Source organism: Bufo gargarizans, chromosome 4, assembly GCF_014858855.1.
Source record: "Bufo gargarizans isolate SCDJY-AF-19 chromosome 4, ASM1485885v1, whole genome shotgun sequence".
Lineage (NCBI taxonomy): Eukaryota > Metazoa > Chordata > Amphibia > Anura > Bufonidae > Bufo > Bufo gargarizans.
In genome coordinates, this window is record NC_058083.1 from 531424249 (window position 1) to 531496337 (window position 72089).

Genomic DNA, 72089 nt, shown 5'->3' on the forward strand with positions numbered 1-72089 from the left:
AAAAGGCTACCTGCCAAATGACATGAATGGCATATAACCCTTCCTGCAATTTGGCAGTTACCCGTTCTTGTAGGGGACAAACCTGTGCTAATGACCTACAGTAGTGCGCATACACTTATAATATAATGATATAGTGCACATATACATATACAGTAAGCGCTGATGGAAGCGTTGACCACTAGTTATATTAGTCTGCACACAACATATATGGCTACTAGTTATACCAGTCTACACAGAGGAGACTGACCTCTCCACAGCACTTGTAGTCCACAAGGGTTATATGCCATTCATGTAATTTGGCAGGTAGCACAATTCTGCACAGTTATCAATATAATATAATGCGCATATCTACAGTACATATATGTAGGAAGGTCTCAAGTTCGGCCATTCATATAATTTCATAGATAGCCGTTTTTGTGGTGAACAATCGTGTATCTTGTATAGTGGTTCTCTGCTCACTACAGTACTATTTTATGGTAGTAATAACATGGATTTTTGTGTTTTTATGCACTGTATATTATTTTATATATAGAATATTTATATTGCATATATTTACATATATACAAAAGGGTAGACACGGTAGTTTCTTGTTTAATGTGTTTTGTCCCTAGTAATAGTGCCGGCACACTGTACAATAAAAGATGGATACTTTACTTTCAGTGAGTCCGCGATCCCGAGAATACGTATGTGGTTGTATAGGGTTGTCCCCTCCCCCTTCCACTGCAGCAGTGGAGCCCCCAGCATGGCACGTGCACACCTGCTTGTTATAGCAATATTTTATTGATTACACAAATCGATGTATAAAAATTAATCATTAATTAATAAAAATAAAAATATTAGAGTGGATATATGTACAAAAATATTTACTAATTAATAACTTTTGACCCCTACACCAGACACTTTCTTACCACATGTAGCATTATTTTTCATGACATGAGCGCACCTTCCTCTGTTAACCATTGCCGCAGCACAGATACAACAGGCGCTCAGTGCGATCCTGCTACGTAGTTAGGATTGCGGTCTCTGGCAGCATTACCATCTGGGCTCCACAGCGAAATCTCTCCCCGCCTGAACCCACCATAGCACCATCTCCCAAGATCCAGAGTCCCAATGTTAACTCCTTGTTAGCTGAATTGAACAGTTTATTAATATTATTATAGACTCGCAGCGGGACCGCGCTCCTCCTGCTGCCACATCGCGCTTGTCACTGGCGCATACCGCCAGCATACAGCTCTTCTATAATTGAAATAAAGACAAGTTATACAGGTCCTTCTAAAAAAATTTGCATATTGTGATAAAGTTCATTATTTTCTGTAATGTACTGATAAACATTAGACTTTCATATATTTTAGATTCATTACACACCAACTGAAGTAGTTCAAGCCTTTTATTGTTTTAATATTGATGATTTTGGCATACAGCTCATGAAAACCCCAAATTCTTATCTAAAAAAATTAGCATATTTCATCCGACCAATAAAAGAAAAGTGTTTTTAATACAAAAAAAGTCAACCTTCAAATAATTATGTTCAGTTCTGCACTCAATACTTGGTCGGGAATCCTTTTGCAGAAATGACTGCTTCAATGCAGCGTGGCATGGAGGCAATCAGCCTGTGGCACTGCTGAGGTGTTATGGAGGCCCAGGATGCTTCGATAGCGGCCTTAAGCTCATCCAGAGTGTTGGGTCTTGCGTCTCTCAACTTTCTCTTCCCAATATCCCACAGATTCTCTATGGGGTTCAGGTCAGGAGAGTTGGCAGCCAATTGAGCACAGTAATACCATGGTCAGTAAACCATTTGCCAGTGGTTTTGGCACTGTGAGCAGGTGCCAGGTCGTGCTGAAAAATGACATCTTCATCTCCATAAAGCTTTTCAGCAGATGGAAGCATGAAGTGCTCCAAAATCTCCTGATAGCGGCTGCATTGACCCTGCCCTTGATAAAACACAGTGGACCAACACCAGCAGCTGACATGGCACCCCAGACCATCACTGACTGTGGGTACTTGACACTGGACTTCAGGCATTTTGGCATTTCCCTCTTCTCAGTCTTCCTCCAGACTCTGGCACCTTGATTTCCGAATGACATGCAACAGTCCAGTGCTGCTTCTCTGTAGCCCAGGTCAGGCGCTTCTGCCGCTGTTTCTGGGGAATGCGGCACCTGTAGCCCATTTCCTGCACACGCCTGTACACGGGGGCTCTGGATGTTTCTACTCCAGACTCAGTCCACTGCTTCCGCAGGTCCCCCAAGGTCTGGAATCGGTCCTTCTCCACAATCTTCCTCAGGGTCCGGTCACCTCTTCTCGTTGTGCAGCGTTTTCTGCCACACTTTTTCCTTCCCACAGACTTCCCACTGAGGTGCCTTGATACAGCACTCTGGGAACAGCCTATTCGTTCAGAAATTTCTTTCTGTGTCTTACCCTCTTGCTTGAGGGGTCAATGATGGCCTTCTGGACAGCAGTCAGGTCGGCAGTCTTACCCATGATTGCGGTTTTGAGTAATGAACCAGGCTGGGAGTTTTTAAAAGCCTCAGGAATCTTTTGCAGGTGTTTAGAGTAAATTAGTTGATTCAGATGATTAGGTTAATAGCTCGTTTAGAGAACCTTTTCATGATATGCTAATTTTTTTAGATAGGAATTTTGGGTTTTCATGAGCTGTATGCCAAAATCATCAATATTAAAACAATACAAGGCTTGAACTACTTCAGTTGTGTGTAATGAATCTAAAATATATGAAAGTCTAATGTTTATCAGTACATTACAGAAAATTATGAACTTTATCACAATATGCTAATTTTTTTAGAAGGACCTGTATATTTCCGTTACCTATACATGACTATGTGTATATAGTAGACCTTCTCTCCGCAGATTTAGTGTAGATATCCCTGCAATTAAGATATAGATCTTCTCTCTATCACATAATTAAGATATCGGGGCTATCTACAATAAAGCTGGGGAGACGATATTACCGGACTAAGGATCGGAGAATCTGTAAAGAATAAATCAAGGCAACTGGACATACTGTAGATTTCTTGAAAATGTTTCCCTCGTTCTTCCAACGAGCTTTCTCAATTCTGAGTGACTGTACAAGAATTCTCTGGGAATAAATATGTAACTGAATCAACATCTGGTAATTATACCCAGCATGGGGTCAAAGGTGTTGATCCCATTATCCTAATTGGAGTCAGTAGATGACAATGACCTCCCAGAAAAAGGTGTCAAGACAGCATTGTATGTGGCAGACAAAAGATGTCTAACCCCCCCCCCCGCCTTTAAGATTGGCTTCTCCATTTTTACGTAGATGGCCTCCTTCACACCTCGTTTGTACAAATCGGCCTCCTTATCCAAAACACGTACTTGACTGTCTTGGAAGCTCGTTGGAAGAACGAGTGAAACGTTTTCAAGAAATCTACAGTACGTCCAGTTGCCTTGATTTATTCTTTACAGATATACCATGACCTGGATAAATGAGAATCGGAGAGACTCATACTTTAGCTCAGGGGAGAAATTCACAATTATATATGGAACATTAAGATACACGTACTTGACTGTCTTCAAAGGTGTGACCGGTTCCTTTTAGATGTAAGTACACGGGTGAATCTTGACCAGAGGTTTTGGCTCTTCTATGCTGAGCCATACGCTGATGTAGTTGTTGTTTTGTTTCGCCGATATACAGTTCTGAGCATTCCTCATTGCACTGGACTGCGTACAGAATGTTGTCCATCTTGTGTCAACCCTACTGCTATTTGCTTCTTGTTCTGAAGCACTTGAATGGAAGTGCTTTCTAAGGGTGAGAATGCGAGCCAATCTATTCACATCTAATATGGTTTTGTATAAATCAAAATGATAGGAGGGGGGTTTTATAGAAACCTTCTGTTGTCAATGAGCCTCTGATGAGCTCCATTCATTGTGGAATGAAACATGGCATGTAGGGCCATACAGTAAGGGACTTACAGGGAATAGGCCCCATTTAGGGACAGGTTCCGTATGGGGTCGCCCCTGTCTGGGCGGGTGCGCTGTGTCGTTGAGGCAGGTCTATGAGGATAGCCCCTGACCATCCATATAGGGAGGGCTCTAGACCAGGGCATTATAGGAGTATCCAAATTGCCATATCAACTAAACAATTGGACACCAGTGCCTATGACCACACTGGAGCATTGACGCCACCCACCAACCCTTACCGTGCACCTACAGGACGGGGTAAGACCCACCTAGTATTACCTTACTGCGGTCTTATATGGTGGTAAAATAAGTGTTTATATGTATGTATGTTTTTCGTCTTTGTCTCACTGCTACCACCAACGTATTTTAAGTGAAATTATAGTAAAAGTTAAATTTTATATATACTCAGTCCACACGTGGTAAATAAGTTTATAAGAGGTGTGACATATCTCTGCACATACGCACTTAGTGCATAGAGATTTTCTTTTGTACATAAATCTCTGAAAGAATAGTAGCAGATAGATTCACCACTTGTAAGTCCTCTACTTTCTCCTGTTCCGTGATGGATATCGGTGAGATTTTTCTCTTATGCTTTCTTCCGGCTCGCATTCTCACCCTTAGAAAGCACTTCCATTCAAGTGCCTCAGAACAAGAAGTAAATAGCAGTAGAGTTGATCCTGCTGCCAATGGGGTTGATCTTGCTGTGAATAGGGTTGATCCTGCTGCCCCACTCAATGATTGTTCTGTCTTGCGTGGTTCACCTGCTGTTTCCTTTGGGGAATTAACCCATGTAGTGTCACTGCAGGAGATGTACGCTAGACATGATGATTGGTTTGGTGAATAACTCTGTCACATTTAAAGTTAATAATAGAGATTTCTATCCGGTGCAGTCTCACTCACCTGCTTTGGATGGGTACCAAGAAATGGTAGAGAGGGACTTATGTGCATTGCATAATGATATTAAACTGCACCGCAGTGAGAATGCAATGCATGGTGGTCTGCACATTGGTTCTTTTTCCAATCTTCAGAAAGGAGAGATGGCGGCTTTACGGGCTTTGCGAGATAGGGATGACCTGGTAATCAATCAGGCTGATAAGGGGGGAGCGGTTGTCATTTTGGATAGTGGCGTTTATAAGTCCCAAATATTGCTAATGCCGAGTGATCCGGATGTATACAGGGCGCTCCAGGACAATCCGCTCCCCTCTTTTCAGAAGAAACTTGCAGATTTATTATCCATTGGCCTTAATTCTGGCTGTTTATTGCAAAAAGAAAAGGATTATATTTATGTTACCTGCCCGGTCATCCCTATTTTTTATGCTCTGCCGAAAATCCACAAAGATGTGTTTCCTCCACCGATGCGGCCCATTGTGGCGGGTATAGGCAGCTTTTCAGAACGTTTGTCTGAGTGGGTAGATTCGCTATTGCAACCTCTCATTCCCCTCATCCCTGGTTTCATAAAAGACACTGGATCTGTGTTACAGACTATGTCGTCTTTCCAATGGAGACAGGATTATGTTTGGATTGCTGCAGACGTGGTGTCACTTTATACGAATATACCACATGAATTGGCGCTGCGATCTCTGTGTTGGTTCCTTAATACCTATAGCAACTATACCTGTGAATTGCAAGAATTTTTGGAGATGTCGGTCAGCTTTCTCTTGAAACATAATTTCTTTATGTTCAATGGATGTTATTATTTGCAGGTATCGGGGGTGTCGATGGGGCTAAGTTCTCTCCCTCCATTGCTAATATATTTATGGCATGGTGGGAGAGGAGCTTCCTCCTCATCGACACTAGGGATCGACCGATTATCGGATTTACCGATATTATCGGCCGATATTCAGGATTTTGAACGTTATCGGTATCGGCATTTATTTTGCCGATATTCCGATAACGTCCTGGGAACACAGATCGCGCTGCTGACAGCGCTCTCCGTGTTCCCTCAGCAGCAGCACAGGGGAGAAGGAGCAGTGTCTCCTCCTCCTGTGCTGCTGCTGCCGCTCCAGCCAATGGGAGGACAGGGGACAAGAGGAGGGGAGGAGCTATGGCCACTGCGCCACCAATGAAGCTTAATCTCACATTAATTCATATACAGGAGGCGGGAGCTGCAGGATCACATAGCCGGCTCCCGGCCTCTATGAGCTGTAGCTGCGATCTGCGGTAGTTAACTCCTCAGGTGCCGCGGATCGCAGCTACTGCTCATAGAGGTCGGGAGCCGGCTATGTGATTCTGCAGCTCCCGCCTCCTGTATATGAATTAATGTAGAGATTAAGCTTCATTGGTGGCGCAGTGCGCCCCCCCAAGCCCCCCAGTATCAGACATTCGTGGCGCAGTGCGCCTCCCCCCCAAGCCCCCAGAGTATTAAGCATTGGTGGCGCAGTGCGCCCCCCCTCCCCCCCAGTATTAAACAGTGGTGCGCCCCACCCCAGTCGCAGTGCGCCCCCCCAAGCCCCCCAGTATTAAGCATTGGTGGCGCAGTGCGCCCCCCCTCCCCCCCAGTATTAACCAGTGGTGGCGCATAGGGCCCCCCCCACCCCAGTCGCAGTGCGCCCCCCACAGGATTCCCTCTCCCCTGCTCCTCCGATCGGAGCCCCAGCAGTGTAATGCTGGGGCTCCGATCGGTTACCATGGCAGCCAGGACGCTATTGAAGCCCTGGCTGCCATGATAAGCTCCATGCTGCTGTGTGCACAGAGCACAGAGCAGCAGGGACAGTGTGAGCTCCTATTCACCCTGATAGAGCTGAATAGGACAAGGGTTCTAGTCCCTAAGAGGGCTAAAAGTTAGTTAAAAAAAAAAAAGAAAGTAATAAAAATAAAAACACCAAAATATTAAATATAAATGAAAAAGAAAGATTTACAAAAAAAATAAAAATACACATTAACAATAAACATTAATTTTCAGCAGATTTGTGGGAATTTTATTTTTTTTTTTCAAAAATGAAAATTCCCAGAATATCGGTATAAATTATCGGCTATCGGCCTGAAAGTTCACAAATTATCGGTATCGGCCCTAAAAAATCTATATCGGTCGATCCCTAATCGACACCCACCCTTTCTGCGATCGCCTGCAGTGGTATGGGCGCTTCATCGATGAACTGCTGTCACGGACGGTGTTACAGAAAACTAGAAGACACAAATGAAGATCCGACTGACTTGATCCAAAACTAAGGAACAGGAGGGTAAGCCCTGTAAGAGCCCTAGCTCTCTCCCTTACTGCTCAGCCTATGCAAAAATCTCAATGGTAGAAAATTGCATACCCTCGTTCTTCGACTGTATGACACCTGAACACCCTATAATAGTGAGGGGACACGACCACCGGCTCCCTACACTTAATACGGAGAGAGTCAGGGTCACCTAGGATCAAGCCCACAGGCAAACAGAAATAAAGAAAACAGACTTATCTTGTGGATGCAGCAGTAACAGCTTCTAGCATCAGCACACTCCAGGAATTTGTATAAACCGCAAGGTAAGGCAGTATGGGAAGGGATTTAAAGGGATGCAATCCGTGCAACTAGATGACAGCTGAGAGAGGGAAACGAGATGACAAAACAAAAGAACCTCAGGCAGGAGGTTCTGAAGAACGTCTGTCAGAGCTTCTCAGATGTCTGGCGGTGACACCTGCTGCTTGTATATGGTCTGGGGATGTGGCATCCATACCACTGTTTGGCGAATACATGGATTCATGTGTACCCTCTATTTCTTTCATGTTGCATTTTGACACCAGGTCGGTTTCCTTTTTGGATCTAAAATTGAGCGGTGATTCTGCTAGTTCTAGTGTGAACACCTCCACTTTTAGGAAAGAGCTAGCTGGCAATACTATTTTGCATGCATTATCATGTCACCCGCCACATGTAATATACAACATTCCAAAAGGAGAGCTGATCCGTACCAGGCGTAACTGTTCGGACATTTCGTCCTTTGAACAGGAAAGTAATAAGATTGTGAATAGATTGGCTCTTAGAGCCTATTCACGGAATCATATGCTGAATAGCAAAAAAACGGTTCAGAGTTTGGACCGCAAATCATTGATCTTTCCTCATACAAACCCCACGGATACAGCGGGCAACAGCAAAGTGAATAGCCACACTCCCATTACGTTTGTCACCCAGTACAGTGGCGAATACAGGGAAATATGCAAAATTATTAAAAAAACATCTACCAGTCCTCAGCTTTGATGAAAAGTGGTCAGAAATAATAGCGGGAGGCATTAGATGTACTGCAAAAAAAGCTCCCACATTAGGCAGTCTCATCAGTCCCAGTTTATACAAAGAGAAAAGCAATGTGACACCGCCCTGGCTTTCAACGAAGGGGAGCTATAAGTGCGGGCATAATAGGTGCATTTGTTGTAATTATTTTCAAGTAAGACAGTTTTTTTTATTCTATGGCTAATGGCAAAAAAATCTGTATCAATAGCTACTTGAATTGCAACACAAAGAATGCCATCTACTTAGTGACCTGCCAAATGTGCAAGTTGCAATATGTAGGTTGCACTTCCAACCAAATAAAATTGCGAATCCGTAAGCATATATCGGATATTCCCCATTACAGAAATCGCAACGTATCTGCAGTTAGAGTGAATATTTTGCAGTTATACATGGTGGTGAAGTGACCCATCTGAGAGCCCAAGGTATAGAAAGGGTCTTTATTCCAGCCAGAGGTGGCGACCTGAGGAGAAACCTGCTTAATAGAGAGGCTTATTGGATGTTTTTACTAGCCACGCGCTATCCTGAAGGTCCGAACAAGAGACATGATCTCATATTACAATATTAATTTCATGTTTGCCTGCCATTGATGTTTTTTACACATTGCCAATTTTAAACATTGCCCTTATGGTTTTCTATATATTTCATGTGTATTTCAAGTGTGTCTTTTCCTCCCTCCCCTCCCTTCATGGTTGACACATGCTCTGAGTCAGTTTAATCAGGACATGTGACTCAATGATTGGGGTGTCAGGTGTGGATTAGCCTTTTTAAACTGAGTTTTGTACACAAGTTTTTTGTCATGATGAAGGACCCTGATTTACTTGCGGTCTGAAACGCGTTACTGTAACCTGTGATGTCTTGCATTGAATTTTAAACGCACAATAAAGATTCCACCTTTTGCATCTTGGAAGCTGGATTTTTCTTGGTCCTCAATATTGAAAGAGATCCAGATGATATTGAGGGATTTCCTAAGCCTCCAGTCCTTACGCCCCAACATCCAGACATGTCATTACAGCAGAGTCCATCCCAGACTCTAAGTCACCCAAAGGTGATGGCATGATTGAACAGGAGGCATGGACCCAATTAAGTTGTCATGCCATAACATAACCGACCTAATAGACTTCCGCGAGGCGAAGGCCCCTAAAAGTATCTTTTCACATATTCCCCGGGAGAGAAATGTAAGGGTTAAGTTGCCTGTGCCATATGTGCCTCATGGGAATGGTCACAGTGTGTATGATTATGACAGTGATGTGGAAAAGCGTGTGACTTATTCCCTGCCGAGTAAGCAGGAGTTTATCCACAGAGGGGACCAAGGTCCTAGGCGACCAACATATGCTGAAGTGGTGTCTAGGAAGAAAAATCCCCAGTATTCAGAAAAGGATCAGAGTGCATCAAGCATTATTAAATTTCTATATACCACGGTGCCCAAATTCTCCAAAAGGGGTTCTTTTCAGATTGCGAACCATTTAGAATTGTATGAATCCACTATGGATTCTTTAAAGTTATACTCTGATGCTGACAGGATCAGATTTCTACCCTGGGCATTTGAAGATAAGTACCGGCACTATTTTATTTCCTTTAGTGATAGAGGAATTCAAAATTGGCAAGATGTTTTGCATGAAATTAAAATGGAATTCGGACCTTACCGAACCATTACTGCTGCAAAACGTGACATTTATAAGCTCACATGTAGACCCAATCAAAGCCCCTGTGAATTCCTCTCTGTCCTTAAAAATACCTATGGGTTAGCATATAGGTGCCCAAACTGGGAATCTGAGGAGTTTAAGCAGTTGTAATATGATGCAATGCCAACCCAGATCAAACTAAGCCTAGCTAGAGACATTGATTATGAAACTCCCTTAGACTGGTTGGTGATGGCTGCCACATCACTGTATAATATCAGTGAATGTCATGCTATCGGTGAGAAGAGATTCAAAAAGTCCCCAGAACAAAATGTAATTGAAGCTAAGATAAACCCTAGCTTGGGATTTGAATCACAGCCACGTAAGTGTCATGGAAAGGTGTACAGGAAACAAGACAATGCAAAATGAATGTATGTCTCACTGGATCCAAAGCTAAGGAACAAAAGGGAGACCCCTGCATAAGACCTGGCACTCTCCCTGACTGCTCAGCCTATGCGAACACCCCAATGGTGGATGATCGCATATCCTCGTACCTCGACTATATGACACCTGGACACCCTACAATAGTGAGGGGACACGACCACCGGCTCCCTACACTAGATACGGAGGGAGTCAGGGTCACCTGGATCCAGCAAACAGAAAATCACAAATGAATGTACAGCACTTATCTTGTAGATAGACTGGGAAATAGGATCAGCATGCACACACACTCCAGGAAGTTGTATAAACCGCACACTACTGCATTATGGGGAGGAATTTAAAGGGATGCAATCAGTCCAACTACAAGACAGCCGAGAGAGGCTAACGAGATAGGGAACTGAAAACCAAAACAAAGAAAGCTCAAGGAGGAGGTTCTGAAAGGCACCTGTCAGAGCCTCTCGGATGTCTGGCTGTGACAGTAAGTTCCCTCAGTCTACAAGACCTGTCCAACAAACCCAGCAGCAACAGGTAGAACTCAAGCAGTCACAACCCCAAAATCCTAATGGGTCAGAGGGGAATAATTCTGGTGCTATAAGGTCCAACTACCGTCCCTATTACAATAGGTGTCCCCAGGGATACAGGCACTGGCATAACAGGCCCAGGCAACAAATGGGAGGTAGGTCTGATCCCTCTAATTCACCAAGGGATAGGTCACCCTCCAATAACCATGGCGCACCACAAGACCAAACTGAGCGCAAATCATAGAGTCGATATGATCAGTTGGCAGAACAAGTGGCCAAACTGAGTGACATCGTAGGTAAGTTGTCCCAGGGGTCCCTAGGAAGACAACCTGAACCTTTTTTAGGGGCAACTGCAGGTCCCAGCTCAGCCTCATAAAGCAGATAGGGCAGGGTCAGAGCCCAGGCCAGTGCAAGGTTATCAAAGGGGTTGAGAAAGAATCTAATGTGATTTTTTATCCTATTTTGCCTTGCAGCATTCCTGACCCTAAAATTGAGGCCAGGAAGGCTGTGTCTAATATGTTATCTATTTTACAGTCTGATCATGTCGATCCCTGCAATGATGTATCTTCCCCGATGTGTGATCCAAGCCTCTCAGCATCACTCTGTGAGCCGTCTATAAACTGTGACACAGTCTAGTTTTCGCCAAAGGTGGCGGCTACTACTCCTGCTCTGTGTAACAGGAATTTCAAGGATTCACCAGAGGTCGCGATGCTGCAGAGAAGTCAAACCCTCCAGAGGAATCATATGAGCAAACATTCTAATTTCTTGTGTGATTTATTTCAGGTTGAAGGTCGATATTTTGTAGATTCTTATATTCAAGATGAGCATATCGGGCCAATAAGGGGTTTAATTGATACGGGATCACAGGCTACTATCTTATCATATAGTTATTTCCAAAAGGTTCTGGATTTAACAGCAAAAAGGCCAAGATTGAAATCGTTCGATGGCTCTCTGATAAGTGTAGGTGGAGACGCTTTACAGGTAAAAGGTACATCATGGTTGACATTTAGAATTGGCAAGAAGACAATTAGACACCCCACATTGATTGTGGATCTTCCATATGATCGGTTGATCATAGGAATTGACCTTATGAAAAGGTTGAGTACCATAATAGACTTCATTAATGAAGCAGTTTGGATTGAGGTGAAGGCACCCATTGCCTAAGAATTCTCTTGCAATGCACAAACCCAACATAGTTGTCATGTAATTGAAGAGACGTCTAATTCTATTGAAGTTCATTTTAGGAACAGTCAAACGCCAGATGTCGCGATCCTGAAAAACTGTAAGCCCGAGGAAGCTGTCAACGGTGCCGCTCACATAATTAGCATTCAGAGGGACAGAATCGAAAAGGTATTGACTATTTCTCTTGAAGAAGGAAATCACAAAGTTGCGGACCTGACCAAACATACTCAACCCATGGTACGAATTGAAAAGGTCAATGACAATTTATTGATTCCCATACAGGTGAACAATATAGTCCGGGTAAAATATGCCAAATTGGATCTGAAATCCAAAGCCAGCTACATAAGCTTGGGACTCTTAAAACAGGTCACCAATCCTAAAATGATTAAAAGTTTCTCTCCACAGGAACAATGGGTTCATAATCTGGATGGAGATTCCCAGAGTCATAATGTGGTTGCAAGATGTCTTTTGTCTATCTCCATAGGAAGTAAGACCACAGAACATGCTTTCGTCGTGTTCAATGAACCATGGCATCAGATGTATATAGGCAACGACCTTCTACACCGATTTGCCGTGCAGATTGATCTGGTTAATAATAGTCTATGGTCCAGATTATCAGGAGACCCAGAGGGATTCCAGGATGTAGAGCAAGCCTTAAGATGGGGACAACAGATGCCCTATGCAGTGAATATCAGGGTTGCTGAGGAAGTTAAAATCCCTGAAGGATGCAAACCATTTCTTCTTTCTATTCAAGTGAAGAAGGGACAAAACTTGAAGAACGCAAATGCTTTGATCTGTTTGTCCAACCGGATGCAGCAACTTGGCCTAAAGGTAAAGCCTACTCCTATGATAAACTTCCATCAGGATCCGTTACATATGGTAATCCATAACATGGCTCCCCATAGCATATCCCTACAAAAGTACACCGTAATTGGTCTAGCTATGGATTCAAAATACTATACTTTTGGATTCCAGAATTATGTCATTGGACTTATTCCTGATGAATACCTAACAGATGAACAGGTAGTAGAACAACGTTTTTCATCAACACCTGAGGGGTTATTTAATATCCATTCTGTTTATCCTTTCAGCTCTGAAGAAGGTACATGCCACATCGAAGAGTCATCATTGGTTTTCAACCATGAAATCGATGAGGAGTACGAGTCCTGCCAACAAGGAAAGGATAAGGTACGCTACACCCAAAATGATTTAACCAGTGAGCTTGAAAAAGTTTATGATTTAAGTCAGCCTGAAATATTTTCAAAATTTCAGGAGCGGTTGGAAGAATAAGTCTCTATAGTTGATGCATGCTCCGATGAGTCAGAGCGTGAACAGCTAAAAGAGCTCTTCACAGAGTTCCAGGACATATTCGCCAAGGATTCTTATGACTGTGAAGAAACAGACCTACATATTGCAAGAATCCAGACAGATCCTGATGCACCCCCTGCCTTTGTCAAACAATACCGACTTCCGCTGGCGGCTTACGAGTCACTATCGGAAATCGTCAAAAACCTGGAGGAGGGGCATTATCCGTCCAATACATAGCTCGTTCAACCATCCTATACTTGGAGTCCTCAAACCCAATGGTCAATTTCGTCTATGCTCGGACCTAAGACAATCAAACAAACGTGTTTACATGTCCGGGTGGTCCATGCCATATATTGACCAATGTTTGGCACAAATTCAAGGATCAAAAATTTTCACCACCCTTGACTGTGCACAAGGATATTGGACGATTAAAGTTGACGAGAGGGATCAGTACAAACTGGCCTTCACATTTGGAAAGCAACAATATGCATGGACCCGACTGCCCTTCGGATACATAACTGCGGGCCATGAATTTGCTGTGTTCATGCATAAGGCAATGCCTGATGCCACTGAACGAGGTACCTTATCCTATGTGGATGACATCCTAATCAAAAGTACGACTTTTAAGGAACATGTTGCAGAACTGAGGCATGTACTAACCCAACTGAGAAAAGCTGGTGTGAAACTTTCTTTTCAGAAGGCTCAATGGTGTCGTACCAAGATTTAATTTCCTAGGTCACGAAATCACTGCTGATAGAATCAATCCACAGAATAAGGTAGAGGCAGTGATCAATACCAAGTCACCTACAAATCTCAAGGAGTTGAGATCAATCTTGGGCATAATGAACTATTCACGTAAGTTTATAGATAATTATGCTGAAATTACAAAGCCTCTTTTGCAGTTACTAAAGAAAGGAGTAAAATGGGAATGGAGCGAGCGTCATGAGCAAGCGGTGAATGAACTCAAGGCCAAACTTTTCCAGGCTCCATGCCTTGCCTATCCAGAAGGGGGAAAGCCTTTCTTTGTGGAAACAAGGTTTCACTGACAAAAGCATGAGTGCAGTCCTTTTCCAGAAAAAGGAAATGTTGAACAAGATCATCGCCTATGCCAGCAAATCCTTAGCACCGGTTGAGGTAAAATGCAATAATTGTGAAAAAGCATTATTGTCAAGTGTGGGCTTTGCAATATTTCAGGAGCTTTATTCAAGGTGAAAAGATCATTGTGGAAACTGCACATCAACCACTTCAATATTTGCAAAGTGATTGAATCAAGGATGGAAATCTGTTAAATAGCAGGATAACCGCCTGGACGATGTCCTTAATGGGATGGCCGTTGGAGATCAGGTATAAACAAAATAATAAGAACCCAGTTGCTCAATGATTAGCTGAATTCCATGATTGTACCAATGCGGAACATAAAGGTTAGTCACAGGAGAATGATTTTATGGAGGAACAATCATCATACCTATATAAATCTTACGAAGAGGAATACTGCAAATCATTACCATGTGTGTAGACGGTTGCTCTTTCCATACAAATATAGGAACCCAGCGTATGCTGGTTGCAGGTGTCGGAATCGTGTGCAATAATATGTTCCCAGAGATGTCCATCGGATACAAAATCGGTCCCAAATGTAGCCAGGTCTCAGAACTTACCGCTGTGTACAAAGCTGTACAAATGGCTATCGAATATCGAGTTAAAGAGTTTGTCATAATCACAGATTCTGATTATATTCGAAATAGCTTTGTGGAGTATTTCCCCGGATGGAAAAGATCAGACATGATGAGGAGTAACAACAAACCAGTCAAGCATGGTAAGATGTTGTGCAAGGTCGATGAGATGGTTATTACCCACAGTCTTACAATTTACTGGAAAAAGGTAAGGGGTCATTCAAAGTATCCAGGTATGGATAAGGAAGGGAATGATCTAGCAGATTCCCTCGCCAAACAAGCAGCCATTGACGGAGAAGTCTTGGACGTTGATGACCTCATGGGAACTATCCAAGTGGATGCAACGACGAGAAGTGTAGGCTTCTGTATTTTGAGTTTCCAGGGGAGACAACGGGTGTACAAGGTCCCTAGGAGGTGTGGACCCAAGAATTAAATCTATAGGACAGACATCAGGTTAATAGCAGGGATTTGGCTTTTTTTTCTTGTCAAAAACATCAGCAAAACTATAGTATGGTTCTTGCAGACCATGAAGGTTTTGTGGTACAGGTTGAGAAGGCTGTGTCACGTTCACGCACACACAGGGGGGGAAGGATAGTGACCACTGCGCTCCACCCTCACCCCTGGCCCTGCCTACTTGCCACACAAGTCCTTATGACAGGGGACAACTGTACGGCAGTCCCTAGTTTAAAATACGTGCTGGGAGGACAGACAAGACAAAGAACGGATAGTGAACGGACCGAGCCAATACCGAGAGGGCGACGAAGTACAAATGGAGAAAGCAGCAAATAGTGAGGAGAATCCGAGGTCAAATACCATTAGAGTAAATCAGTACCAGAGGAATAAACACGAACAGGTCAGGTCACAAGCCGAAGGTCAAGCCAAGAGGTCACGTCTAGAAATAAGGAGCAAACAGTAGTGGGTCAAAAACGGGCACGGGTCAAAATCCAAATAGCACTGGGAACAAAGTAACAACTAGCCTTGGACAATGAATCACAGGCAACCTGTGGTTAGCAGGCTGCCTGTTTATATAGTGAAGAGCAGAGGTCATGTGACATGGCCAGCGCCACATGACCTCCCTCCTGTGTGTAGCCGAGCGCCAAGTGGCCAGCTCGGTGCTCAGCCCCTTTGAGTGTAGCTATGGTAATGGGGAACGCCGGCCGCACAGAGAGGAAGCGTGCGGCCGGGCGCACTCCGCCCCCCGTTACCCCGGCAACCAGGACACCGAGCGGCTCCCCTCTTGGCGCTACAGAAGAACACGGCGAGCGTGACTGCCGCTGTGTCATCGCAGGATGCCGGCGCCCTGTGACAGGCTGTACAGGATTTAAGCACTTGAAAAGGCAGGATGAACCCCAGTGCAGAATTTCACTGGAACTCAAATCCAGGATGACTATGCTTACAGAGCCAAGGGCAGCCCTAGCTGGACGATTTTGGCAGAACAAGCAAAGAGATCTTCTAAGAGTGCAGCACTCCTACTTGCATATCCAAGGGCATGGTCACAAACTGAATGTTCTCAGGAAGAACTCTCCTTTCTATGGATGTCACCACCAAGGGTCATTCAAATCGCTACACAGGGATCTGATATTGATCCACTACGAGCTGGTGCAGGAAACATCCCACGGAACCAGAGTCCAAGAAGGCTGACATGATAAACTGGTTAGCAGCAAATGACAAGGGTTCTTCACCCATGGTCATCTCTCCAACTGACATAGGTCCAGGAGTCTGGACTTATGAGGACAACATGATCTTTGCCGCCACAGTACAGATACAAAAGTTGGTATAGCACGAGATAGATGGGATGGTTTCTGGTTAGTGGGGGCTTGATGATAAAGACTTCTCTCACTTGCCACCTCCTTGGCAAGCTCCCAGAAACGCAGGTCACTCTAAGGTCATCAGCCATCCAGAGTCATGAAAATGTCTCAACCCGCCAGCTCATCTTTAATTTGTCCAGAAATACCATCCCTGAAGGCCACAACCAACACTTTTCATTCCAGGCCATCTCTGAGGCCAAGGTTCGGAACTGTATAATGTACGGGTTGACTGTGAGAGCCTTGGTGAAGGTGAAGTAGTGCAGAGGCCACAGAAGAATAATGTCTTAGTTCCTCAAACAGCTTCCGAAATGAGTTAAATGAGAGTTTCAAATCTCTTGTGATTGATCCACTTCTCTCCCATATAGTATCTGCCCAGGCTAGGGTGTCTTCTGTCAAATGAGAAATAATAACACTGTAGCTTGATCAGATAAGAATTGATGAGACAATAATTCAAAATGGATGAATCATTGATTTAAGAAGCCATGGCATAACTTTGAGTCTCCATCATAATGTGGAGGAGGAGATAGTCTGGGACCAGAACATCTAGTAGATGTAGCTTGCGGAGTAGGAGCAGGAGCTAAGGCTGTAGCAGGTGACTGTGGTACCGCAGTGACTGTTAAAATAACTTAAGGGCGAGTGGAGACATCATAAAGAAATGATTGGATCGGTCTTTTTGCTGTGACAGTTGGAAGAGTTCTGGTAGTCCTATCTGGCGTGGCTCAGCAGAATGTATGGCCTCAGCTTACTGTAATAGACACTGAGTGTGGACCCACTGTACCAACTAACCGATTTGGCTACGGGTTAAACTGAAAGGCCGTTGTCCTGGTGGTACCCTGGTATTCACCATTTAAACCCTATATAGAGATCTTGACTTTACATGAATATTCCTGTATGCCGTTTGTGGCAGATGACTGACAGTGATCAGAGACACCGGTGCGAAGCACTTAAGAAACAGGCAATATACGTAATCACATGCAACATAAGAAAATAATCCAGCGGCACTCACCAATTGACGAGCTGTGGCCAGAGGAAGCGCCTCGTCCGCAAAACGGCCATCGCCGCTTACTGTTTGTTTGGTTGCACTGTATCGTGTCTGCTCCTGACCTGTGGTGAATAAAGTAAATGAAAACGTCGATTGGTGAGTGTCGATGGATTATTTTCTTATGTTGCACGTGAATTATTAATGCCCGACACCATCTGAGCACAGCCTGACCGGGAGATACGCTGAGCATTGTCCGTAGCTGTACTTGCAGGAGGAAGTGGGGTTATGTGCAGTGCCATCGGATCTGTTGTCTAACACCATTGATCAATATACGTAATCAGGCTGAGTTCAGGGCAGGCAGTGTGCTAGTGTATACGAGAAAGCAATCCAAAGTTATAACAGGCAACATTCGTACGTATCCAAGAAAGTAATGCGAAGTCAGGGCAGGCAGTGAAGAATCAGAGTTGAGAAAAAGGCGGGATTTGTAAACAGGATGACAAACTGAAAAAGCACATCTTCCAATTTTGCCCAGGTCCACACTTTGTCTAAGGCCTCTTGCACACATCCGTTGTGGTTCCGTTCTGTGAAAACTTCAGTCCCCAATGCACTGGCAACGTCTGTGCGGCGGTCGGGATGTATCCAGACCCATTCAAATTGAATGGGTCCGTGATCCTTCCATTCTGCAAAAAGATAGAACAAGTTCTATTTTTTTGCGGAACGGAAGCACAGATAGGAACCCCACGGAAGCACTTCGTAGTGCTTCCGTGGGGTTCCATTCCGTGCTTCTGTTCCACACCGCACCTCCTGATATGCGGACCCATTTAAGTGAATGGGTCCGTATCCATGATGCGGAATGCATATGCCGGTGCCCCATGTATTGCGGAACCGCCGTATGTGACCTGCAATACAGCCACGGGAGCACAATGGCCGTGTGCAAGAGGCTTAAAACTGGCCTTGCCTTGGGCATTTTGTCCAGAGAAGATCAGATCCTTGTATACAGGTTAAAGAATAAATACCAGATATTTATTTTTATTTCACACCCTGTTTTAACCAGTGCTAATTAGATTGCAGCTGGGAGGGCCCACTGCTAGGATTAGCTAAAGCTTTTCAGACCACCTACTGCAGTTTCATAGGACATATGTCCCTCCTGGACTTTACCTAGACCCGCTCTTACAGAAGCTAAATTAACAAAAAAAAATGTCTTTAGAATTTTGGGGATTCATCCTGTGTTGTCATGTATGAAGACAAACTGCAGGTCCTTAGCATCTCTATGGACTTTTCCTTCAATGGACATACCTGGCTGGTCAGTTTTCTACTATATTTGATGCTTCACACAATTACTACTACAATTTTATCACAGTTAGGCATCATGCACACGACCGTGGTGTGTTTTGCGATCCACAAATCGCAGATCCGCAAAACACGGATGGCGTCGGTGCATGTTCTGCAACTTGCGGAACGGCATGGACAGCCTTCAATATAAATGCCTATTCTTGTCCGCAAAACGCAGACAAGAATAGGACATGTAATATTTTTTTTTAGCGGGGCCACAGAACGGAGCAACAGATGTGGACAGCACACGGAGTGCTGTCCGCATCTTTTGCGGTCCCATTGAAGTGAATGGGTCCGCATCCGAGCCGCCATTTTTGCGGAACCAAACAACGGCCGTGTGCATGAGGCCTTAGGCTACATGCACACGAACGTTGTTTGTTTCAGTGTCTGTTCCATTTTTTATGCGGATAGGATACGGACCCATTCATTTTAATGGGTCCGCAAAAAACGCGTGTCCGCATCAGTATGTCCGTTCCGTAGCCCCGCAAAAAAAATAGTGCATGTCCTATTTTTTTTTCTAGTTTGCGGACAAGGATAGGCATTATTACAATGGAGCCGCAAAAAAAACGGATGCCATAAGGAACGTCATCGTTTTATTTTTTTGCAGATCCGCAATTTGCGAACTGCAAAACACATACAGTCGTGTGCATGTAGCCTTATATGGACATTTATTTTTTATATTTTCTTTAAGAAACCTGACAACAAAATATACATTACATTTAATAACTAGAAATATAATGGAACAATATGGAATAATTGCTCTTAATATCTTATGACATGATTATCCCATAGGAAGGAAACAGGATGATCATTACAGAGGGAAACTCAAGTCAACATTGTGAGTCTCTTCATCCACAAAGAAGGAACCTTCATCATGGACACCAACATAGTTTCCTTCATATAATCTGTTCTGCGAACTGGAAATGAGGGATTCAATTTGGTAATATTAAGAGTGGGATGTAAAAATTTTAATCCTCATAAGAATTGTCAAAAATCCATAAAATCAGGCACATTAGCAGGCATACTGGGTCCTAGAATGTGACCATTCTGTGGTAAGAGCTTGTAACTCAGTAAATGAAATTCCATGTTACGAAAACGTGAGATATTTAATAACAGTTCAGAGATGAAAAATGATCTTTACTACAGCAGTACTTCCCCCTTTAGTAGAGATTTTCTTATTTTTCACAGACTAAACACTCTTGAATAGGGATGAGCGAACTCGAACTGTATAGTTCGGGTTCGTACCGAATTTTGGGGTGTCCGTGACACGGACCCGAACCCGGACATTTTCGTAAAAGTCCGGGTTCGGGTTCGGTGTTCGTCGCTTTCTTGGCGCTTTTGTGACGCTTTCTTGGCGCTTTTTGAAAGGCTGCAAAGCAGCCAATCAACAAGCGTCATACTACTTGCCCCAAGAGGCCAGCACAGCCATGCCTACTATTGGCATGGCTGTGATTGGCCAGAGCACCATGTGACCCAGCCTCTATTTAAGCTGGAGTCACATAGCGCCGCCCGTCACTCTGCTCTGATTAGCGTAGGGAGAGGTTGCGGCTGCGACAGTAGGGCGAGATTAGGCAGATTAACTCCTCCAAAGGACTTGATTAACTGATCGATCTGCAGCTGTGGATCATTGAGCTGCTGATCCTCAATTGCTCACTGTTTTTAGGCTGCCCAGACCGTTTGTCAGTCACATTTTTCTGGGGTGATCGGCGGCCATTTTGTGTCTTGTGGTGCGCCAGCACAAGCTGCGACCAAGTGCATTTAACCCTCAATGGTGTGGTTGTTTTTTGGCTAAAGCCTACATCAGGGTGAAGCTGTCACACCAAGTGCATTTAACCAGCAATAGTCTGTTCATTTTTTGGCCATATACAAAATCAGGGGCAAGCTGCGCCTGTCACCAAGTGCATTTAACCCTCAATGGTGTGGTTGTTTTTTGGCTAAAGCCTACATCAGGGTGAAGCTGTCACACCAAGTGCATTTAACCAGCAATAGTCTGTTCATTTTTTGGCCATATACAAAATCAGGGGCAAGCTGCGCCTGTCACCAAGTGCATTTAACCCTCAATGGTGTGGTTGTTTTTTGGCTAAAGCCTACATCAGGGTGAAGCTGTCACACCAAGTGCATTTAACCAGCAATAGTCTGTTCATTTTTTGGCCATATACAAAATCAGGGGCAAGCTGCGCCTGTCACCAAGTGCATTTAACCCTCAATGGTGTGGTTGTTTTCTGGCTAAAGCCTACATCAGGGTGAAGCTGTCACACCAAGTGCATTTAACCAGCAATAGTCTGTTTATTTTTTGGCCATATACTACATCAGGGGCAAGCTGCGCCCGTCACCAAGTGCATTTAACCCTCAGTAGTGTGGTTGGTCAAGCTGTGACACCAAGTGCATTTAACCAGCAATAGTCTGTTCATTTTTTGGCCATATACTACATCAGGGGCAAGCTGCGCCCGTCACCAAGTGCATTTAACCAGCAATAGTGTGGTTATTTTTTGGCCATATCCCAGTCTAATTCTGTCACTAAATCCATACCGGTCACCCAGCGCCTAAATACTAGGCCTCAAATTTATATCCTGCTAAATCTCTCGTTACCGCTGTCCTGTTGTAGCTGGGAAAGTTATTTAGTGTCCGTCAAAGCACATTTTTTGTTCTGGGTTGAAGTACAATTCCCAATTTAGCAATTTCATAATTTAGTGGTTTCTGCTATATCAGAGCTATTTGAAATCTATCCCTAAAAGGGTATATAATATTCAAGGTGCACATTGGGTCATTCAGAATAACTTCACACACACCCGCTACTGTGTATTTCAAGTCTAATTCTGTCACTAAACCCATACCTGTCACCCAGCGCCTAAATACTAGGCCTCAAATTTATATCCTGCTAAATCTCTCGTTACCGCTGTCCTGTTGTAGCTGGGAAAGTTATTTAGTGTCCGTCAAAGCACATTTTTTGTTCTGGGTTGAAGTACAATTCCCAATTTAGCAATTTCATAATTTAGTGGTTTCTGCTATATCAGAGCTATTTGAAATCTATCCCTAAAAGGGTATATAATATTCAAGGTGCACATTGGGTCATTCAGAATAACTTCACACACACCCGCTACTGTGCATTTCCAAGTCTAATTCTGGCACTAAACCCATACCTGTCACCCAGCGCCTAAATACTAGGCCTCAAATTTATATCCTGCTAAATCTCTCGTTACCGCTGTCCTGTTGTAGCTGGGAAAGTTATTTAGTGTCCGTCAAAGCACATTTTTTGTTCTGGGTTGAAATACAATTCCCAATTTAGCAATTTCATAATTTAGTGGTTTCTGCTATATCAGAGCTATTTGAAATCTATCCCTAAAAGGGTATATAATATTGAAGGTGCACATAGGGTCATTCAGAATAACTTCACACACACCCGCTACTGTGTATTTCCAAGTCTAATTCTGTCACTAAACCCATACCTGTCACCCAGCGCCTAAATACTAGGCCTCAAATTTATATCCCGCTAAATCTCTCGTTACCGCTGTCCTGTTGTGGCTGGGAAAGTTATTTAGTGTCCGTCAAAGCACATTTTTTGTTCTGGGTTGAAGTACAATTCCCAATTTAGCAATTTCATAATTTAGTGGTTTCTGCTATATCAGAGCTATTTGAAATCTATCCCTAAAAGGGTATATAATATTCAAGGTGCACATTGGGTCATTCAGAATAACTTCACACACACCCGCTACTGTGTATTTCCAAGTCTAATTCTGTCACTAAACCCATACCTGTCACCCAGCGCCTAAATACTAGGCCTCAAATTTATATCCCTGCTAAATCTCTCGTTACCGCTGTACTGTTGTTGCTGGGGAAGATATTTAGTGTCCGTCAAAGCACATTTTTTGTTCTGGGTTGAAGTACAATTCCCAATTTAGCAATTTCATAATTTAGTGGTTTCTGCTATATCAGAGCTATTTGAAATCTATCCCTAAAAGGGTATATAATATTGAAGGTGCACATAGGGTCATTCAGAATAACTTCACACACACGCTTCTGTGCATTTCCAAGTCTAATTCTGTCACTAAACCCATACCTGTCACCCAGCGCCTAAATACTAGGCCTCAAATTTATATCCCGCTAAATCTCGTCCTTAGTGCTGTAGCTGGGCGAGTTATTTAGTGTCCGTTCAAAGCACATTTCTTGTTCTGGGTTGAAATACAATTCCCAATTTAGCAATTTCATAATTTAGTGGTTTCTGCTATATCAGAGCTATTTGAAATCTATCCCTAAAAGGGTATATAATATTCAAGGTGCACATTGGGTCATTCAGAATAACTTCACACACACCCGCTACTGTGTATTTCCAAGTCTAATTCTGTCACTAAACCCATACCTGTCACCCAGCGCCTAAATACTAGGCCTCAAATTTATATCCCGCTAAATCTGTCCCTAGTGCTGTAGCTGGGCGAGTTATTTAGTGTCCGTTCAAGCACATTTCTTGTTCTGGGTTGAAATACAATTCCCAATTTAGCAATTTCATAATTTAGTGGTTTCTGCTATATCAGAGCTATTTGAAATCTATCCCTAAAAGGGTATATAATATTCAAGGTGCACATAGGGTCATTCAGAATAACTTCACACACCCGCTACTGTGCATTTCCAAATCTAATTCTGTCACTAAACCCATAGCCTGTCACCCAGCGCCTAAATACTAGGCCTCAAATTTATATCCCGCTAAATCTCTCGTTACCGCTGTCCTGTTGTGGCTGGGAAAGTTATTTAGTGTCCGTCAAAGCACATTTTTTGTTCTGGGTTGAAATACAATTCCCAATTTAGCAATTTCATAATTTAGTCGTTTCTGCTATATCAGAGCTATTTGAAATCTATCCCTAAAAGGGTATATAATATTCAAGGTGCACATAGGGTCATTCAGAATAACTTCACACACACACGCTTCTGTGCATTTCCAAGTCTAATTCTGTCACTAAATCCATACCGGTCACCCAGCGCCTAAATACTAGGCCTCAAATTTATATCCCGCTGAATTTGAATACAATACATTGGGCCAAATAATATATTTGTTGTTGTGGTGAACCATAACAATGAGAAAAACATCTAGTAAGGGACGCGGACGTGGACATGGTCGTGGTGGTGTTAGTGGACCCTCTGGTGCTGGGAGAGGACGTGGCCGTTCTGCCACATCCACACGTCCTAGTGTACCAACTACCTCAGGTCCCAGTAGCCGCCAGAATTTACAGCGATATATGGTGGGGCCCAATGCCGTTCTAAGGATGGTAAGGCCTGAGCAGGTACAGGCATTAGTCAATTGGGTGGCCGACAGTGGATCCAGCACGTTCACATTATCTCCCACCCAGTCTTCTGCAGAAAGCGCACAGATGGCGCCTGAAAACCAACCCCATCAGTCTGTCACATCACCCCCATGCATACCAGGGAAACTGTCTCAGCCTCAAGTTATGCAGCAGTCTCTTATGCTGTTTGAAGACTCCGCTGGCAGGGTTTCCCAAGGGCATCCACCTAGCCCTTCCCCAGCGGTGAAAGACATAGAATGCACTGACGCACAACCACTTATGTTTCCTGATGATGAGGACATGGGAATACCACCTCAGCATGTCTCTGATGATGACGAAACACAGGTGCCAACTGCTGCGTCTTTCTGCAGTGTGCAGACTGAACAGGAGGTCAGGGATCAAGACTGGGTGGAAGACGATGCAGGGGACGATGAGGTCCTAGACCCCACATGGAATGAAGGTCGTGCCACTGACTTTCACAGTTCGGAGGAAGAGGCAGTGGTGAGACCGAGCCAACAGCGTAGCAAAAGAGGGAGCAGTGGGCAAAAGCAGAACACCCGCCGCCAAGAGACTCCGCCTGCTACTGACCGCCGCCATCTGGGACCGAGCACCCCAAAGGCAGCTTCAAGGAGTTCCCTGGCATGGCACTTCTTCAAACAATGTGCTGACGACAAGACCCGAGTGGTTTGCACGCTGTGCCATCAGAGCCTGAAGCGAGGCATTAACGTTCTGAACCTGAGCACAACCTGCATGACCAGGCACCTGCATGCAAAGCATGAACTGCAGTGGAGTAAACACCTTAAAACCAAGGAAGTCACTCAGGCTCCCCCTGCTACCTCTTCTGCTGCTGCCGCCTCGGCCTATTCTGCTGCTGCCGCCTCGGCCTCTTCCTCCGCCTCTGGAGGAACGTTGGCACCTGCCGCCCAGCAAACAGGGGATGTACCACCAACACCACCACCACCACCTCCGTCACCAAGCGTCTCAACCATGTCACACGCCAGCGTTCAGCTCTCCATCTCACAAACATTTGATAGAAAGCGTAAATTCCCACCTAGCCACCCTCGATCCCTGGCCCTGAATGCCAGCATTTCTAAACTACTGGCCTATGAAATGCTGTCATTTAGGCTGGTGGACACAGACAGCTTCAAACAGCTCATGTCGCTTGCTGTCCCACAGTATGTTGTTCCCAGCCGGCACTACTTCTCCAAGAGAGCCGTGCCTTCCCTGCACAACCAAGTATCCGATAAAATCAAGTGTGCACTGCGCAACGCCATCTGTAGCAAGGTCCACCTAACCACAGATACGTGGACCAGTAAGCACGGCCAGGGACGCTATATCTCCCTAACTGCACACTGGGTAAATGTAGTGGCAGCTGGGCCCCAGGCGGAGAGCTGTTTGGCGCACGTCCTTCCGCCGCCAAGGATCGCAGGGCAACATTCTTTGCCTCCTGTTGCCACCTCCTCCTTCTCGGCTTCCTCCTCCTCTTCTTCCACCTGCTCATCCAGTCAGCCACACACCTTCACCACCAACTTCAGCACAGCCCGGGGTAAACGTCAGCAGGCCATTCTGAAACTCATATGTTTGGGGGACAGGCCCCACACCGCACAGGAGTTGTGGCGGGGTATAGAACAACAGACCGACGAGTGGTTGCTGCCGGTGAGCCTCAAGCCCGGCCTGGTGGTGTGTGATAATGGGCGAAATCTCGTTGCAGCTCTGGGACTAGCCAATTTGACGCACATCCCTTGCTTGGCGCATGTGCTGAATTTGGTGGTGCAGAAGTTCATTCACAACTACCCCGACATGTCAGAGCTGCTGCATAAAGTGCGGGCCGTCTGTTCGCGCTTCCGGCGTTCACATCCTGCTGCTGCTCGCCTGTCTGCGCTACAGCGTAACTTCGGCCTTCCCGCTCACCGCCTCATATGCGACGTGCCCACCAGGTGGAACTCCACCTTGCACATGCTGGACAGACTGTGCGAGCAGCAGCAGGCCATAGTGGAGTTTCAGCTGCAGCACGCACGGGTCAGTCGCACTACAGAACAGCACCACTTCACCACCAATGACTGGGCCTCCATGCGAGACCTGTGTGCCCTGTTGCGCTGTTTCGAGTACTCCACCAACATGGCCAGTGGCGATGACACCGTTATCAGCGTTACAATACCACTTCTATGTCTCCTTGAGAAAACACTTAGGGCGATGATGGAAGAGGAGGTGGCCCAGGAGGAGGAGGAGGAGGAGGAGGAAGAGGGGTCATTTTTAGCACTTTCAGGCCAGTCTCTTCGAAGTGACTCAGAGGGAGGTTTTTGGCAACAGCAGAGGCCAGGTACAAATGTGGCCAGCCAGGGCCCACTACTGGAGGACGAGGAGGACGAGGATGAGGAGGAGGTGGAGGAGGATGAGGATGAAGCATGGTCACAGCGGGGTGGCACCCAACGCAGCTCGGGTCCATCACTGGTGCGTGGCTGGGGGGAAAGGCAGGACGATGACGATACGCCTCCCACAGAGGACAGCTTGTCCTTATCCCTGGGCAGCCTGGCACACATGAGCGACTACATGCTGCAGTGCCTGCGCAACGACAGCAGAGTTGCCCACATTTTAACCTGTGCGGACTACTGGGTTGCCACCCTGCTGGATCCACGCTACAAAGACAATGTGCCCACCTTACTTCCTGCACTGGAGCGTGATAGGAAGATGCGCGAGTACAAGCGCACGTTGGTAGACGCGCTACTGAGAGCATTCCCAAATGTCACAGGGGAACAAGTGGAAGCCCAAGGCCAAGGCAGAGGAGGAGCAAGAGGTCGCCAAGGCAGCTGTGTCACGGCCAGCTCCTCTGAGGGCAGGGTTAGCATGGCAGAGATGTGGAAAACTTTTGTCAACACGCCACAGCTAACTGCACCACCACCTGATACGCAACGTGTTAGCAGGAGGCAACATTTCACTAACATGGTGGAACAGTACGTGTGCACACCCCTCCACGTACTGACTGATGGTTCGGCCCCATTCAACTTCTGGGTCTCTAAATTGTCCACGTGGCCAGAGCTAGCCTTTTATGCCTTGGAGGTGCTGGCCTGCCCGGCAGCCAGCGTTTTGTCTGAACGTGTATTCAGCACGGCAGGGGGCGTCATTACAGACAAACGCAGCCGCCTGTCTACAGCCAATGTGGACAAGCTGACGTTCATAAAAATGAACCAGGCATGGATCCCACAGGACCTGTCCGTCCCTTGTCCAGATTAGACATTAACTACCTCCCCATAACCATATATTATTGGACTCCAGGGCACTTCCTCATTCAATCCTATTTTTATTTTCATTTTACCATTATATTGCGAGGCTACCCAAAGTTGAATGAACCTCTCCTCTGCCTGTGTGCTAGGCCTAAATATATGCCAATGGACTGTTGCAGTGGTGGCTGACATGAAGCCTGATTCTCTGCTATGACATGCAGACTAATTCTCTGCTGACATGAAGCCAGATTGTCTGTTACGGGACCTCTCTCCTCTGCCTGGGTGCTGGGCCTAAATTTATGACAATGGACTGTTGCAGTGGTGGCTGACGTGAAGCCTGATTCTCTGCTATGACATGCAGACTGATTCTCTGCTGACATGAAGCCAGATTGTCTGTTACGGGACCTCTCTGCTCTGCCTGTGTGCTAGGCCTAAATATATGCCAATGGACTGTTGCAGTGGTGGGTGACGTGAAGCCTCATTCTCTGCTATGACATGCAGACTGATTCTCTGCTGACATGAAGCCAGATTGTCTGTTACGGGACCTCTCTCCTCTGCCTGTGTGCTAGGCCTAAATATATGCCAATGGACTGTTGCAGTGGTGGGTGACGTGAAGCCTCATTCTCTGCTATGACATGCAGACTGATTCTCTGCTGTACATGAAGCCAGATTGTCTGTTACGGGACCTCTCTGCTCTGCCTGTGTGCTAGGCCTAAATATATGCCAATGGACTGTTGCAGTGGTGGGCTGACGTGAAGCCTCATTCTCTGCTATGACATGCAGACTGATTCTCTGCTGACATGAAGCCAGATTGTCTGTTACGGGACCTCTCTGCTCTGCCTGTGTGCTAGGCCTAAATATATGCCAATGGACTGTTGCAGTGGTGGGCTGACGTGAAGCCTCATTCTCTGCTATGACATGCAGACTGATTCTCTGCTGACATGAAGCCAGATTGTCTGTTACGGGACCTCTCTGCTCTGCCTGTGTGCTAGGCCTAAATATATGCCAATGGACTGTTGCAGTGGTGGGTGACGTGAAGCCTCATTCTCTGCTATGACATGCAGACTAATTCTCTGCTGACATGAAGCCAGATTCTCTGTTACGGGACCTCTCTCCTCTGCCTGTGGTGCTGGGCCTAAATATATGCCAATGGACTGTTGCAGTGGTGGCTGACGTGAAGCCTCATTCTCTGCTATGACATGCAGACTGATTCTCTGCTGACATGAAGCCAGATTGTCTGTTACGGGACCTCTCTCCTCTGCCTGTGTGCTGGGCCTAAATATATGCCAATGGACTGTTGCAGTGGTGGGCTGACGTGAAGCCTCATTCTCTGCTATGACATGCAGACTGATTCTCTGCTGACATGAAGCCAGATTGTCTGTTACGGGACCTCTCTCCTCTGCCTGTGTGCTAGGCCTAAATATATGCCAATGGACTGTTGCAGTGGTGGCTGACGTGAAGCCTCATTCTCTGCTATGACATGCAGACTGATTCTCTGCTGACATGAAGCCAGATTGTCTGTTACGGGACCTCTCTGCTCTGCCTGTGTGCTAGGCCTAAATATATGCCAATGGACTGTTGCAGTGGTGGGTGACGTGAAGCCTCATTCTCTGCTATGACATGCAGACTGATTCTCTGCTGTACATGAAGCCAGATTGTCTGTTACGGGACCTCTCTGCTCTGCCTGTGTGCTAGGCCTAAATATATGCCAATGGACTGTTGCAGTGGTGGCTGACGTGAAGCCTCATTCTCTGCTATGACATGCAGACTAATTCTCTGCTGACATGAAGCCAGATTCTCTGTTACGGGACCTCTCTCCTCTGCCTGTGTGTGTGCTGGGCCTAAATATATGCCAATGGACTGTTGCAGTGGTGGCTGACGTGAAGCCTCATTCTCTGCTATGACATGCAGACTGATTCTCTGCTGACATGAAGCCAGATTCTCTGTTACGGGACCTCTCTCCTCTGCCTGTGTGTGCTGGGCCTAAATATATGCCAATGGACTGTTGCAGTGGTGGCTGACGTGAAGCCTCATTCTCTGCTATGACATGCAGACTGATTCTCTGCTGACATGAAGCCAGATTCTCTGTTACGGGACCTCTCTCCTCTGCCTGTGTGTGCTGGGCCTAAATATATGCCAATGGACTGTTGCAGTGGTGGCTGACGTGAAGCCTCATTCTCTGCTATGACATGCAGACTGATTCTCTGCTGACATGAAGCCAGATTCTCTGTTACGGGACCTCTCTCCTCTGCCTGTGTGTGTGCTGGGCCTAAATATATGCCAATGGACTGTTGCAGTGGTGGCTGACGTGAAGCCTCATTCTCTGCTATGACATGCAGACTGATTCTCTGCTGACATGAAGACAGATTCTCTGTTACGGGACCTCTCTCCTCTGCCTGTGTGTGTGCTGGGCCTAAATATATGCCAATGGACTGCTTACAGTGGTGGCTGACGTGAAGCCTGATTCTCTGCTATGATATGAAGACTGATTCTCTGCTGACATGAAGCCAGATTGTCTGTTACGGGACCTCCCTCCTCTGCCTGGGTGCTGGGCCTAAATATATGACAATGGACTGTTGCAGTGGTGGCTGACGTGAAGCCTCATTCTCTGCTATGACATGCAGACTAATTCTCTGCTGACATGAAGACAGATTCTCTGTTACGGGACCTCCCTCCTCTGCCTGGGTGCTGGGCCTAAATATATGCCAATGGACTGTTGCAGTGGTGGCTGACGTGAAGCCTCATTCTCTGCTATGACATGCAGACTGATTCTCTGCTGACATGAAGCCAGATTGTCTGTTACGGGACCTCTCTCCTCTGCCTGGGTGCTGGGTAGTGTTGAGCGCGAATATTCGAAAAGCAAATTTTTTTCGCGAATATCGCAACTTCGCGATTTCGCGAATATTTCGAATATAGTGCTATATATTCGTAAAAACGAATATTCGTTTTTTGTTTTTTTCCCCCCCCCCCCACAAAATTACAGTACACATATAATTGATTGTTTCCCAAAGGTCCAACAGCTCAGATCTTACTCACATTGCCTAGAAAGTGATTGAGGCGCGAATCTTCGTAAGGCGATTTTATTAGCGCACATGCGAATATCGGCACGTCCCAGAACAGAGGCAAAGGGCTTTGCATTCATACATTAGTGAATTGAGTTGCGAATCTTCGTAAGGCGATTTTATTAGCGCACATGCGAATATCTACACTTGTCCCAGAACAGAGGCAAAGGGCTTTGCATTCATACATTAGTGATTGAATTGAGCTGCGAATCTTCGTAAGGCGATTTTATTAACGCAAATGCAAATATCTACACTTGTCCCCAGAACAGAGAGGCAAAGGCCTGTGCATTCATATAGTATAGCACCATATTCGCGAATACGTAGAACTTCGTAAAATTCGATTTACGAATATTCGTATTTTTTATTTTACTTTCCACCTTACAGATTACATTGATCTGTACTCTGTCAACTACTGTCATCACCCCCCACTGTATCTCGATTGATTCCCAAAAGTCTCACATTCCCTAGAAAGTGATTGAGGTGCGAATCTTCGTAAGGCGATTTTATTAGCGCACATGCGAATATCTACACTTGTCCCAGAACAGAGGCAAAGGGCATTGCATTCATACATTAGTGATTGAATTGAGTTGCGAATCTTCGTAAGGCGATTTCATTAGCGCACATGTGAATTTTGCATAGCATATGTATTATGCGATGCGAAAATTCGAATTATCGCATATGCGAAATAATAACGAATTTGAATAATCGCGAATATTTTACGAATATTCTTTCGAATATTCACAAAATTTCGCGAATTCGAATATGGGACATGCCGCTCAACACTAGTGCTGGGCCTAAATTTATGACAATGGACTGTTGCAGTGGTGGGTGACGTGAAGCCTGATTCTCTGCTATGACATGCAGACTGATTCTCTGCTGACATGAAGCCAGATTGTCTGTTACGGGACCTCTCTCCTCTGCCTGGGTGCTGGGCCTAAATATATGCCAATGGACTGTTGCAGTGGTGGCTGACGTGAAGCCTCATTCTCTGCTATGACATGCAGACTAATTCTCTGCTGACATGAAGACAGATTCTCTGTTACGGGACCTCTCTCCTCTGCCTGGGTGCCGGGGCCTAAATATCTGAGAATGGACTGTTCCAGTGGTGGCTGACGTGAAGCCTCATTCTCTGCTATGGAACCTCTCTCCAATTGATTTTGGTTAATTTTTATTTATTTAATTTTTATTTTAATTCATTTCCCTATCCACATTTGTTTGCAGGGGATTTACCTACATGTTGCTGCCTTTTGCAGCCCTCTAGCTCTTTCCTGGGCTGTTTTACAGCCTTTTTAGTGCCGAAAAGTTCGGGTCCCCATTGACTTCAATGGGGTTCGGGTTCGGGACGAAGTTCGGATCGGGTTCGGATCCCGAACCCGAACATTTCCGGGATGTTCGGCCGAACTTCTCGAACCCGAACATCCAGGTGTTCGCTCAACTCTACTCTTGAACCATTTGTTTGAAAATGTACAGACGTGGACAAAATTGTTGGTACCCTTTGGTCAATGAAAGAAAAAGTCACAATGGTCACAGAAATAACTTTAATCTGACAAAAGTAATAATAAATTAAAATTCTATAAATGTTAACCAATGAAAGTCAGACATTGTTTTTCAACCATGCTTCAACAGAATTATGTAAAAAAATAAACTCATGAAACAGGCATGGACAAAAATGATGGTACCCCTAGAAAACACAGAACATAATGTGACCAAAGGGACATGTTAATTCAAGGTGTGTCCACTAATTAGCATCACAGGTGTCTACAACCTTGTAATCAGCCATTGGGCCTATATATATGGCTCCAGGTAATCACTGTGTTGTTTGGTGATATGGTGTGTACCACACTCGACATGGACCAGAGGAAGCAAAGGAAAGAGCTGTCTCAAGAGATCAGAAAGAAAATTATAGACAAGCATGTTAAAGGTAAAGGCTATAAGACCATCTCCAAGCAACTAGATGTTCCTGTGAGTACAGTTGCACATATTATTCATAAGTTTAAGATCCATGGGACTGTAGCCAACCTCCCTGGACGTGGCCGCAGGAGGAAAATTGATGACAAATCTAAGAGACGGATAATCCGAATGGTAACAAAAGAGCCTAGAAAGACTTCTAAAGAGATTCAAGGTGAACTTCATGCTCAAGGAACATCAGTGTCAGATCGCACCATCCGTCGTTGTTTGAGCCAAAGTGGACTACATGGGAGACGACCAAGGAGGACACCATTGTTGAAAACGAATCATAAAAAAGCAAGACTGGAATATGCCAAACTACATGTTGACAAGCCACAAAGCTTCTGGGAGAATGTCCTGTGGACAGATGAGACAAAATCGAAGTTTTTGCCAAGGCACATCAGCTGTATGTTCACAGACGAAAAAATGAAGCATATCAAGAAAAGAACACTGTCCCTACTGTGAAACATGGAGGAGGCTCTGTTATGTTCTGGGGCTGCTTTGCTGCGTCTGGCACAGGGTGTCTTGAATCTGTGCAGGGTACAATGAAATCTCAAGACTATCAAGGAATTCTAGAGAGAAATGTACTAGCCAGTGTCAGAAAGCTTGGTCTCAGTCGCAGGTCATGGGTCTTGCAACAGGACAATGACCCAAAACACACCGCTAAAAACACCCAAGAATGGCTAAGAGGAAAAAATTGGACTATTCTAAAGTGGCCTTCTATGAGCCCTGACCTCAATCCTATTGAGCATCTTTGGAAGGAGCTGAAACATGCAGTCTGGAAAAGGCACCCTTCAAACCGGACACAACTGGAGCAGTTTGCTCATGAGGAGTGGGCCAAAATACCTGCTGAGAGGTGCAGATGTCTCATTGACAGTTACAGGAAGCGTTTGATTGCAGTGATTGCCTCAAAAGGTTGCGCAACAAAATATTAAGTTAGGGGTACCATCATTTTTGTCCATGCCTGTTTCATGAGTTTATTTTTTTACATAATTCTGTTGAAGCATGGTTGAAAAACAATGTCTGACTTTCATTGGTTAACATTTATAGAATTTTAATTTATTATTACTTTTGTCAGATTAAAGTTATTTCTGTGACCATTGTGACTTTTTCTTTCATTGACCAAAGGGTACCAACAATTTTGTCCACGTCTGTATATTCTGATAGTAGGGTTCTCTACATCTTCAACTCTATAGATCATATCTGTAATTCAAGTAGCCATTGATAAATCCCTTCCAGAATAAGTGGTTGTGATGTGACAGTCACCTGTTATGGCCATGATGACAACACCTTTAGCAGCAATTGACAACACCAGGGAACCCTGCCGATCAGCTCAGGTAAGCCTTGTGGCTGCTTTCTACCCCAACCGTCTCATTCATATGGCCTAGAAGCAGCTCAGTGATATTGAAGTGAATGAGACTAAGCTGCAATACCAAGCACATCCGCTATCCCATGGAAGGCATTGTGCTTTGTAAGCTGCAAGGAGGCCTCCTACAACAGCGGATCGGTGGGGGGTCTTGAGTGTCAAACCCCCCCAATCTGATATTGATGACCTATCTTGACGACAGGTCAGACTTCTCCCCTGTGTGAGCTTTCTGATGTCGAATAAGACTTGATTGAAGGATAAAACATATCCCACATTCTGAACATGAAAATTTCTTCTGTCCTACTAAGTGGATTCTTAGATGTTTCACAAGAGATGATTTTCCACTAAAACATTTCCCACATTCTGAGCATGAAAATGGCTTCTCTCCTGTGTGAATTCTTTGATGTGCTACAAGCATTGCTTTCATACGAAAACACTTCCCACAATCAGGACACAGAAAAGGCTTCTCTCCTGTGTGAATTATCTGATGATTAACAAGAGCTGATTTATGACTAAAACATTTTCCACATTCTGAACATGAAAATGGCTTCTCCCCTGTGTGATTTCTCTGATGCCCAACAAGGTGTGATTTCACACTAAAACATTTACCACATTCAGGACATGAAAATGGCTTCTCCCCTGTATGAAGTCTTAAATGTGTCACAAGACCACATTTATCACTAAAACATTTTAGACATTCTGAGCATGAAAATGGCTTCTCCCCTGTATGAATTCTTAAATGTTTCACAAGATTAGATTTCCGACAAAAACATTTCTGACATTCTGAACATGAAAATGGCTTCTGTCCTAAGTGGCTTCTTAGATGTATCAAAAGACTAGATTTCTCACTAAAACATTTCCCACATTCTGAGCATGAAAATGGCTTCTCTCCTGTGTGAATTCTTTGATGTATAACAAGATCTGATTTATGACTGAAACACTTTCCACATTCAGTACACAGAAACGGCTTCTCTCCTGTGTGAATTCTCTGATGTCTCACAAGACCAGCTTTTTGACTAAAACATTTCTGACATTCTGAACATGAAAATGGCTTACCCATTGTATGAATTCTTAAATGTGTCACAAGAACAGATTTATGACTAAAACATTTCCCACATTCCGAACATGAATACGGCTTCTCCCCTGTGTGACTTCTCTGATGTCCAACTAGATTAACTTTACTTGTAAAAGATTTTCCACATTCAGAGCATGAAAATGACTTTTTATCTCTGCAATTTCGCTCATCTAATCTCTCTTTATATCTCTTCATAAAAGGTTTCACATGTGAAAATATTTTTCCTCGCTTCTGTTTAGTTCTTGTTTTGCCAGTCAGTGATTGATTAGATGAAGGTTTCTTGTGACCAGCGGTATCGGTGGATAGATCTCCACTGTGAAGGACTGAGGGTACATTAGGAGTTATTGAATTAGCTTGTGTGGTATTGTTATCTTCTGCTTTATCATAGGAAGATAAAGGAAAATCCTTATGGTATACTCTCATCCTGTTTGCACCTAGAAAATTAAACAAAAGTTAATTTTTTTCCCAAAGCAATTTTTTTTATTATTAATCAATCAAGATTTTTTTGAAACAATCGTAAGCCAGAAAAAAAAAATAATATATAAAACATATGAGAGATAACAGTATAGTGTACAGTTTCAGTAAAGGTAGATTTAAAGGAACCAATAATCGTCTTGATTATCAGGAACGACAGTTCATGTGAGCGATCTTCCCGTAATCTCGCCATCTAAATGTGCCGCTGATCACCTGATGAATGAGAAAAACCATTGTTCATCAGGTGATCCTGCTGTTCATGCAGGCACCACCAATCATTGTTTCTGGACAGCAGATCGTGTGGTCTAAACAGCGATCTGCTGCCCAGAAACAATGATTCTGTATGGGGATGAGGGATCTCTATAGCGATCCCTCATCCTCATACTGTGAAAGAGTTCGCTGCTTGAAAATGCAGAGTTCTCCTTCACTGAACGAGCAGCCAGCTGTCCAGAAGAAACCTTCCTTCCTGACAACCAGCCGATCTATCAGCCCGTCTAATCTTGTCTTGAGTTTTTAGGAGTTTTTAGTTGTCCAAGAATATAATCCCTTGTAGAGATGGTGACAGGTGTTTCTATCCTGACCATACAGTCCAATACATCCCAATGTCAACAGACAACAAAAGTTCCAGAAATTCAAAAAATATACCACCAAAAATGAATATAATAGATATCATGAGTGGAAGGAAATTCAGCATTAACATGTACACACCACCTGTGTATACTCTTAATGTACGGCCCTATTATGTGCTTTACAAAACCATATCTCACCCAAGTGCTTAATGAGCTTTGAGGAAAATTATCAAAACTAGAGCAGGCGGCCACCATTCAGATTCCAACTATAATAGGACAACTTTTGGAAAATTAAATGTGATTTGATTGGTTGTCATGGGCAGCAACTCCATTTTACTTTCAACAAGCTCTGATACATCTTCTTCTCCTTTTGTTTTGATCGCTGTTGTGCCCTATTTGTGCTTTACTTATTATGGCAACTTTCTTATTTATTTCTCTTACACCTTTCCTTTTTCCATTCTCAGCCTTTGTATCCCCCTTAACCCCTTTTTTCCCGTTGTTCCATTGCTGCATTCTATATTTTTTAATTGCAATTTTAGGGCACATACAACTTAATGATTTATTTTTGTTAACTCTTTTTGGGTGGGAATGTGAAAAAACAACAGCAATTCCACCACTGATTTTGCATTTTACAATGTTTACCATGTGGCATAAAAAATATGTTTGCTTCATTCTGCAGATCAGTATGATTGCTCGAATACACATGAATAGGAAGGAGCCGTCCCATAGAAGTGAATAGGATGGCTTCTTGTAATTACACTGCTCACTGCTGCGATGTCAAGCGGGTAAACAATGAAAGGAAGGCAGCACTCGCAGGAAGCGCGGCCTTCTCTTTAATCAACTGATTGGCGGGGGTGCCAAGTGTCGGACCGCCACCAATATGATATTGATGACCTAACCTGAGGATACGCCATCAATATTAAAAACCTGGAAACCCCCTTTAAGCTCCTTAACCCTGATCATGACGGTTGGATGGCGAAACATGCAGGGAAACTTTAAAGTTTTGTCTTTGTTTTAACGTAAATTCAAAAAACTTGAGAATAAATAAGCTTATGCGGGATAAGTGAAGAAATATATTTACTAAATCTGATAAAAAAAATATAAGGCCTTCCGGCGGTGGGTCATCCAGTATGGCCGCATTTCAACGCTCTCCACACCAGCCGCAAAGTCAGCCACCATCGGCGTCCAAAAGAGCGACCAACGCAACACTAAAGAGGGGACAAGTCCCCTGTGGTAGCGCGGCTTGGAGGCCGCAAGTCATTACTGCCCTGGAGTCCGCGACAGTGAGCCACACTGCAGTACAAGGGACTTGTGAGTACTTTCAAGATGAAAATTCCATCATTTATCTTCACACAGTCACTTTTGAGCCAATAGTTACACCTTGTGGCCTATTACGGAATAACATTATCTATGACCAGCACTGATGCTTCTACAACTCTTTATGGCCAAATTTTGCTTTGTCTTCCTAATGGTATAAATATCTTAAAAGGATTACCCTCCAAAATGCCTAACACAATTCAAAAATCTGTTACACCACAGGCTTAAACCTAACAGAGATTATGGACAAATTTGTGGCCAAGAACAACACAGACCACCTCTCAGACGCAATCTGCCATAGCTGCCACTGATACCTAAACTAAAATGTCCAAATCTGCGGGCAAATTGGCAAAAAAGGAATACTCAAGGCTCCTCTCAATCAGCCTCGGATATGAACTTATTAACCCTTCTCATCTGAACTTATGACTAAACTTGGCCGCATTTGCAGATGATATTCTGTTAATCATCAAAACCCAAGAAATTACACTCCCACAAACACTACAGAATCTTATGGATATTGGACAACTCTCAGGATATACCCTAAATCTGGATAAATCTAAAGCCATGCTCCTTAAAGGCCACAAGAGACCGAGGTGGACTGCTCATTACCCATTTCAATGGCGCTCACACTCTATATCATACCTGGTGGTACAGATCACCAAGTCACCAGGCAAATTATACAATGCAAACATCGCTCCCTGTATACGTGCGCTTGAGGACACATTGGCAGGCTGGCGACACCTTCCTTTGTCTTATATGGGGCAGGCGTACCTTCTTAAGATGGTGGAATTCCCCCGCTTGTTATACCTTTTACATTCACTACCAATATATTTATGCCATAGGGATGAGAAGAAAATCACCTGTCTATACCGTACATTTATCTGGCAGGGTTGCCGTCCCAGAATACCTTATATTGTCCTACAACAGCCTTGAATGGGGGGGTTGAAATTTTCCAACATAAGGGCTTATAATATCGCAGCTCTCATGAGAATTGCTATAGATTGGATACACCACACGTCCATGTTCTCAAATAGGGATCAGGAACAGGCCTTTATACCCGGGCTTTTTTTTTCCCTTACCTACAAGCCAGTAGCTATCTCCAGAAGTTACTACCCAACCTAACCCCTCGAGAATGGAGTCCAGCTTTACAGGCCTCTCTTAAACATATTCCTACCTTAAAAGGGACATACCAACAGTTACTATAAATTTCTAAATACCCCTCTAGATTATAGTCAAGGGCAATGGGCAACTAAATGGCTCAGCGATATCCCGCAACTGACGATGTCCACTTTGTATCAGGCCCTGGAACACAACCTCCGCTATTTGCCGTCCAGTCGCTACAAGGAGATGACCCTGCAGATTTATCACCGGGCATATACAGTGGGATGCGAAAGTTTGGATAACCTTGTTAATCGTCATGATTTTCCCGTATAAATCGTTGGTTGTTACGATAAAAAATGTCAGTTAAATCTATCATATAGGAGACACACACAGTGATATCTGAGAAGTGAAATGAAGTTTATTGGATTTACAGAAAGTGCTATAATTGTATAACACAATCAGGCCGGTGCTACACGTGGTCGCTGCTGTTGTTGTCATTTTATTGATTCCAAAACCTTTAGAACTAATTATTGGAACTCAAATTAGCTTGGTAAGCTCAGCGACCCCTGCCCTACATACACAGGTGAATCCAATTATGAGACAGAGTATTTAAGGGGGTCAATTGTAAGTTTCCCTCCTCTTTTAATTTTCTCTGAAGAGTAGCAACATGGGGGTCTCAAAACAACTCTCAAATGGCCTGAAGACAAAGATTGTTCACCATCATGGTTTAGGGGAAGGATACAGAAAGCGGTCTCAGAGATTTCAGCTGTTTGTTTCCACAGTTAGGAACATATTGAGGAAATGGAAGACCACAGGCTCAGGTCAAGTTAAGGCTCGAAGTGGCAGACCAAGAAAAATCTTGGATAGACAGAAGTGACGAATGGTGAGAACACTCAGAGTCAACCCACAGACCAGCATCAAAGACCTACAACATCATCTTGCTGCAGATGGAGTCACTGTGCATCGTTCAACCATTCGGCGCACTTTACACAAGGAGATGCTGTATGCGAGAGGGATGCAGAGGAAGCCTTTTCTCCGCCCACAGCACAAAAAGTGCCGCTTGAGGTGGGCTAAAGCACATTTGGACAAGCCAGCTTCATTTTGGAATAAGGTGCTGTGGACTGATGAGACTAAAATTTAGTTATTTGGCCATAACAAGGGGCGTTATGCATGGAGGAAAAAGAACACAGCATTCCAAGAAAAACACCTGCTACCTACAGTAAAATATGGTGGTGGTTCCATCATGCTGTGGGGTTGTGTGGCCAGTGCAGGGACTGGGAATCTTGTCAAAGTTGAGGGACGCATGGATTCCACTCAGTATCAGCAGATTCTGGAGACCAATGTCCAGGAATCAGTGACAAAGCTGAAGCTGCCTCGGGGCTGGATCTTTCAACAAGACAACGACCCTAAACACTGCTCAAAATCCACTAAGGCATTTATGCAGAGGAACAAGTACAACGTTCTGGAATGGCCATCTCAGTCCCCAGACCTGAATATAATTGAAAATCTGTGGTGTGACTTAAAGAGAGCTGTCCATGCTCTGAAGCCATCAAACCTGAATGAACTAAAGATGTTTTGTAAAGAGGAATGGTCCAAAATACCTTCAACCAGAATCCAGACTCTCATTGGAACCTACAGGAAGCGTTTAGAGGCTGTAATTTCTGCAAAAGGAGGATCTACTAAATATTGATTTCATTTCTTTTTTGTGGTGCCCAAATTTATGCACCTGCCTAATTTTGTTTAAACAATTATAGCACACTTTCTGTAAATCCAATAAACTTCATTTCACTTCTCAAATATCACTGTGTGTGTCTCCTATATGATAGATTTAACCAACGATTTATACAGGAAAATCATGACGATTAACAAGGTTGCCCAAACTTTCGCATCCCACTGTATATCTCCGGTACGGGGCCATCGTATGGGCATCCTTGAATCGGATAGCTGCTTCCGTTGTAGAGAGGCAGGAGCAGATATTTTTCATTGCTTATGGCTATGCCCCGTGGTAGATTACACACATTTACCACCACCTATATCGGCAATTTTTGGATACATTGACTCGACCACAACGCGGTGCACCCTGGCAGCCAGAAACTACTATGTTTAATAGCAGCAGCAGGGGTCAGACCATCCTCCATACATGGATCAAACCTACACCCGCACCATTCTAGTCATTCCTTCAAAAACTTTCCTTATTAATGAAGATGGATTGGGTAGAGGCGTCTTTAAAAGAGGAGGCTCACGTGAAGCAATTTTTTGCGTGCTGGGAGAGTTTTATAGATATATTGCCCCTCCGGGTTAGGAGACGTATTCAGGAATGCTTCCAGCTCACCTCCTTTTACCAGACACGAATGCTATTAAATGACCCACCTATATCAGGGACGTGATTTAATCTGAGTGCTCAATGGGGGTCCCTTCGCGCAGTGTGCATGTTTGGATCTTCCATGTACTGAATATGGAGAGGAGATGAATGAGCTGGGCAAATGTTATGTTTTATTTGCTCCGCGGTTTGCGGAGAATTTAGTTATGGTTCTTCCACCACTTTTTCCCCACACCCATCCTTTACTCCTCCACTTCCCTCATTCTCCTTCTAAAAAAACTACAGACGTTGGACGGTTGATGAAAGGACTTTTAATATATTGCCCTATTGGGACCATCACCAGAAACATGTCATAAATAATACTGATTAATATTACTGCTCTTAGTAAAAATGTATGTTACTCTTTCTTATGTCAACCTTAAATAAAAACATTTGAAATGATAAAAATATAAAACAGACAAATCACATACAGAGTACTAGGAGTAAATAATCACTGGCCTCCAACACTATACAATATGTGTGTGTGTGGGGGGGGGGGGGCTCCTGTCGCCATGTAGTCACACATGGCCGACACCCCATGGTGATAAGAAACAGACAGATCTACAACATTCTACCTGGATGATGTTCAATGGAGTTCCCATTAACTGTCATTCACAAGGTTTATCCCTTTCAGCCTCTCCTCCTAAGGACGTCCAGTGTGCGGCACGCAGGGCAGAGATAATCACTCAGGAATGCAGCCTTCTCAGTACAATGGGGGATACCTGCATGTTATCTAACGATCCCTGACTCACTACATTACAAGGAATATCATTACAAAAAGGGGATATAATAGTTAATAGGGACAGAACCAATCAGTACTTCATTATGTATGTAAAATACACTTACAACACAGTTCATCCTCATCCTTTATACCCTATAAGTGGCCGCGCCAGTACCTCTTTTGGAAATTTTCTGAAAAATTTAAAGATTTGCTTCTAAACTTCTAAGCCTTCTAACGTCCCCAAAAAATTGCATAAAAAAACTGATCCAAACATGAAGTAGACGTATCGGGAATGTAAAGTAATAACTATTTTTGAAGGTATTACTATGTATTATAAAAAGTAGAGAAATTGAAAGTTTTCACCACATAAAGTGACACATGTCAGATTAGCAAATAATGGCCTGGGCAGGAAGGTGAAATATGGCAGGGTCTTTAAGGGGTTAATAAAGACATTTACAGTCAAACGAGATTTATGAAAGGTTCTTACCATTCGCGGACACTGATCCGGGTTTTTTGAGCTCACTCGTCGTTCCACCAGAACTTTCCTGCAGTAAAGATCCCACATTAAAGACATGAGAAAACAGAAAACTATACTGCACTGCTAGCTTATCTTATATCCAGGCCAAGATCAAACACCCCTAGAAGACATGAACCTTTCTGCCCTGAAGAAGAAGGATCTCCTCACGTGGTGATCAGACAGGATCAACATTCAGACAAGTATCTTACACATATGAAATGTGAAATTTTTCTGCATGAAATGACCTGATCCTATCCTGGAGAGGACGCTGAGCTCATCACCTCCAGTTCTTACATTATTGTACGGTAAAAAGCCTGTCATTGCTTCTGGAGACTGAACCTTATATCCACTTGCTCTTGTCCTTTGTGGTGACCTGATTCTAGATGAGAAGGTAATAATGTTTTGCATAAGCAGGAAGATTCTGTCCCTGATGAGTCAGTCACTGACTGTTAATACAGGACAGTATCTGCTGTAGATGCAGCTGACTGGCATTGTGCTGTCATTTAGTCTATGACTTACATCTACTCTGCAGGACTTTACTTTTACCCACATTGAATCTCAGTTGCCAAGTGGATGTCTAAACAGGAGAACATTTAATACAATCTTTTATGACACCAGAAACCATTTGTAGCAAACAACAAGATGCAATGGAGCCTACAGTATACTCCACTGCTGCTGGGGTTCCGGCATAAGAGGAAGCAAAGAAAATCAGCTGTGGAAGCAGCAAAGAGCGATGGCCCCAAAGTAACCCAGAATGTCTGTAAGTGACAGTGTGTGTGTACTGTATATACTGTATAAATCCCATGCACCTTAAGGATCCTCTGATGTCACGGGGTCACATGACATTCTCAAGTGACGTGACTCTGAAGCAGGTGCAGACTTATGTGGCAGGAAGACCCTTTCATACACTTAGGAGGAGTTTGAGCCAAGGCTGTTTTGAAGCAAAAATTTGTGTGTGGAGAGATGGCAACAGATGGCGACTTGTGTACTGGTGGGTTCGGGGGAGATGCCAACCTGCCATTTCTAGTTATGCCCCTGACAACAGTCTGTAGAGGATAGGTAGAAACCTCAGCTGCACTTACTTGATGATCCAGTGGGACATTCCGCTTTTCCTGTGGACAGTCCTGGAAATACAGAGGACTGGGACATCTCTCTGGTGGATTTCTCTGACTGGATCCATCTATAGGAAATACACACAGCGACAGAATACATTGTCTATATGTGATGATCAGATGATGGGGAATCTGACTCTCAGAACTGTTCTCTCCTCTACAGTTATGGAAGGTCTCCTCTTACCCGGTGATGTGAGGGACTGATTCTCCATCATGACGTCCTTGTACAGATCCTTGTGTCCTTCTAAATACTCCCACTCCTCCATGGAGAAATAGACAGCGACATCCTGACACCTTATAGGAACCTGACAACACAAGGACACAGTCATTACCAGACCCCTCCCTTGTCGTTATTGTATAATGTCCCAGCATTCCCAGCAGCGCTCACCTCTCCGCTCAGCAGCTCAGTGATCCTGGTGGTAAGTTCTAGGATCTTCTGCTCATGTATCATGGAATGAGGTGGAGGCTTGGTGATGGGGCTCTGGGTCGTGCTCCATCCTCCTGACACACAGGGTGTCACACACTCACCAGACGACTTCTTCACTACTGTGTAATCCTGTGTATGGGGAGACGCCGATCACTACAGAGATTCTAAGAATCCTTCACCTTTCCAGTCATTTCCCTGGTTTATTACTAGAGATAATAGTGATGTCATGTGAGACTCTCACCTCTCCAGTTATCAAGGAGATGATCTCTAGGGTGAGGTCTAATATCCTTGTAGCCAGGGGGTCTCTGTCCTTGTACAGATCCTTGTGTTCTTCTAAATATTCCCACTCCTCCATGGAGAAATAGACAGCGACATCCTGACACCTTATAGGAACCTGACAACACAAGGACACAGTCATTACCAGACCCCTCCCTTGGCGTTATTGTATAATGTCCCAGCATTCCCAGCAGCGCTCACCTCTCCGCTCAGCAGCTCAGTGATCCTGGTGGTAAGTTCTAGGATCTTCTGCTCATGTATCAGGGAATGAGGTGGAGGCTCGGTGATGGGGCTCTGGGTCCTGTTCTGTCCTCCTGACACACGGGGTGTCACACACTCACCAGACGACTTCTTCACTACTGTGTAATCCTGTGTATGGGGAGACGCCGATCACTACAGAGATTCTAAGAGTCCTTCACCTTTCCAGTCATTTCTCTGTTTTATTACTAGAGATAAGAGTGATGTCATGTGAGACTCTCACCTCTCCAGTTATCAAGGAGATGATCTCCAGGGTAAGGTCTAATATCCTTCCAGCCATGTGGTCTCTGTCCTTCTCCATCCTTGGTGGGTCATTGATGGAAAGGACCATTGTCTTTCAAGAGAAGAGAGTCCTGAACCTAAGGAACCTGAGGGAAACAAGTGAGTGCAGGTTAAGAGAGCACAGTCAGTGACGTGTAGGTCAGGGACACATTGTAGATTAATCTGGCACACCGGCTATGGGCATTTCTCCGTTTGATTAATTTAAAGGCAGACTGTTTTACTTTGTTATTTTATGTTTTCTTATTTGTGGATTATAACCTGGACCTACGGAGAATATAACTGATATAATCTGCTGATCTTCTGATTAGTTATCCCTTTAACCTCACTACACTAAAAAGGAAGCATATGTGGATTTATCTTTCTACAATAATATGGAGATCTGCTGGTCAGTTTTGGCTTGGACATTTCTGGTGTTGGAATTGAGCTTTATAATGTAATCTACTGATTTACATGTGTAATTTTATGTGTTTCTATTTAGATTTATGTCCCTCATTGTCCCCGGATGAACCGATAGTAATGAGGAAAAGTGTTGGGACCCAGAGGAGACCTCGTGACTCAGTTAGTCATGTAGGTGTATTGGGATCTCCACTGGGGACATTGATGATCTTATGGTCACTGTGATCTTTATGAATACACTTTCACACTTGGTGTTTTTGTTAGTGTTGTGTATATCACCGATACATCTTGTGTTTTATATTTCAGAACAGCTCGGTGCCTCTGGTATTTATTGGCGGGATTCTTCTGTGCCTATAGTCCAATTATCTTTGCTATTACGTTCACCATGATCTGTGCTTAGCAGATGGCTTATAGTCCGTATCTCTGTAACCTGTAATCAGTTTACATAACAGTCCCAGATATTGTCGGCTGTTCAGGAAAGACTGCAGCGTGTCCCAATACGGACGCAGATACGGTAGAATACAAGGGTGAGGCAAGGAGTCGTCAGCTCCCGGCTCCACCATTCCCCGGCCTGTGCTCTCCCTAGCAGGCAGGCGCGATGCAGGGACATCATCTGTGTCTGCTGAGCAGAGAGGCAGAAAGCACAAGCCGGGGGTGATGTGCTCCATTCACTGGGGGGACGGGGCTAGGGAGTACTTTTATATTTTATGAAAAATACAGGGGCAACACTATTTAAACGGGGGCAACTCTATGCTGAGAGGAACTCTGAGGCCGCCTGCACACGACGCGGGTGATCTCACATAAGATCTGAATGAATTTCTGTGCGGATTTCTGTACGTTTCTGCTCCATATCCGCACCAGAATCCGGAATCTCTAATTGCGGATTTTGATGCGGATTAGATGCCGTTCTGCCACAGATCTCGCACTTCATTGGAAAAGGGTGAAATCCGCAGTTATAACTGCAAACATTATTGACATTCTGCGGATTTGGAAACCTGCGCGGCAGATCAATTCCCGCATGGAAACAATCCGCAAACTGTACATGAGATTTGGGTCACCTCATCCGTGTTTGGTTGATTTGCAATTTGCGGAGCGCAAAACACCCAGCGGTCGTGTGCATGAGCCCTTACTGTGAGAGGGTATGACTGCTGAGTGGAGCACTAAGGGGAGTAACTACTGTGTGTGTTACACTGGTGTCCGCCGCCGGTGTTCTGTGTCCGCCGCTGCCCCGCACTTCTTTTTCTTCAGCATTGCAAGGGTTAATCCTTGAGTTCTTTGTGGAGCCATCAGGCTGCTGCTATGAGTTAGGGGGCACGCACACGGCCGTAGTTTTGGTTCAGAACCGATCCATTCATCTCAATCCGTAAGTGTATTCTGCGGCCACGGCCGCCAAAAAAGGTAGAACATAGAAAAAACTAATATTCGACATGCACTGGGCCGCTATCCGTGTTTTCGGATCAGCAGTTTTTTCCTTTTAGGTTTCTTACCGTCGGTCTATGATTCCTAGGGGGCCTTAGAGGGCTGAACCGAACCAGCATATAGACCATATAATCAATATATATATATATATTATTTTTTGCTACTCCACGTGAAAACACAGAGACCATCACCAAGAGAAGGATTCAGGAAGGGTGCTGTCGAGGGGTCTGGAAAATCTGATTACCGGTAAGAAGAGGTCGCAATAACGCCTGTACAAGCGTCATAGACGCGTCTTCAGGTGATTTTACGCCTTAAAAAAAGTCTAAGGCGTACCAATACGCCTTAGACTTTCCCTGCCTTTCATCAGCGCAGTGAGCGGCACAGGCAGCGCAGCGATACTGCCTGTGCCTGAAATGACCAATACAGCAAGGAGCTTTGTTATTGGTCGGTTTGAGCGGGCTTCCGGACCATTCTGCACACCACTCTGAAGTCCTGCAGCGGCGCGAGATTCTCACCGGGTGGCGCCTGGCGGGGGTAAGCGGTCTTGGGCTGTGGGTCACTTCCTCCATGTGCTCACAGCGTCCTGTCCAGTGAAGAATGTGCAGCGTGCGCCCAAACTCCATAGTAATCAGATACCAACAGACTCGCCCCAGGGCACTATATGCCTGAGCGTGCTTGCCCTGGTCGGATGAATGAAATGATCGGGTATGTGCCAGGCCAGTCGGGCGCAGTGCATGTTGACATGGAGATTGAAGTGGGGTGGGGGGACTGATGGTGATGAGTTGGGGTAAGCTATGAGGACGCTGTGAGCACATGGAGAAAGTGACCCGCAGCCTGACCGTCCAGAACATGAAGTGAATGTGACCAGTGGGGGACTTATGATTGGTGAGCCCATTAAATTAATTTCTCATAATTAGATGGCACAATATGTGATTGGTGCAATGTCATATGTTTCCTGCTGGGATCTAAGAGGGCAACTCCAGGAAAACCAAGGAGGGCTGGCAAATAGGCAATAGATTGTCACAGATATAGGGGCCGCCATTTTGCCTCCATTAGGTCTCAGTTACACGACTGTATCCATTTTGAGGTCTGCAAATCGCAGATCCACAAAATATGGACATCCGTGTGCTATCCACATCTCCATGCTGAAAAAGATAGAGCATGTCCTGTTCTGGCGGACCCACTTAAATCAATGGGTCCGCAAGAAAATGCGGATTGCACACAGACCGAATCCGTGATTTGCGTACCGCAAAATGGATACAGTTGTGTCCTTCAGACCTTATACTGAAAGCCACAGTGCTCATAGATGTAAAGTACACTATACTGTGCAATAGTCTAATATACCGTGTATAAGACTGTCCTATAACTGACTCCTGTGCATTCGTCTCAGACCGCCACCCACTGCTCCCTGCCAACAACACAAGACGTCCCTGTTCAATTCTTATTGCATTGTGTTTTGCACAGTCTACCGCTCCGATCTCTACATGACAGATTTGGTGCTTCAAGAAAGGTAGGGATTCAGTCTTCTCAGAGATAAATTTAAAAAAGGTCAAAAATAGCTATTTCTGCATGGAAGACATTATAGAGGAGACTGGTAATGGTTTCCTTGCCAAATTAGCAACATCTTAACATTATTTAGGCCTGTGTACTATATATATGAATTACCGCAAATTACGTACTCCTCCTTGGCTAAAAATACTCCTCAAAAATGGTTAGAGGAGTATTTTTACTCTTCCAGAAAAAATGTAGCGCGACCTCTGCCGGTAAGTGTAATCATTATTTTTTCCCTCCCCACGACAGCACCACAGAGAGAATTACAGAGGAATAGAACCCTTCCTAGGGAGGGACCACCGCTTGTAAAACTTTTCTACCAAAAGATAGATCAGAGGAAAAGTGCAGATCCAAATGGTAGTGAAAAAGGTACAAGGCGAAGACCACGTGGCTGCCTTACAAATTTGCTCAGTTGAAGCCCCCGACCTTTCAGCCCAAGAAGTGGAAACAGAGCGAGTAGAGTGACCCTTCACCGAGATTGGAGGAGACAGACACTCCTCCAAGTAGGATTGTATAATATCCAGTCTAAGCCATCTAGACAAGGTACTCTTGGCAGCCTTCTTCCCTTTATTCAATCCCAGAAAGAGAATAAACAAAGCAGAAGACTTTCTCCATCCTTCAGTAACTTTGAGATAGTGTAACAAGCATCTTCGGACATCTAGAGTATGAAATGCAATTTCTCCAGAATTTTTAGGATGGTCACAAAAGGAAGGAAGAATTATTTCTTGGGACCTATGAAATTTATAGGACACTTTGGGTAAAAAGGCCGGATCAGGATGAATAATGATCCAGAACCCAAGTGAAGGGAGGATTAATGGAAATAACCTGCAACTTGCTTATTCTTCTAGCAGTGGTGAGGGCTACTAATAAAACTATTTTGCTACAAGAATCCAGAGGTTCAAAGGGTGCCTTGGTTTAGGAATTAAGTACAAAATTAAAATCCCACACGGGGACCCTGGGGGATAAGACTGGTGTCATCCTATAAACTGCTTTAAAAAATCTAATGATCCATGGATTTGAGGCAAAGTTTTGTTCAAATAGTACCGACATGGAAGAAACTTGTACTTTAAGAGTACTCTTTGCCAGACCTAATGAAAGACCGTTCTGTAAAAATTCCAGGACCTGGGAAATAGGGACAGATAAGGGTAACATTTTTGGGTTAAGTTTACCAAAATCTATAAACTTCTTCCAGGTTCTAGCGTAGAATGAAATAGTCACATGCTTTCTGCTTTTAAGCAAAGTCGCAATGAGTTCCTGAGAGTATCCCTTCCTGATCAATAAGTTCTGCTCAAATTCCAAGCAGTCAGATGGAGACCACTGACTTCTGGATGAAAAACCGGATCCTGGGACAGCAGATCTGGGATGTCTCTGAGAAATCCAGGGGTCTGATACCAACATAGTCCGGAGGAGAGTAAACCATGTTGTCTTGGGCCAGAAGGGGGCAACGAGGATAACTCTTGCCTTGTCCTTTCTGATCTTCTTCAGGACTGCTGGGATCAACTGGAAGAGGGGAAAGGCATAGGCTAGGGGGAAGTTCCACTTCAGAAGAAAGGTGTCCACCCCATAGTGGAACTCCCTGGGATTTTTTTTAGTGAGTAAAAAAAAGTCTACTTTCTTGTTCTGGCTTGAACCAAATAGATCTATTACCGGCATGCCCCAAGACTTTGTGATCATGGCAAATATTGAATTTGTTCAGGGACCACTCCCCTTGCTTTAAGGCATACCTGCTTTAGGAAGTCTGCATAAACATTCTCCTTCCCTTTTATATGGAGAGCTGATACATGACTGACTTGTTTTTTCTAATGTTTCTAGCAATCTTCTCGCTTCCCACCCTAGGGTTATCGATCTTGTTCCCCCTGGTGATTCACATATGCCACAGTCACCTTTGTCTGAGAGAATCCTCACGTGACCTGTGCCAAAAAGGGACTGAGAAGCTTTCACGGCCAGTCTTACCGCTACTAATTCTTTCTGATTGGAAGAGAACAATCTCTGACTTGGGGACCATAGACCATGAAAACAGTACCCTTGAATATGGGCTCCCCACCCCCAAGGGCTTGCATCCATGGTCAGGACAATAGGATCTGGATAGGACCAAGGGACTCCCTGAACTAGATTGTCCCTGTCAAGCCACCAGGATAGACTCTTTACTGTCGAAATTTTTCTGACATCCAATGCCCCCTTGTATTTTTTGAAGGCTGTTAAAATCTCTGACTGTAACTGGCGGTAGTGAAGTTGTGCCCACTCCACCGCAGGCATGCAGGAAACTAGAGACCCCAGAACCAACATTGCCTTCCGAAGAGTCAGAGAAGTGGAGGAAAGTGACCTGATTTATTTCCAAATTTTTAAAAAACAATTTCTCTGGAAGATATACCTTCTGTGTTTCTGAGTTCCAAACCAGGCCCAGAAACATCTGTATTTTTACCGGTTTTGCAGTTTATTATCCACCCCTGTTCTTGAAAAGTCTGTACAACCATCTGAACGTTCTTCTTGCAATTGAGCCGGGAATACGCTATGATCAAAAAATCGTCCAGGTATGGAACTATCAACAAATTATTGATCCTTATGAATGAAACCATCTCTGCTACTACCTTTGTGAATATTCTTGGGGCCATGGACAGGCCAAAGGGCAATGCCTGGAACTATTGTTGAATGTGACCCTCCATTGGAATCGCCACCCTGAGGTATTTCTGAAATTCCTGCTGCATAGGAATATGAAAATAGACATCTTTTAAATCTATCACTGCCATGAAACAATGAGGAAAAATAAGCTGGGCCATATTCCTCGTTGTCTCCATTTTGAACTTTTTGTACACCAGAAATGTGTTCAAATCCCTCAGATTGATGATAGTCCTGTGAGAACCGTCTGGCTTTGGAACTAGAAAAAGATGGGAGAAATAGCCTTCAGATTGCTCTTCTAGGGGAACAGGAATCAGGACATCTTTCTTTATAAGGTCTAATACTTCCTTTATTATGGGAAAACAGCCATTAACACAAATGCTTTTTGTAATAACGAACCTTTGCGGAGGCAAGGAAAGGAATTCTGGTTTTAGACCTGAACTAATGACCTCCAAGACCCAAGGCCCCCCAATCTTTTCCCAGGCAGACTGGAAGAATTTTAGTCTTCCTCCCATTCTTGACCTGGCATCATTGTTGAGGTTGTTTCTTATTTGTAGAGGAAGAGTTTCCAAATAGGAATCCTCCCCCCCCCTCCAAAATTCTTGGATCTAAATCTCTGGTCTTTATCTCTGACTGGTCTTCTACCCACGTTATTCTTATAGGGACGAAAGGACTGCTTTTTCCTAGAATCAAATACCCCGGAAGGGTTAGGGACTGGAAACCTTCTTTTCCTATCAGCTGCTTTCTCTAATAGGTCGTCTAGCTCAGGATCAAACAAAAATTCTCCCTGGCAGGGGATGCCACATAACCTTTGTTTAGAGGCTATATCCCCCCACTCCAACTCTTAAGCCAAAGGGCTTAAGAGGTAAGGGATGCCGACTGAGCACTGAGTTTGATAGAATCGACTGAAGCATCTGTTAAGAAGTCAGACGCTTTTTGTAGTGTTGGCAAAAATCTGTTCCCTAGGGGATCTTTCTTTTAATTGCACTTAAAGTTGCTGCAACCTATAAGCCAGTGTTCTAGCCCTAACAGTAGCGGCTATAGCAGGGCAAAAGGATAATGTGGAGGCCTTCCAAGTTCCCCTAAGCTAGTGGCTTAGGGGAGCTTGGGACTTTCCTGCCTGGATTTCTACACTCCCTCTGAATTAAGGACATGATACTATTATGAACAGGAAAACAACAACCTTTCCTTTCCTGTAACCCTTCAAACAAAGAGTCCACTACTTATTTATTTTCTTTAACATCCTCAATGTTCATGGTAGATCTTATGACCTTTACTAATTTATCTGTGTCTTCTGGAGGAAAAAAGAAATTTGCCATAATTTCATCTTCTGAAGAAGAACTAGAATAAGACGACTCCTATGGAGAGTCACTCTCGTCAGACTAGTAATTCTGAGATAGGCTAAATTTAGAACTTTTCTCCTTCACAGATGTTTTAGCCCTCTTGCTTGGCTTCAAGGAATTTTTTACTTCTGTTTTAATGATGGATCTTATATTTTACAACAATGAAGGCGTCTGATATGGTCTTGTTGATGCAAGCTTGGCATAATTTCTTCCCATAAGAAGAAGATAGCGATGTCATACACAGCACACACTCTTTGTTTTTTCTTTTTGCCAGCATCTTGTTAGGTTTAGGCTGGGAAAACAATACAATACAAAGGGCCAAAAATGAGATGGAGTATCATAAATGAGCCACTTACCTCAAGGAAGATTGATCAACTACCAGGATGGGATTCACCATTTCTTCCTCTGCAGATTCTTGTCTTCTTTCTTCCTCCATGGCAGAAAGGAGGAAGTAGGGAGTCTATTCACTAAGAAAAAATGAATAGTTAACTTTTAACCAGCACATTTACTAATGGTGAGGGAATCGTATATAGGAAAGGGATCTCCATACATTCAGTCAAGCGCAGACCGTCCTGTAATAGCTCAGGGACTGGTCTGGCTTGTTCTCTTACATACCGCACAAGTGGCGTCCCCCAAGTGGCGTGCCTTCCGGAAGTGACCTGCCCGGAAGCGTTCCACACCGGCCAGCTATTTTCAGAAAAAAAAGTCCGGCAGAGCCTTGCCTCAAGGAGGCCCACATGTCGCGCCGCTCCCGGATGGCGCTTTTATGGGGCAGAGCTCTCCCTGAGAGGTAACCCACTTGCCTGCCGCAAGATACAGAGGGCCCCCGGAGCACCTCCATATCTTAGGGTCCTGTCAGCCTGCCCAGCAGCGCGATGGACTCCGGCAGCTACCGTCAGCCCTCTAGGGCCCCATAGGAATCATAGACCGACGGTAAGAAACCTAAAAGGAAAAAACTGTAGGTCTCCCACTCCAGGGACAGGAAACCACTGAAGGGGTAGAGAGGCTCCACCTTTTTATTCTGTAGGTTTCCTGTCCCTGGGGGTGGATCCCTCTCTCTGTGGTGCTGACGTGGGGAGGGGAAAATTCTCCCTCCTTGGGCTTTTTAAAATGTAGTCAAATGAAGAGGAAAAAAAAACAAGCAGTGTCTCCGGAAAGGCTGGTAGTAAACATGCAAAAATGGAAATTTTCAGGTTGCTGAAGGGGTTAATGTTTGGTAATACGATCAGCCCCATTACATGTCTATGGACACACAGGTATATAGATCCTTACACTATAGCGGTCTACACACCTGTATTATATAACTACAGATACACAGATAACTAGCGTCACCAGCGCTGGAAATAGTCATCTATGGGGGAAATAACCTGACACAATCCGTATTGCTCGTATGAAATAAGCCGAATGCAGACGGACTCCTGCTGATCTCACAAGAGCATTGACAGCAGCCACCAGATCCACCAATATGTCCATCATCAGCGCAGGTAAGGAAGGAGATAAAGAGAAGTCCTGTCCCCGTCCTGTCAGTCGCCTCTTTCCTCTAATCGCTGGTGTTCTGCTCCGGGGCCAGTGATGGGTCCGGGGTTTGTCCTGCTGCTCGCACAGCTGCAGGTTTGTTACTATCACATGTGTGTGCAATTATTTACCCCCAACTGTGCAAACCCCAATCCCTGCGGCCATCACTGAACCCCCAATATCACCAGCATTAAAGGGCTATTCCCGTCACATAACGTGAGGTTCTATCGCTAGGACTCGTCATCAGTGTGCGGTAGGTGGGGGCTCGCCTCTATCAGGACCCCACTAATCCTGAGGATGAAGGGGCTGCAGAGCTGCTTTACTGCTGAATCTCCTGCAAAGTCCCTGCTCATTAGAGCTCCGGCCTCCGCTGTGCAGGGACAGTGAGGAGAGGACACAGCGCTGCAGCCCCTTCATCTAGAAGAGGTTGTCCCCACCGATCACACACTGACTCCATATCCTAGTGATATCACAGAACATTGTGTGATGGAAGACCCCTCTAATCCAGGAGAACAGCCCCTCTTACAGGGGTCTGGGGGTCTCCTAATATTCCAGGGGGAGAGCAGACATGTCTGAGGAGAACTCCCCTCCTGACCGCCAGACTGTGTGAGCAGAGACTCTCTATGGCCGGTGCTGCCCCCTGCTGGCTGGACCTGCTATATATCACCTATAGAACCGCTCCATTCTAATAAACCCAGAACCAAGACCAATAACTGACCTGCAGATCTCTCCTCCTGGGGCTGCAGGACCTGCGATGATGTCACACTGGTCACATGACAGAAAGTGTTCACTCCTCCCCTCATGTGACTGATCACATGATCATGACATCATCAAAGGTCCTGCAGGGTAATGTCTAAACTCCATGCTTGGTAGAGACGAGGTTCCCTTACGTCCTAACCAGTGGCACAGATGGGGTATTCTGCCCCTGTGGACTGGTTAGGACAGGTGGAAGTTTTAATTAAATAAAAAACTGAACCTATACACGCCCTCCCTGCCCCCAATAAAGAGACCCTCATGACATTGGTTTTTTTTCTGTCCTGCGGACAGGACAGGACGGGTGGTCCACTCCTCCACCCCTTGTGGTGGAGAGAGTGTTTTTTATTTTTCTGTTGGAGCGGGTTTTTCCGCTCCTCCTAGTGCCGCCTGTGATCTAGGGCTCCCTTAGCCCTCTGGAAGTTCGGTCTTACCGCATTCTGGGGACCGAAGTGGCGGTAGCGGCGTCCCGCATGCTCTGCTGGGCGCCGCCATCTTGCGGAAGTGACGTCAGGTGACGTCACTTCCGGTTTTCCTCCGGCCGATCTCAGCAGCGTCGGCCGGGGAGTATTTTCTTGGTTAGGGCTGTTGGGTGCCTTTAGCTGATTCTGGGGCCCCCTCTCTGGGCTCCAGAGGTTGTTTTTGTACATTAATCTGAGGATTAGGTTTTAAGAGGTTACCCCGCCCCCTTTGTGGGCGGAGCTTCGGTTTTTGGCGCCAAACACCCTATTTAAACTTGGTGAGACTCCAGGTTCAGTCTCCTGGAGCGCAGTTTTCTGTTAACCTTGAGTCCGTGTGTTGGTTTGCTGGAGCGGTTTGCTTGCAAAGCCTCTGTATTGCTGAAAAAAAACTTTTTCCTTTATAATAGAACTTGCTAGGATCTTCTGGGTAAAGATCCTGAAGCTTGCTGTTAAAGGTCTTTTTTTCTTGAATTATGCTTAATTCATATTTCTCTTTTTTTTTGCCATGTCTTCTACCGGGGACGGTGAGCGAGAGCCCAGCAGGAAGTCCTCTGGCAAGAGACGCCACCTGCAGTGCCATGACTGCCAGATCGTGTTGGAGGACTCCTACGATTTTTCCCGGTGCCCACCCTGTAGGGCCAAGACACTCCCTCAGCTGGAGCCATCGGTCCACGACGTTGTCGATTGGGTAAAGGGCTATATGGAGACCAATATGAACCAGGTGAACGCTTCCATTGAAGAGTTGAAGAACGCCCTGGTTTCTAAACGCCGTCGTCCCTCCTCCCCCCATCGGGCGATGGAGGTATCGGGGGTTCAGGAGGCGAGAGACGGTTCAGCCTCTTCCTCCTCGGATGAGGAGGACGGGTTTTCGTATTTTTTTCCGCTGGAGAAAGCTCAGCGGCTACTAAGATCCGTCCGGTCGGGGGACCAGGACGTTGATCCGGGGGAAGCCTCATCTTCTGCCTCTAAGGGGCCTAGGGCCTTTAAAGCAGATAGCTCTCTCCTATCTCTGATGAAGACGGAATGGAGAAAGCCGGAGAAGGGTCCAGTGTTGACCAAAAGATTCAAGGCAGTATTTCCGGTCAAAGAAGATCAAGTGTCTTCCTGGGGGCCTGTCCCCAAAGTGGACATGGCGATTGCAAAGCTATCGAGAAGGACCCTAATCCCATCAGACGACGGGTCAAGTTTGCAAGACCCTAATGGATCGGAAGGTGGATTGCGCCCTTAGGCGCGCTTATTCCTCAGCCTCGGCCTCTGCCTCAGTCGCGATTTCTTCGTCTGAAGTGGCGAATTTTCTGAGGACAAGATTTAACCAAATTCAGTCTGACCTAGACCAGGGGGTCTCTAGGGACGACATTCTGGCCTCATGTAAAACGGCCAGCCTTGCCATAGACTTCCTGTGTGACGCAGCTCCACAACAGTTGAAGCTGGCATCTAAGTCCATGGCGCTCTCAACCGCGGGCAGGCGTCCGCTTTGGTTGAAACCTTGGAAGGCCGATACGACCTCAAAGCACAATCTTTGTGCCATGGCATATGAGCCCGGCAAACTCTTTGGTGCAGAGCTTGACCAAATAATGGAGGGACTGTCGGACAAGAAGGGCAAGTCCCTTCCCCAGCAGTCCTTTCGCAGTCAGGGCAAAGGGTTTGGTTCCAGGTCGGAACCTCAACCCAGAGCCCAGAGGGATTGGGGCTCCCGTAGAGGAGGAAAATCCTCTCAGGGTTCTAGACCCCCCAAGAAGACCTCGACGCTCTGATTGCGGGCCTCCTCGAGGCTCTTGGTATTTAGCCGGTCTGACTGGAAATCCCAGGCTCCCTTCTCCCCACATTCCCGTAGGCGGTCGCCTACAGCATTTTCTACCTTGTTGGCAGGACCATATCCAGGACAGTTGGGTCCTGCGCATAATTTCTCAGGGCTACCTAGTGGACCTGAGCAGTCCGCCTCCAGACAAGTTCGTCCAAACAAGGCTTCTTCCCAGCAACAAGCAGGAGATTCTAGAGAACTATGTGCTAGAATACTTTCAGAAGGGGGCCTTAGAAGAGGTTCCTCTCCAAGAGAGGGGAACAGGTATCTACTCCCCAGTTTTTCTGGTACCAAAGAATACCGGAGGTTGGAGGATGATCATAGATTTAAGGTTCTTCAACCGTTTCATAAAACAAAAGAAGTTCCGTATGGAAACTATCCAGTCGGTGACCAATCTTCTTTTGCCGGGAGATTTCTTGGCAACCTTAGACCTCAAGGATGCTTAACTCCATATTCCTATCCATCCTGGGTCCAGAAGATTCTTAAGGATCGCGGTAAACATCGGGGGGGGTCCTAAAACATTTTCAGTTTGTGGCCCTCCCGTTTGGGATTTCTTCAGCCCCACACACTTTCACCAAAGTGGTGGTCTCTGTGGTGGCCGCGCTGAGGCTTCAGGGCCTGAGTATAGTTCCATACCTGGACAACTGGCTCCTCAGAGCTCCTTCCCAAGCGATCCTGTCCCAACACATCCAACAGGCTGTTACATTCCTACATCAGTTTGGATGGATAATCAATTGGGACAAATCCCAACTTCAACCAGCCACCTCGGTAAGGTTCCTGGGGTTCATGGTGGATTCAGTCAGGATGACGATTCATCTCACTCCCGAAAGAAGGCAATCCGTGCAACAGACAGCCCGTTCTCTCTCTGTACCAAAACAGGTAACGATTCGAACGTGGATGAGGATGTTGGGACTAATGTCTTCAACCGCAGAGGCGGTACCTTGGGCATTATGGCATCTACGTCCCTCCAGTCGGAAGTACTAGCCAAGTGGAATCACAGTCCAGTGGGACTCAATTCCGTGCTCTCCCTGCCTTACAAAGTCCGATCCTCTCTAAGGTGGTGGTCCCACCTCACGGACGGCAAGTCCCTGATCCAGCCCTCTTGGATCATACTTACTTCAGACGCATCCCTAGTAGGCTGGGGTGCGCATCTTCAGGACAAGACAGTCCAGGGAACCTGGACACCTCAGGAGAGGTTATTGTCTTCGAATCTTCTGGAGTTCAGAGCAATCAGACTAGCTCTTTTTCATTTTGCTCCCGTCATTCGAGGGAAGGCAGTGAAGGTACAGTCAGACAGCATGACCGCTGTGCTGTATATCAACAAGCAGGGAGGCACGAGGTCACAAAGTCTCCTGAGAGAGATAGGGGTGATATTGGATTGGGCAGAACTGAACCTCACCCACTTATCAGCCGTTCACATTCGCGGAGTTCACAATGTGATTGCGGATCGCCTGAGCCGAGGTCTTCCAACCGGAGAATGGTCACTTCATCCAGAGGTCTTCAAGGAGATAACGCTCAGGTGGGGCATGCCAGAGATCGATCTCATGGCAACGAGGTTCAACACCAAGGTGGAGAGGTATTGCTCCCTTTACAGGGAGGACAACCCGGTGGCTATAGATGCTCTGTCAATCCCATGGAGGTTCAGGCTGGCCTACATCTTCCCTCCAATTTCCTTGATACCAAGGGTCTTGATGAAAATCAGGCAGGACCAAGCGTCAGTTATCGCCATTATCCCATACTGGCCGAAAAGAGCTTGGTTTACCCAACTCTTACAGATGAGTCGGGGTCAATTTCTGAGGCTTCCCCCAGAGAGAGTACTGGTGTCGGGGGGCACCCAGATCTCTTCAAATCTTCAAATGTTCAACCTGACGGCCTGTAGGTTGATCAGTACCTTCCAAGGATAGAAGGGCTATCAGGGTCTGTCTTGAGAACCTTAGAGCACTCCAGATCAGAAGCTACCAATAAGGCCTACTCCAGAATCTGGAAGATTTTTTCATCCTGGTGTACTAGGCATCAGCAAACATCCGCTGAAGCTTCAATCCCGATAATTCTCCAATTTCTACAAGACGGTCTGAACAAGGGGCTATCACCCACTACCCTTAAAGTGCAGATTTCAGCAATCTCTGCTTGTCTCAACAGAGCTGTTTCTCAAGACCCCCTTATCAAGAGATTCCTGAAGGGAGACTCAAGATTAAAGCCTACAGTAATCAGACCTATCCCTGTTTGGGATTTATCGGTCGTGCTCAGGGGGTTATCATCTCCCCCTTTGAGCCCCTAGAGGAGGCGGGATTCAAGTTCCTGACCTGGAAGATCACCTTCTTGTTGGCTGTTACCTCTGCAAAGCGAGTTGGGGAACTCCAGGCCTTTTCTGCCTTTGAGCCTTATACAAAGTTCCTGCAGGATCGGGTACTTCTCAGATTTCTGCCTACTTTCATTCCAAAGGTTCCTTCCTTTGACAATATCAACCAGGTGATCTCCCTGCCTACTTTGGCTCCACCCCCCTCCTCTGAGGAAAGAGGGCTCCATACCCTCGACATTTCGAGATGTCTTAGGATTTACCTGGAACGCTCCAAGGTATTTAGGAAGGATGAAAACCTCCTTATCCTTTTTTCTGGTACCCATAAGGGGAGGAAAGCCTCTAAGCCCTCCATCAGTCGTTGGATCAAAGAGGCAATTCGGGAGTCTTATATGTCTCAGGGCTCGGAGCCCCCTGAGTTTGTAAGGGCCCACTCTACTCGAGCAGTGGCCACTTCTTTTGCAGAGAGAAGCTCTGTAAGTCAGCTTCTTGGAGTTCTCACTCCACTTTTATCTCACACTATAGAGTGGATGCTAGAATACATAGTTATTCCTCATTTGGCCGGACAGTGTTATCTTCCGCCAGGCATGAGGACCCTCCCATGGGGGTTTCTACTTGCTAAATCCCCATCTGTGCCACTGGTTAGGACGTAAGGGAATCGTTAATTTCTAACGATAATTTGTTTTCCCTTAGTCCTAACAGTGGCACACAAATTCCCCCCCCCCTTTTTTTATCGTAATTGTGGTTATTTTTTGTCTACTTGTTATTACACAATGTCATGAGGGTCACGCCCCTCTTTATTGGGGGCAGGGAGGGCGTGTATAGGTTCAGTTTTTTATTTCATTAAAACTTCCACCTGTCCTAACCAGTCCACAGGGGCAGAATACCCCATCTGTGCCACTGTTAGGACTAAGGGAAAACAAATTATCGTTAGAAATTAACGAGTTGAGCGTATCGAGCTTCAGATTACTAATTTAATATGTTATTAAAGATTCAGAAATGAAAACCAAATGAATTCACCAAAGTCTCACGTGACTTCAGGTGAAAAGATTTTTGGCTCCACGGAGACAGCATTAAAATCAAAGACGCCCTGATGTCTTACCACAGCACATGGGATGTAGATATGACCCTTCTGCTACATCCCACAGCTGCTTCAAACCCATGTGACTTCAGCATGTCATGTGACCCTGTAACGTCACAAGGTCCCTTGGATCGATCCTGTAGTCACTGGGAAATAAGATCTACAGATAAGTTAGTGTAGTCTCCTCCAATATACAGCAGAGACTAGAAGGAAATGGGTAAATGGTTCCCCATGTGCAGCAGATCACTCTTAGGCGTCTATGGAATTCCTTGCCCCTTAGGCTACTTTCACACTAGCGGTAGGATGGATCCAACATGCTGTTCACCCTGTCTGATCCGTCCTGCCGCTATTTCGCCGAGCCGCAGCTCCTTCCCATTTGGCTATAATGGGGACGGGGCAGAGAGAGAGGCCACCGGACTAAAAAGTTGGACATGCAGTACTTTTAGTCCGGCGGCCTTTCGCCGTGCACTGCTGTGCTGCGCCGGAGCTCCACCCCATTATAGTCAGTAGGGACTGAGTAGCGGCAGGACGGATCCGACAGGGTGAACAGCCTGTCGGATCTGTCCTGCCGCTAGTGTGAAAATAGCCTAAGGAGGTTTCTACGAAATATGTCCCTCTTATAGAGCAAGTAGTCATGACGCCAGTTGCAATCAAGCAATGAGGACATGGAGTCCACTTTGTAGATGGTAGAGTTGGTACCCAGGGTAGGAATGCCAAAGTGGTGTAGAGTGTCCTATAATCTCTCTGAAGGCGTTGTATGCACATGTCACGATGCTCCTACCTGGATATCCTTGGATCCCAGACGTGGTTGTCTGAAGAAGTGCAAAAAGGGGTATTGAACTTGGGTAGTGAATAACTAGAATAAATGGAGTCCAGACTTTGTATGAACGTTGAACACAGCTTTACTTGAATAAACGGTAATCCAAACAGTTTCCAGACTTTATCTTGGTCATCAGCAGGTATTGGCTTACGTTTTGGCAGGAAAACACTTTTGCAACAATCTCAGCACTGCTATACCTGCACTCGCTCAGCTCTGCTATGTCAGCTAGGTTAAATAGGAACTTTTCCTCTTCTGCTGGAGCTTAGCTGTCTGTAGTCTGTCTCTTACTTTATCTTTAGTCCTAGGAACTTCTTTCTGGCTTCTCAAGCTCACTTAGCTTGTATATAGGCAATGCAAGCCCAGGAGGGGACATGCAACCATGTAGGACTCAGGCAGATCTCGTCCAGGAGGGACAAGGGCCTGCTGCTTCCCCATACAGGGGCTACTCTGAACTAACTCCTAACTAAAACTCCTCCCTCTCTAGAGAGGGGAATAGAATGGAAGAAGGGTTCCATTCTATCTAACATAGCTCTGCACAGATTGCCGCCACTTGCTGGTGAATCGGGCACATTACATGTAAATAGTAATTAGCAAGGGAATACATGCACACATTTTGCAGGAAATGGAAATAAATATAGGAGATGACACATGATTCACCAATAAAGATAGTGTCACGGTCCCTCCTGTGAGAGAGGTGAGAAGATCAGATAGACTTGCTGCATGTGAAGCTATCTGACAGGTCTCTCTGTTTTCCTCTATATATGTTGTTGTTTGGCAGGATCTCACCTTTCCTCAGGTGCCGCTCGTTATAAGTGATGAGGCTCTATTTAGATCTGCCTCACATTGCTGACCATGCGGTTGATAGTTTCTGCTTGGAGTTGCTAGTGCTGGTTTGTCTTGGATCTCCTGCTTCTCCATACATGTCTAAGCTAAGTACTTGTTGCCTTCGCTGTTTCTTATCATCTGGTGTGTGTTGTTTCTAGGCCTCAGGGAGATGCAGGTTCCTTCATTTTTAATAGAACCAGCTGACTCATCCCCTGCTACCTATCCTAGGGGTCATCAGTTTTAGCAGGGTTTTAGGTATCCGGTGTATGAGTATTTCCACCATCAGGATCTGCTCATACTGGCAGGAGTTATGGAAAGGCCTAGGTATTACTAGGAAGTCACTATCCCTCTTCCTTAGCTTTTGAGGCCTAGATGGTTGTTTATTCATTGTGGTGTGTATTTGGGGTTTTCCCTTCCCTTTAACTTGTGACATTATCAACCGCCTAGACCGTTATCCTTTGTTTTATCAGTGCAGCCATGGATACTGTTTCTGCATTGGTCGATCATATGCAGGGGCTGTCTTTGGAGGTGACTGACCTCCGCACGGCCATTGCACAGTTTCAGTGACCGACTGGTTCACAATCCCTCCGGTCGGTGGATGAATTTTTCAGAGCTCTGGGACTTATCTACGATGACCCTGATCGGGTTTCCCTGGCCGAATCTAAGTTGTGTTGCTTGCGGCAGGGAGAGCATTCAGAGAGTCCTATTGCTCTGAATTTAGTAGGTGGGCAACTGATACGGAGTGGAATGACCCAGCTCTCCGTATTCAATTTTGTCAAGGACCGTCTAAGAACCTGAAGGACACCTTGGCATTTCAAGAAAATCCAGAATCATTGGAGGCGGCAATGTCTCTGGCAGTGAATATTGATAGTCCCCTGAGGGAGAGATCTAAAGTTCCTTTCGCTCTGGACGTATTATCATACAGGGAAGTGGTCTTTTCTGACACCCTGGGTAAAGAGACACTCGAGCTCGTTTCTGGTGATGAGCCAATGCAATTGGGTCAGGTTATACCTGGACCAGGTGATAAAAACTTTAGGGTTAAGAAAAGACTTTGCTTTTTCTGTGGTCAAGGAGGACATTTTGTTAACGTATGTCCTTATGTTAAACATCAAGGTGAAACGGGAAAAGTCCTAATGTGTCTAGGCCTCATCTCACTCTTGGTAGTGTGGATGGGGAAGTTAAGAATGTACTTTTGTCTGTTACCGGTGGTACCTGATTTCTCCTGCCTGTCAAGGTGGAGATAGTTTCTAAAACTGTGGAAATGGAAGTATTTATTGACTGTGGGGCAGGGGTTAACTTAGTGGATGGCCAGTTTGTCCGTATGCATGGTTTGAGAACAAGCTCATTAGACAAAAATATTTCTGTGTTTGCAATTAATTCCGCTCCTCTCTCTCAAAAGTGTCTGTCTCAAATGGTGCAGGACATTCGCCTAAAGATGCTAGTTTCTCATACTGAATCCATTTCATGTTTTGTGCTGGAGGGTTTGCCTGCTCGTTTGGTGCTAGGTTTACCATGGTTAACCAAACATAACCCTACTATCGATTGGCAAGCAAGACAGATTCTCGATTGGAGTGATTTCTGCCTTGACATAGCACGTCGCTTTCTGTTGTAACTACTAAAATGTTACCTTCTTTCCTTTTGGATTTTTCTGATAAATTCTCTAAGGGTGGAGACCAGGAGTTGCCTCCTCATCGGGAGTATGATTGCCCCGCCAACCTTGTCCCCGGAGCTAGATTGCAAAAGTCTTGGTTGTATAATCTTTCTAAACCCGAAAGAGTAGCCATGCGAGAGTATATCACCAAGAGTTTGGCTAAAGGTCAAATTAGACCATCCAAATCACCAATGGCGGCGGGGTTCTTTTTTGTTAAGAAAAAGGATGGAACTCTTAGGCCATGTTTGGACTTCCGTGAGCTTAATCGCATCACTATCCGTGATCCCTATCCCCTTCCTTTGATTCCAGATTTATTTAATCAGATTGTCAGCGCCAAGATGTTCTCTAAGTTAGATTTGAGGGGGGCATATAATCTGATAAGAGTCAAGGAAGGGGATGAATGGAAAATGGCCTTTAATACTCCTAAGGGTCATTTTGAGAATCTTATCATGCCTTTTGGTTTGTCTAATGCTCCTGCAGTTTTTCAACACTTCATCAATGACATCTTTCATCATCTGGTGGGCAGGTTTGTGGTGGTTTATCTGGATGATATTTTAATTTATCCCCCTGATATGAAGACGTATAAGGATCACGTGAGACAGGTCTTACAGATCCTAAGAGAGAATAAATTGTATGCCAAAATGGAGAAGTGTGTATTTGCGGTCCCTGAAGTGCAGTTCCTGGGGTACCTACTCTCATCTTCGGGTTTTCGTATGGATCCGGAAAAAGTCTGTGCTGTGTAGGACTGGGATCGACCCGAAGATCTGAAGGCACTTATGCGTTTTTTGGGGTTCACCAACTACTACTGTAAATTTATCTTGAATTACTCAACTGTTGTTAAACCATTAATAAAGGAATGTTTTGCTTCTGCTCCTACTCCTATTCTGATGCAACCGGATATGTCACAGCCATTTATTATGGAAGTTGACACATCAGAAATAGGGGTTGGAGCAGTCTTGTTGCATGGTTCTTCTCCTAGCAAATGGCGCCCTTTTTTTTAAACTCTCTTCTGCCGAAAGAAATTATAATGTAGGTAATAGAGAGTTGTTGGCCATTAAATTTACTTTTGAAGAGTGGCGTCATTGGTTGGAAGGAGCGATTCATCCCATTATGGTAATTGCTGATTACAAAAATCTGGCCTACCTGCAGTCGGCTAAACGTCTGAACCCATGGCAGGCAGATAGGCAGATGGTTGTTTTTTTTATTTACTAGATTTAATTATTTAATTTCAATGTAACTTATCGTCCTGGTATTAAAAACATCAAGACCGATGCAGACGTCCCGTGGGGGGTTATTCGGAGGATCCTGCTCTGATATTGGCTGATGGGGTGGTTGTATCCGCCCTTTATCCTAAACTTGAGGCAGAGGTGTTGAAGGCCCAGTGAGAGACAACCGATTCCTGTCCTCCAGGGTAGTTGTTTGTTCCTTTTGGAACTACGACACAAGGAACATCACGATACTGTTCTTACGGGACACCCTGGGAGCAGATCCACCGTGGATATCATTTCTCGAAGATTCTGGTGGCCAGGGTTATGTAAATGTGTTGAGGGCTATGTGGCAGCTTGTGAGACTTGTGCGTGTGCTAAGGTGGCTCATACTCGGCCTTCAGGATCTCTACTCATTTGTCCATGGACTTTATCACTGATTTGCCTAATTCCTCTGGAAAAACTGTGATTCTGGTGGTTGTTGACCGCTTCAGCAAGATAGCGCACCCTATAACATTATCAGGTTTGCCTAATGCCAAAGCTCTCGCTCAAGTGTTTGTCGATAACATCGCAAAACTACATGGCATTCCCTATGATGTGGTGTCTGATAAAGGGACTCAATTTGTTTCTAGATTCTGGAAGGCGTTCTGTACTCATCTGGGGGTCCAATTGTCCTTCTCTTCAGCCTTTCATCCTCAGTCAAACGGGCAGACTGAGCACACTAACCGGAATCTGGAGACTTATTTGAGGTGCTTTGTCACTGAGAATCAAGAGGAGTGGTCTATGGCAAACTTGGCCAACGGCAAAAATTAAGACCACTTTTTCATTTTTGTCATTGGCCGAGTTTGCTATAAATAACCGTAGACAGGAGTCCATTGATAAGTCACAGTTTTTTGGTGCATATGGGTTCCATCCGCAGTTTGGCACATTTTCTGGTACTGAGACGTCTGGTATACCTGAAGAGGAAAGATTCTCCTCTTCATTGTTCTCTATTTGGCGAAAGATTCAAAACAATTTAAATAAAATGGGCAAAAAGTATAAACGTATGGCTGACAAGAGACGTGTGAGTGGTCCGGACCTGAGAGTGGGTGATTCTGTGTGGCTGTCCACAAACATTAAGTTGAACGTACCCTCTTGGAAGTTGGGGCCAAGGTCTATTGGGCCATACAAGATCTCTGCTATTATTAATCCGGTTGCTTTTTGTCTTGAGCTTCCGCAGGCTTTGAAGATTCATAATGTGTTTCACAAGTCATTGCTAAAAAGATATGTTGAACCTGCTGAACAATCCTCCCTGCCACCACCTCCTGTCATGGTGGATGGTAATCTTGAGTTTCAGATTGCCAGGATAGTGAACTCATGTATTCTTTGCAGATCTCTGCAGTACCTTGTGCACTGGAAGGGTTACAGTTCCTGTGACCGACGTGAATGCCAGTCTCCTTGTGAGGGCCTTTTACAGGGTGCATCCTGATAAATTCGGTCCTGGGTGTCCGGAGGCCACCCGTAAAAGGGGGGAATGTACTGTCACGGTCCCTCCTATATGAGAGGTGAGAAGATCGAATAGACCTGCTGCACGTTAGGCTATCTAACAGGTCTCTGTTTTCTACTATGTACAGTATGTTTGGCAGGATCTTACCTCTCCTCAGGTGCCGCTCGTTATCAGTGATGAGGCTCTATTTAGATCTGCCTCACACTGCTGACCATGCGGTTGATAGTTTCTGCTTGGAGTTGCAAGTTTGTCTTGGATTTCCTGCTTCTCCATACATCACATGATACCCCCTCTCATACAGACTTATCCCCATGGTTCCCCCTCTGTCACACAGACTGCGCCCCATGGTTATTCCTCTTGTATCGACTGCTTCCCATAGTTCCCCCTCTCTCACAGAGACCACTTATCATGGTTCCCCCTCTCACACAGACCTCTCTCCATGGTTCCCCTTCTCTCACAGAGACCTCTCCCCATGGTTTTTACTGTGACAGGCACAGCACTATGAAGTGCCTTTTGAGCTGTGGCATTATAAGAATTTGATATCTCTGACTTTTAGTCTAACCAGACTGTCTATTAGGGTACTTTCACATTAGCGTTTTTTTATTTCCGGCGCTGAGTTCCGTCCTAGGGGCTCAAATCCGGAAAAGAACTGATCAGTTTTATCCTCATGCATTCTGAATGGAGAGTAATCCGTTCAGGATGCATCAGGACTAGAGTTCAGCGGACACCTGGATGTTCGGGTTCGAGAAGTTCGGCCGAACTTCCCGGAAATGTTCGGGTTCGGGATCCGAACCCGATCCGAACTTCGTCCCGAACCCGAACCCCATTGAAGTCAATGGGGACCCGAACTTTTCGGCACTAAAAAGGCTGTAAAACAGCCCAGGAAAGAGCTAGAAGGCTGCAAAAGGCAGCAACGTGTAGGTAAATCCCCTGCAAACAAATGTGGATAGGGAAATGAATAAAAATAAAATAAATAAAAATTAACCAATATCAATTGGAGAGAGGTCCCATAGCAGAGAATCAGGCTTCACGTCAGCCACAACTGCAACAGTCCATTGTCATATATTTAGGCCCAGGCACCCAGGCAGAGGAGAGAGGTCCCGTAACAGAGAATCTGGCTTCATGTCAGCACAGAATCAGTCTGCATGTCATAGCAGAGAATCAGGCTTCACGTCAGCCACCACTGCAACAGTCCATTGTCATATATTTAGGCCCAGCACCCAGCCAGAGGAGAGAGGTCCCGTAACAGAGAATCTGGCTTCATGTCAGCACAGAATCAGTCTGCATGTCATAGCAGAGAATCAGGCTTCACGTCAGCCACCACTGCAACAGTCCATTGTCATATATTTAGGCCCAGCACCCAGGCAGAGGAGAGAGGTCCCGTAACAGACAATCTGGCTTCATGTCAGCAGAGAATCAGTCTGCATGTCATAGCAGAGAATGAGGCTTCACGTCACCCAACATTGGAACAGTCCATTGGCATATATTTAGGCCCCGGCACCCAGACAGAGGAGATGTTCATTCAACTTTGGGTTGCCTCGCAATATAATGGTAAAATGAAAATAAAAATAGGATTGAATGAGGAAGTGCCCTGGAGTACAATAATATATGGTTAAGGGGAGGTAGTTAATGTCTAATCTGGAGAAGGGACGGACAGGTCCTGTGGGATCCATGCCTGGTTCATTTTTATGAACGTCAGCTTGTCCACATTGGCTGTAGACAGGCGGCTGCGTTTGTCTGTAATGACGCCCCCTGCCGTGCTGAATACACGTTCAGACAAAACGCTGGCCGCCGGGCAGGCCAGCACCTCCAAGGCATAAAAGGCTAGCTCTGGCCACGTGGACAATTTAGAGACCCAGAAGTTGAATGGGGCCGAACCATCAGTCAGTACGTGGAGGGGTGTGCACACGTACTGTTCCACCATGTTAGTGAAATGTTGCCTCCTGCTAACACGTTGCGTATCAGGTGGTGGTGCAGTTAGCTGTGGCGTGTTGACAAAACTTTTCCACATCTCTGCCATGCTAACCCTGCCCTCAGAGGAGCTGGCCGTGACACAGCTGCCTTGGCGACCTCTTGCTCCTCCTCTGCCTTGGCCTTGGGCTTCCACTTGTTCCCCTGTGACATTTGGGAATGCTCTCAGTAGCGCGTCTACCAACGTGCGCTTGTACTCGCGCATCTTCCTATCACGCTCCAGTGAAGGAAGTAAGGTGGGCACATTGTCTTTGTAGCGTGGATCCAGCAGGGTGGCAACCCAGTAGTCCGCACACGTTAAAATGTGGGCAACTCTGCTGTCGTTGCGCAGGCACTGCAGCATGTAGTCGCTCATGTGTGCCAGGCTGCCCAGAGGTAAGGACAAGCTGTCCTCTGTGGGAGGCGTATCGTCATTGTCCTGCCTTTTCCCCCAGCCACGCACCAGTGATGGGCCCGAGCTGCGTTGCGTGCCACCCCGCTGTGACCATGCTTCATCCTCATCCTCCTCCACCTCCTCCTCATCCTCGTCCTCCAGTAGTGGGCCCTGGCTGTCCACATTTGTACCTGGCCTCTGCTGTTGCAAAAAACCTCCCTCTGAGTCACTTCGAAGAGACTGGACTGAAAGTGCTAAAAATGACCCCTCTTCCTCCTCCTCCTGGGCCAGCTCCTCTTCCATCATCGCCCTAAGTGTTTTCTCAAGGAGACATAGAAGTGGTATTGTAACGCTGATAACGGCGTCATCGCCACTGGCCATGTTGGTGGAGTACTCGAAACAGCGCAACAGGGCACACAGGTCTCGCATGGAGGCCCAGTCATTGGTGGTGAAGTGGTGCTGTTCCGCAGTGCGACTGACCCGTGCGTGCTGCAGCTGAAACTCCACTATGGCCTGCTGCTGCTCGCACAGTCTGTCCAGCATGTGCAAGGTGGAGTTCCACCTGGTGGGCACGTCGCATGTGAGGCGGTGAGCGGGAAGGCCAAAGTTACGCTGTAGCGCAGACAGGCGAGCAGCGGCAGGATGTGAACGCCGGAAGCGCGAACAGACGGCCCGCACTTTATGCAGCAGCTCTGACATGTCGGGGTAGTTGTGAATGAACTTCTGCACCACCAAATTCAGCACATGCGCCAAGCAAGGGATGTGCGTCAAACCGGCTAGTCCCAGAGCTGCAACGAGATTTCGCCCATTATCACACACCACCAGGCCGGGCCTGAGGCTCACCGGCAGCAACAACTCGTCGGTCTGTTGTTCTATACCCCGCCACAACTCCTGTGCGGTGTGGGGCCTGTCCCCCAAACATATGAGTTTCAGAATGGCCTGCTGACGTTTACCCCGGGCTGTGCTGAAGTTGGTGGTGAAGGTGTGTGGCTGACTGGATGAGCAGGTGGAAGAAGAGGAGGAGGAAGCCGAGTAGGAGGAGGAGGCAACAGGAGGCAAAGAATGATGCCCTGCGATCCTTGGCGGCGGAAGGACGTGCGCCAAACAGCTCTCTGCCTGGGGCCCAGCTGCCACTACATTTACCCAGTGTGCAGTTAGGGAGATATAGCGTCCCTGGCCGTGCTTACTGGTCCACGTATCTGTGGTTAGGTGGACCTTGCCACAGATGGCGTTGCGCAGTGCACACTTGATTTTATCGGATACTTGGTTGTGCAGGGAAGGCACGGCTCTCTTGGAGAAGTAGTGGCGGCTGGGAACAACATACTGTGGGACAGCAAGCGACATGAGCTGTTTGAAGCTGTCTGTGTCCACCAGGCTAAATGACAGCATTTCATAGGCCAGTAGTTTAGAAATGCTGGCATTCAGGGCCAGGGATCGAGGGTGGCTAGGTGGGAATTTACGCTTTCTCTCAAATGTTTGTGAGATGGAGAGCTGAACGCTGCCGTGTGACATGGTTGAGATGCTTGGTGACGGAGGTGGTGGTGTTGGTGGTACATCCCCTGTTTGCTGGGCGGCAGGTGCCAACGTTCCTCCAGAGGCGGAGGAAGAGGCCGAGGCGGCAGCAGCAGAAGAGGCCAAGGCGGCAGCAGCAGAAGAGGCCGAGGCGGCAGCAGCAGAAGAGGCAGAGGCGGCAGCAGCAGAAGAGGTAGCAGGGGGAGCCTGAGTGACTTCCTTGTTTTTAAGGTGTTTACTCCACTGCAGTTCATGCTTTGCATGCAGGTGCCTGGTCATGCAGGTTGTGCTAAGGTTCAGAACGTTAATGCCTCGCTTCAGGCTCTGATGGCACAGCGTGCAAACCACTCGGGTCTTGTCGTCAGCACATTGTTTGAAGAAGTGCCATGCCAGGGAACTCCTTGAAGCTGCCTTTGGGGTGCTCGGTCCCAGATGGCGGCGGTCAGTAGCAGGCGGAGTCTCTTGGCGGCGGGTGTTCTGCTTTTGCCCACTGCTCCCTCTTTTGCTACGCTGTTGGCTCGGTCTCACCACTGCCTCTTCCTCCTAACTGTGAAAGTAAGTGGCACGACCTTCATTCCATGTGGGGTCTAGGACCTCATCGTCCCCTGCATCGTCTTCCACCCAGTCTTGATCCCTGACCTCCTGTTCAGTCTGCACACTGCAGAAAGACGCAGCAGTTGGCACCTGTGTTTCGTCATCATCAGAGACATGCTGAGGTGGTATTCCCATGTCCTCATCATCAGGAAACATAAGTGGTTGTGCGTCAGTGCATTCTATGTCTTCCATCGCTGGGGAAGGGCTGGGTGGATGCCCTTGGGAAACCCTGCCAGCGGAGTCTTCAAACAGCATAAGAGACTGCTGCATAACTTGAGGCTCAGACAGTTTCCCTGATATGCATGGGGGTGATGTGACAGACTGATGGGCTTGGTTTTCAGGCGCCATCTGTGCGCTTTCTGCAGAAGACTGGCTGGGAGATAATGTGAACGTGCTGGATCCACTGTCGGCCACCCAATTGACTAATGCCTGTACCTGCTCAGGCCTTACCATCCTTAGAACGGCATTGGGCCCCACCAAATATCACTGTAAATTATGGCGGCTACTGGGACCTGAGGTAGTTGGTACACTAGGACGTGTGGCTGTGGCAGAACGGCCACGTCCTCTCCCAGCACCAGAGGGTCCACTAACACCACCACGACCATGTCCGCGTCCGCGTCCCTTACTAGATGTTTTCCTCATTGTTACCGTTCACCACAATAAGAAAAATATTATTTGGCCCAATGTATTGAATTCAAATTCAGGCCTTTTTTTTACAGACACCTAACACTATCTGGCTATCTATTTAGGTACCGTATTACACTATTACACAGCAGTAACCACAGATTTAGCTGGATATAAATTTGAGGCCTAGTATTTAGGCGCTGGGTGACAGGTATAGGTTTACTGACAGAATTAGACTTGGAAATGCACAGAAGCGTGTGTGTGAAGTTATTCAGAATGACCCTATGTGCACCTTGAATCTTATATAGTTTATATACCCTTTTAGGGATAGATTTAAAATAGCTCTGATACAGCAGAAACCACTAAATTATGAAATTGCTAAATTGGGAATTGTATTTCAACCCAGAACAAAAACTGTGCTTTGACGGACACTAAATAACTTGACCAGCCACAGCAGTAATGACAGATTTAGCTGGATATAAATTTGAGGCCTAGTATTTAGGCGCTGGGTGACAGGTATAGGTTTACTGACAGAATTAGACTGGGATATGCACAGTAGCGTGTGTGTGAAGTTATTGAGAATGACCCTATCTGCACCTTGAATCTAATATACCCTTTTAGGGATAAATTTAAAGTAGGCCTGATACAGCAGAAACCACTAAATTAGGAAATTGCTAAATTAGGAATTGTATTTCAACCCAGAACAAAAAATGTGCTTTGACGGACACTAAATAACTTGACCAGCCACAGCAGTAACAACAGATTTAGCTGGATATAAATTTGAGGCCTAGTATTTAGGCGCTGGGTGACAGGTATAGGTTTACTGACAGAATTAGACTTGGAAATGCACAGTAGCGTGTGTGTGAAGTTATTCAGAATGACCCTATGTGCACCTTGAATATTATATACCCTTTTAGGGATAGATTTAAAATAGCTCTGATACAGCAGAAATCACTAAATTAGGAAATTGCTAAATTGGGAATTTTATTTCAACCCAGAACAAAAAATGTGTTTTGACGGACACTAAATAACTTGCCCAGCCACAGAAATAACCACAGATTTAGCTGGATATAAATTTAAGGCCTATTATTTAGGCGCTGGGTGACAGGTATACGTTTACTGACAGAATTAGACTGGGATATGGCCAAAAAATAACCACACTATTGATGGTTAAATGCACTTGGTGTGACAGCTTGACCAACCACACTATTGAGGGTTAAATGCACTTGGTGACAGGCTCAGCTTGCCCCTGATTTTGTATATGGCCAAAAAATAACCAGACTATTGATGGTTAAATGCACTTTGTGTGACAGCTTGACCCTGATGTAGGATTTAGCCAAAAAACAACCACACCATTGAGGGTTAAATGCACTTGGTGGCAGCTTGTGCTGGCGCACCACAAGACACAAAATGGCCGCCGATCACCCCAGAAAAA

General features: G+C 45.5%; 1 protein-coding gene across 1 annotated transcript; it reads right to left on the reverse strand.

Annotated features, from left to right (window-relative positions):
• Positions 1–33682: 33682 nt before the first annotated feature.
• LOC122934761 (gastrula zinc finger protein XlCGF57.1-like) lies at positions 33683–53955 on the reverse strand. Its single transcript, XM_044290453.1, has 7 exons — positions 53920–53955; positions 44303–44447; positions 44023–44190; positions 43303–43423; positions 43089–43186; positions 41977–42034; positions 33683–35382 (listed from the first exon to the last, which is right to left on the reverse strand). Exons 2-7 carry the CDS (start codon positions 44408–44410, stop codon positions 34061–34063), a joined length of 1875 nt encoding a protein of 624 aa, XP_044146388.1. The 5' UTR covers positions 44411–44447; positions 53920–53955; the 3' UTR covers positions 33683–34060.
• Between the last annotated feature and the right edge of the window lie 18134 nt (positions 53956–72089).

Bases quoted from the DNA above. Each gene is read 5' to 3' on its own strand.
- LOC122934761 (XM_044290453.1), bottom strand. From the start codon at position 44,410: ATGGTCCTTTCCATCAATGACCCACCAAGGATGGAGAAGGACAGAGAC. The intron at 43,187-43,302 runs GTAAGAGGAGAC...TATTTCCTATAG, and splicing joins TCAGTCCCTCACATCACCGG to ATGGATCCAGTCAGAGAAAT. The intron at 35,383-41,976 runs GTAAGAACCTTT...TTAATTTTCTAG, and splicing joins CGGATCAGTGTCCGCGAATG to GTGCAAACAGGATGAGAGTA.